The sequence below is a fragment of the Plectrocnemia conspersa genome, unplaced genomic scaffold, assembly GCF_051122295.1.
Source record: "Plectrocnemia conspersa isolate PC_06_02 unplaced genomic scaffold, ASM5112229v1 ptg000012l, whole genome shotgun sequence".
Lineage (NCBI taxonomy): Eukaryota > Metazoa > Arthropoda > Insecta > Trichoptera > Polycentropodidae > Plectrocnemia > Plectrocnemia conspersa.
The window spans coordinates 20,974,635-21,046,723 of record NW_028277176.1 but is presented as its reverse complement, the minus strand read 5'-3'; the positions used below and the strand labels follow the sequence as shown (position 1 = coordinate 21,046,723).

The following is a 72,089-nucleotide window of genomic DNA, read 5'->3' as shown; positions in this document are numbered from 1 at the left end:
AAATAATCAAAGCTTGATTTTGCACTTTTTCATACGTTTTTCAAGTTTGTAATCATGCGACATACTCACGTGCATAATTATGGTATATTACTGCAAATTAACCACAGTACGTTTGCCCTGAGAAGAATACAAAATGAGTTACTAAATATGTACAAGAAGTGAGATCAAAAAGCAAATTCAGACTTTTATTAAACAATGGTTCAAATTGCACATAAATTAATTTTATTGAATACATTTAATGGATGTCTAATCTAGCTTTTATACACTGTATTTAATAAGTGTTGTCTATTGTAAAAGTCATAACAAATCTCTTTGAGTAATAACACTTCTCTCAGCCCACGTTAGACCTCAATTTCTCAAAAGCATAATCAGGTGTTTGGAAATTGATTGATACATTCAATTCGTATATGGAGAATTAAAAATATTATATTTAATATAAATAATTATAATATTGTCACACTTGATTTATTTCTAATACATAAAATATCTACGATCTATCGCTATAAAAAATACAATATTTCTGAGCGAATCTAAAATGGTAGGTGTCATGAACATGATGGAGTATCCATTATTTTCGAAGGCCATTTTTTATTATTTACAATGAAAATATGTATTCTTAATTAATATAAAATAAATTATATCTATCTATTTTGCTATTGAAAATAAATATTATACTATAAATATATACCTAAGTGAACTAAATTGAGCACGCCTGTTGCAGATTAGACGTGTGCAATAGTTCCAAGTCACCTAAGGCACCGGTGAAAGTATGAATGAAACTCAAAAATGAATGAAGCCCCACGCAAGTCGTGGGTCATATCTTGGGCCACTTCAATGGACAGAATCTGCTACCAGTCTCCGCTTATCGACGATCCATCACTCACTCCGTGACTGTAGTGATACACCTGAGTGATGTCATCGATCAAACAACATATACCCATCACATCACTATAACACTAGAACTTATTCTTATATAAAGATATTTTATTCTTTTAAAAAACAATTTGAAATAATACTTTTTTGGTAACTTAAGCTTATTTATTATGCATAAATCCTTTCTGTGGCCAAAAAAATATGCCATGCTATTTTAACAACGATATATAGCCTTGGCCAAAATAGTTTGACACTCTCATACTAGTAAATGCTTTATATCTTTATAATTCAAGAAAAAATAAATAAAAGATTTGATATTTTTATGTTGAAACTGTTTTTGGTATATTATCAATGAATGGACATTAAAAAATCTCTACATCGATATTTTTCACAGGTGTATAACAAATTCTGTAATTATCAATATTTGAAACCATCTAGTGTAAATTTACCTTTAATTTCTTGTGAAGAAGCTTATGATTAAATAGTCACATTAACTGTTTTTAAAAATATTTTTACAAGGAATTCAATAGTGTGATCCTTAAAAATGAACATGAATTCTACTTCTGTTTATGTCATCAAACATTACACCACATGTAATTGTGAATTTGTGTTTTGTTATTTTGAGTGTGAAGAGCATCAATAAAATCATTATTAAATAAAAAATATTTGCAATTTGCAGAACAAGTTTATTTGTGTAGCCGACGCTTAAGACTATAAAAATTTTGTTGGAATAAATGCCAACAGTTACACTTTTAAAATATACTCAATGCAAGTACAAAGGGCAGAGAAAGTCGATAGAGTGTACTTTGACAAATATCCAAATAACAAGTGCAAAGTGCCATAAAAATAACTAAGACATTTGAAATACTTCTCAGAATATATTAGTCAAAATAAAAGTCTTAGCTAATTCACTTTTGACTCGGAACACACCAAGCAAAGCTACGCTAAGTAACGACCGAGACTTTTAATAACAAGGAAGCAGCCGTTTTTCACATCACATAAAAATAGGTCTTTCACTTCATGTCAAACAAGAAAAAATAAAGAAAACATGAAACAAACTATGCCACAGGAAAAACCAGCTATTGCATAAATCGTACTTGATTTCAAAACTAATAACAATATTTTTGTATTTTATAATAACCGCCACACACAAACAAAACAACATTTCTTGAAACTAAATTTTGAACGGATTTACAACGTTACTCGAAAGCACTTAAAAACTGATTTCTAAAAAAGATAAAAAAAATTAAAACCATTAGTGTTTTCGTGAACTTCACTCCCTTTCTTCGTGGCCTGAGGCTAAGGTTTCTATAAACACTAGGCTTGTTGAGCTTCCATTGAAGACCTCTTAGCAGACTTACTTTGCAACGAGCAGCCATTCACCAATCATCCGTCTTTGGCCGGACGTCCCCAGGTCACAATGACTTTTATCAGTCAAACGCTTTCTCATAACGAGGCATGCCTTAAAGACTCAGCTAAGAGTTTACGCCACATCGTCTTTATACGGACAATGACGACAGTTTCTATATGGTTCTCCTGAAAAATATGCCTTGATTTTTCTGTGTTTTATATATGTATACTGTAAATTTTAGTTTAAATAAATTTAAAACTGGGTTAAATTGCGTCAGATCCACTGACACTCATGATCCCAAAATATTGGTACTTCCAGACATCGTTTATTATTTTTTTAAAACCTCACTTTCTGCTAAAATGTGTGTAGAGAATGATTGCATATATTTAACTAGACAAATATGAAAACGTTTTTTAGTAGTATCTGAGAAACTCGCGATGCATCACCCTGTCTTTTCAAATTTTACTTTTTTTTAGTTCCTCTGAATTTTTTGTCGTATTTTTACAGCGTGACATTATAAATTTGTTTACCTATGTTGGTTTGTTTTGAAATTCAAGCGAATTCAATAAAATTATATTCGCCCTTTGATCTTCATACAATGTTTATTTAATATTGAAATTTAATTAATTAAATAACAATATATTAAAATCTAAAACATTAAACAATACTGAACCTTTATAAAATTACAGTTAAAATTAATTCGTTAAAACTATTTTAGGTAAATTATGCACTTGTAAAAAATAAAATTTTATAAGCTGTTCTATTACATTATAAAATCAAATAGCATATACTTTAAAATAAATTAATGGATATTAAATTTGTAATCTGTTTACCATTCAATCTGATATAACGACGTGAGTTAAACGCAAAATTCAATAGTCGCATAAATTAAACTGCTTTAAACGTTCATAGCGTTATTTAATCATGTCGGTTACTTATAACTGTTATTCAAAAACGACTCTCAATTCAAATAGCACTTAGTCCATATATCATGGTGTAGCATAAACGCTACTGGAAGCATTAAAAGTTGTCAGGGGTTAGTAGCGACAGCTAATTGCTCGATCCGAGCGATATAGCCATTACACATGTAGATGGCGAGTTATGATAATACATATAAGCTTGACCAGTCTTGATGAATCTACGTAATATACAACAATATAATAAAATGATATCGGATATGATTGTTATGTTGATATGTTTAGATATGTCAGAAAATCTTACCATTTAGCTCCTATAAATATGATTATAATAAAAAAATAGTATAGTTTATACCTTTTTTACAAAATTAATATAACTTTAAGAGCAGGGTATATTTCCTAGAAAGCAGGCGTGGCTTTCTGGGAAGTCGTTAATAAGGTCATAGGGTATTCCAAGAAAATGTGGGATTTTTCCTTTTTTCTTCTTAAGAGCAATCGAACCAGGGACCAGTACGGGGGTGGATAATGAAATTTCATACGATAATTATTTATCATGTTTATTTAACAATTACCTGAATTGCGAAACTCGAGTAATATTGTTAAAGCCCTCATCGAAAAATATTTTATCGTAAATATCGCGTTTCGTTCGGTCTGGTAATGAATAATAAATAAGCAACTGTATTAATTACAAATAAAATATTAAGATATTGTAAACATTTTAATAAATAACGTTTGGTTAATTGTACGAGAAAGACCTTCAAACATTAAATTATCACATCATATATAACAAAAATACATATGACCTACAAAAGTAATACTTTTCTAATATTTTTCTTTTGAAAGATCAAAGAAACATTGCAATAAAATACACTGAATATTTTAATTAAGTCATTTTTTACAAATATTTAATACTAAAAATATACCTACGAAGACATGGCTGCTTCTTCTAATTTATTATGTTTATATTATTAAATATAATATTAATGATTAACATATATTTTTTACACAAAGAATAATAAACGTCAAATTATATAAAACTAATACTGAACTCAAAAACCTGAAACATATTTTAGATATAATAGATTTTTGTATTGAAATTTTTATTAAAAATATTCTTTTTCACACTACCTAATTTAAATTTATTATATAGATTAATTAGAAAATTTCTCAGTTTTTTTAATAATATATATTATGATACGTTACGTTTGTTTTACAAATTATAATCATATTTTTTGCAGAAATTTTCAGTATTAAAATCATTACAAAATATTTGCTGGGTATATATTTTTCTATTTTTTTTTAGCATATGTATTTATGTTTATTTTTTTATTTATTTAAATTAAATTAAGAACGTCGTAGCCTAACAGGTTACTTCAATTCGTCCCAATGGTCAAAAACAATACATTGTATTATTTCAATACGCAAAAAAAATATATAATCAAAATAATACATAGAAAAAAGCAAATAAAATAAAATTATATGATACGAGCTGGACCAGCCCCCATAGTTGACATTAAACAGATCAATGTGCAATGCCAGCGTATTAAGGAGCCGAATGACGACAGCCATAGGCGAGCCTCATTGGACAACAAAAGAGGATGCGATCGTGACTCTCGAAGACGTTCTAGAACCCAAAACTGGAATTCCTCGAGAATAGCTGGATTGTCGACAGCACCTTTTTGTAGTTTAAGGAAATGCTTTCAAGAAATCAGTGAATCGTATCCCAACGTTTTTAAAAAAAAAGGCGCTGGGATATAAAATCATACTAGAGAATACTTTGCTACTAAAAAATAAATATAAGAAAAACTTATTAAATTTAACAACAAATATTTGAAATGTTTTTAGTATTATTTATTAGTTTTCTAATTTTATAATAAAATAATTTGTGACAATTTGTCGTTTGATTTCAACAACCTGCATAATTCGTTACAATTTAGATATCATTCTAACGACTATTTCAAACGAACGAGAAGAGAAACCAACACATTTTGAACGTAAGACAACAATGAAAAGAGAAATCTTGAGACTTAACAATTTCGTTAATAATTATAAATATTTCACATCCATCCCGAAACGTTAATTACTCGTATGCACCCTTAAAAACTACTCTTTGTGTGCAAATAAGGCGCGATAGACAATGCGTTCTACCCTGCACGTAATATGTTTATATTTTAAGGCGTAAATACATTTCGTGGGTGTGTCCAAGAAGCGATGCAAAGGCCGGCGAACACCCTCATCAGTGATTTCCTATTTATGTGATAATTTATATATGCTTATAAAATAAACTCTTACTAGTTCTTCCATCGTCTATTTTGGTTGCAGTCACACACCTTCGGGCTCAATACCCAAAATCGGTACGATTATTTTGATTAAGATTAGTTTTATTTTATTATAATTGGAAACATATTTCCTTTAAATTGCACTGAAACTACCCTTCTGTGTCACATGCAATTTATCAGGTAGGCGAAAAGGCAATTTTATCATGGAGAATGCATTCTCCGTTAGTTGCAAGAAAATTAAATTATGTATAATTTAAAAACAGTGTTTGTTGATTATTGTTATTATTTGCTGAATAAACAGTGGTTGTTTTCTGTTGTTTCAAAATAATATTTGAAAACTTTGTCAAAGCTCAATATTTATTTTTCTAAAAATGGAGTTACATATTTTTGAAAACATCCTTTGAACTTTAGTTGCAAAATAAAGTATTTAATAAATAAATATAAAAGATAATATTTTATATTAGGTTAATGTTAAATAAAGGTTGTAATACGCAAATTATTTTTAAAGCATATTTTAAAATTTTATAAGTACAAAAACTTAATTTAATAAAATACAATATAAATTATGCTTTCGATTATTTCAATTTTTAGTCGTACTTTGACCTTTTGATACTTTAGTACGTCACTTGTTATATCTGTATTAATGTACATATAGACTCCATATTCAGCTATTTAACCCTTTCTGTGCCTTAAGCGTGTTAACGCGCTTTATATATAAAATAATCTTAAGACCAACGAATCAACATAAAGTTTGTACCTGTATAATTTAAAAATTTACTTAATTAAGAAATTACTTATCATAAAAAAGATTGCCATAATGTATCCGCATTAGCAATCTTAAGTCGTACACTAAGCGCAAAAAACCTAAACGTTGAATTGAGAAGACAGGCCAGGTTTTTATCAACATTTAAATTAGTCCTTACCTTATTCTGGATCAATTCTCATTAGTATTTCCGCGCATGTCCTGGCCGTAACAATTTTTTGCGAGGACACGATCTAAAATGGCACCGCCGACGAATAATTGTTCTTGTTAATTGAATATAAACAAAAAAAATGTGTGCGATATATGCGATTTTTGAAACTCTTTAAGAATAACTACCTACTCGAAGACGTGACTGCCAAATTTTCCTAAAATGGTATTAAATGTCTGGGATGAATAAAATATAAGTTTAGTTTCAAATACGTATTTTAAAAATAATATACATATTAGCTATCGAGAGTAACATAGAATTTCATACGTTTAAATTGATATAAGAATCTGGTCGTATAAGTGATTCGAAACAAATTAATTGTCAGTCGGAAATTTACGATTCGTTTTATGCTATGCACCTATTAGCTAGGTAATGTGTATAGAACTATTTCGAAATCAGTTATAAAACGTTATTTATATGTTTTCACGTGTTTTATTTATCTGACAAAAAATATCGTTTGCTTTTAAGAGACGCTTTTTATGACAGATACTAATGATGTGCTCGAAATATAAGAATATAATATATCTAATTTAATAAAGAACATGTCTAATGTAAATAGCAAATATAAATATTGTACAGTTTTAATGATATATTAAACTTACTTAAAACTAATTTAGACTTATGATAATAACAAATCAATCAACAACTTGAGACACAAAATAAATGTAAAATATTTACACAATATATTTTTACTAAGATACGTTTTTTTTATATAATTGAATATAAACTTTTCTTTTATTTTAATTCATATTTTTTAACTAACTTTTAGTTATAACTACACATATATTAATTACAAAACATACTATAAACAATAACTGTTACATTTAACTTTATATTAAATTTATAAATAGAAAATTATTTTATTCATATCTTATAAATATATTTTATCAAAGAATTAGGAACGAAAAATAAGGCTTACAGCAAATTAACTTACACACTTACAAATAACATTGCTGAAGCTATTTTAGTATTTTTATAGTTATATTTTATTACACTTTGAGTTTTAAATTTACACTAAACATCTATTAAACTATAATAATTGCTCATTGTACAGTTTTAAAAATATTTAATATATTTTTCCTCAATGATAATATTTTTTTATCATACAAATAGTTATGTATATAGTTAATAATACAATAAATATAATATTTATTTGTACACTATATATGTATTTAATAGTGAAACTTTATTATTAGCATACATACGTATATAATTATTTAAATATCAATTTATGACAGATGTAACTAATTGCAGTCATAAAATATTCTACATAAAGCTGATATGTAGTATGTACTTCAGTCATTAAATACTACAATAATACATCATTTTTATTTTTAATATATACACAAATATTAACATCATCAATTAAAATAGTCATAACTGATGTTCGGCAATATTTTTAAAATAGTTAAATAGCCGTATTTATTTTTTACTTGTTACTGAAAGTGTTTCAATGTCTTCTTGATAAAATTAACGTAAATTTTGCTGAACATAATTGAATGAAAGTGTTAAAATCATTAAATGCAGCCTAACTTGTAAAATTGTCTAAGAGTCAAGTGAACTGCACATTAAAAAAAAACACAGCCGTAAGGTTACTCGCTTTTTTATAATTTTCTTACATACTACTCTAAATATAAAATAATTCGATTTTTTGACATTAATATAAATTAGATATTAATTTTGTCTGAACCTGCGGGTCAAGGGGCTATTTTTGTTAAAACATAGTTTGTGATGTTTAGTTTTTTGTGTCGTGTTTTCTATGTGAGCGTTTGTAGGCTGTTTGTAGATTTGTTCTGGATTCCAGACGTCGAACTGTACTAGTGGATTCGAAGAGAGAAGCGGCAGCTTCTGCGATTATCGATGGCTTAAAGTTGGGTTGGCCTTCTCTTGTGGATGTGGGTGTCCAAATGCGAATGGCATTAAAAATGTCTCTGAGAAAGTCTCAAAGGAGTTCTCGGACAAAATATCCAATAAGAAGATTTTGAAAAATTAAATTAACAATATCTGAAAAATAAGATTACATTGCGAGACTAATGCTGGTGCAAGAATCAACGTGCAAGTTTGCATGTGAATCGAGTCATTTTACCTTTATAGCAAAATTCTTAACTTATAATTAATCTTACACAAAATACACAATAAGAAAGTTGAATCTATCAATAATCTCATTGCGATAACGTTAATTGCCGTTAAGGTGGATGTTTTGAAAAGTGTTAATCTACACAGAAACAACTATTCAAGCGACACGAAAGCACATAAACTGTTTTCGCAACAACTGTTGCGGTATTTTTGAGTCACACTGTACACGCTAAAAGGAGCGTTCGGGGGCGAAGACAGTTATCTGGCGCTTCCGATAACCGAGACAAACGATTCGAACGTGCTAAATATCATGATGCAATATCATTATCGTGGGTGGTTGTTTGTTGGTGGTTGGATAATGACCTCGAGTGGGAGACCAAGCCGGGTCAAGATCTCAACGGCACCTGCCTATTGCGACCAATCGTTGGCCAAAAATGGGCGCACCTTATGGAAAACGACGATATTGTGCCAGTCATGAGATAACTGTATTGATGCAAGAGATATATGTAAATAGATGGAAAACTTTTCTTGAATTTTCTTAAAATATATTTTATTAGTCACTTTATTTTTCTTAAATATTTTCAATTATAATACATTTTTACTGTTCTAGCAATTATCTATGCGTTTTCTACGGTCATTTAATCCACAATGCTATGAACAACATTTTTTTATATCGCATAAGTCACAAGGAATCATATTAACTAGTGGTAAAGGTCAATGACTAATACCTGAAAGACCTCGGTTTGTATCTCATATTATATGAACCCTAGTGTTTTTCAATTTCTATAGTGTATGTGAAATTATTATAAGAATTAGTAAGGTTAAAATTCCAATTAATCCTCACTTATTAGATTTTACTAGTTTTTCATAATCTCACAAATTAATAATTAAAATCGGGTGCCGTTTAATTTAATTAAAAATTATTTATTTATTAATTATTAATTAAGCTCATAGAAAAAAATTTAAAAAAAATTTAACAAGTTCTGTTAATAAATTTTCATAATTTGTATATGTGATACATTATTCATTTATGATATTAAGTATCTAACCTAAATTATTACCTTAATCCACAACATTATCAGTTTCTTAAAATTATTATCTTAGTCCAAATTATTAAGCTAATTATTTATAAAGAAAAAGTTGATAAAAACCTCTTTGCGGAATAAACGACACAGAATTTGAAACTTTATATATGGTAATGAATTATAAATATTTGCCATATAATAGTAGTAATAAAGTTGCATATAGGTGTATTATATGTATAGAAATAAAAAATAGAAGACTGTAATTTATAAGAAGAATATATTTGTACTTTACAGAAAGAACAAAATCCAATGTTCTTTTAAGAAGCAAAATGTATATTAATCTATCTACGAATCTCTCTCTTTTACAAATAAGTGTAAGGAATTACAATTTTGATCAAATTATGATTATCTGCATCACATTTCTATTATATACTATCATATAAAAAAATCTATAAAAAAATATTATGGATTCTGTTTTTAATGTAATTTATTTGCCTATTAATTAAATTACTAATTATTATTACTTTGCCAGAGAAATGGTTATAGAGGATAAAAGTAAATTTATGGATTACTATAAAATTGATACTATTCAACATATTTGGACTTTACGTTTAAGCAATACAGCTTTTTTTGGTGTTTGTTTTAATTTACATTAAAAATATTAATACCTATACATATTTTAATTTTTATGTTTTTTTTTAATATTTCGTTTGCTAACAATAAAAATAAAAATACAAATATATAAAATAGCACTTTCTTAATATTGCATCGTATAATAAAATGTATAATACAGAAATTAACTATAATTATTATATCTTTTTTGCTTCATTATAAACATAATTACTTATATTAACTACAATTTTACATCATTTTTTTAATGAAAGCTTCAGAATAAATTAAGAAGTTTTTGGACTTATCGTAAGATCTCATAAATATAACAATTTATAAATGTAACAATTTTTATTATACTAACAATCATATTATACGAGAGTACGCTCGGGATAAGGATTCCGGTTTGTTATTGTGTACGTGAACTGTGTGGCTCAAAACAATTTCGCTCAGAATATTTATTTTTTTTATTTTAAAAGAAAATATATGTTTATTTAACATACATACATCTGAGCTAAGTTGGAAATTTCAACGGACAATTAAAAATATATTATATAATCGAAGAAACCAGACATTTATGTCATTAATTAAATATTTGCAAAATTCATAATCTTTCACTAGTCAAAATAATAATGAAGTCTTTAGCTATTCTTCAAAAGCAAAAAGATATAAAATAGGGAAGGAAATTATTCGCAGATTGTTTAATGGCTCGACGAGTCTATTAAATCATTAGAATCCATTGAATAAATTAAAAAATTATCATTGGCGCAACGATAAGAATAATAACTTTTTTAAGCCTTACAGAGAATAGTGTAAAAATACCAACAACTTACGGATTAATGGAAAAATAATTAAAATATTTTAATCCACGGGTAAGAGAACGAATTACTTACAGTGATCAATTAACCCAGATATGCCCAAGAAATTTTGTAAATTCATTTATAAATAAAAAAAACAGTGGCACGAGTTTAGTACCTACCTATGGGACACTGGGCATATCAGGGTTAAACTAATATCAACACAAAATTATTTAAAATAAATCACTAGAGAAGATCGAACTTCTGTGCCACACTGCACTTTAATGACGAATACCAGCGTTGACGAATCAGCGACTGTCCTTAAAAGAGAAAGCGAGACAACGAAGTACACGCTACATCGCTTCTCCCTCTCATATACATGTACACGCACACAATAACAAACCGGCATCTTTATCCCGAACGTACTTAGCAATGTATAGAGTTTCTTGCTATTTTTATTTGTTTTCGTCTATGTGTCACCATATGTTGCTATAAATAATATTTATAAGTGTGATTTTAAACAGTTAATTAAATAATAAAAAAAAAAACATTTAAAAGCCCTTTTAATATGTACATATATATTTTTATTATATAATTCCAGATGTAAATTTACATCTTATTATATTTATATTGCGACTCAAAACATTATAATGTTTAATTAAAATTCTACAATAATTATTCGATCTAATTTACTTCAAGAGTCGATACATTGCCAACCCACACACTCTTCTCATCATCGACTACATTGAAAAACATCACGTTGCAGAATCTCTAATCGTGGAATATCCACAAAACGCCATATATGCACCACTTACAAGTCTGAGATGACGAATTTTTTCGCGCATAGATTTGAGTCATCCACCTCGATCTTCTTTGTCGAAATGTGCATTGAATAACAACAAGAAGAGACTGATGATTTATTTATGCTCGTTCTATATAGTTCGGTGCCCACTCGTTGTTTTAATGAAAATGCATCTGCTGCCATATAAGCGGCGTTATGCATTCGCCATGACAATGAGATGACAATTTTCTAGGTGAAGTCAGGTCGTCGCACGTAGGCTTCCTGGCGATTTGATCTTATAAATTTAACAGAATATTGAAAAGTGGCATCGGCGTGGGAAGACATAATCCAAACTTGGTAGGGCTTAATTATCGCGTTATTGCCAGCCCTGCATTACGTTTGCTGAATCATGAGTGTTTAAGAAAATAAAAAAAGTTCGATGCGTGTAGGTGTTCGTCTTCTGTATTACATTGTGTAATGATCGGCGTTTATTGTAACAATGCAAAGATTAACATTTTCTTGGTATATATTACATGTATTTATTACATAATTAATATTTTAAAAAAATATAAATAATCGGAAGAATACCTGGAAATATTATATAATATCAAACTTCCAAGATTACTATACAAGTAGAAAATTAGTTTGAATAATAATGAAACTTATTTGAAGATAACAAATAACAACTTTATTAGAAAACTTTCAAGAAAAATATACTCAATATAATATTTATGAAACTCTTATCTATTTTTATAACTTATATTTATTGTAAAAGTTAAACATGTTATTTTTTTATCTTAATCCAAAAAATTGTTTAAAATAGTATAAATGTTTAACTATTTTTTATATTATATGTAAAGATTTTTATTATAGTAAATTAGAGCTTTATTTATTATTTTAAATGTCAAATTTCTCACTTCCTTAGATTTTCTATCACATCACATGCACCTTAGGCAAAACGGCCCTGAATTTACGTTAGTGTGTTTATATTTTATATAGCTCATATACAGCTACAAGCTACTGATCTGTCTCAAGTAAGTAATTTATAGTTGACAGTTGTACACATTGAAGCTTTTATTATAGTTGGATGTCGGAAAAACCGGATTTTTTACACCTCGGTCAATATCAACGCATAATCTTCAATCAAGACGTGCCGGGGATCAAGTCGGAAAATTTACTATCTTCGTTTCGGTTCGAAACGGTGTCGTTCATTAGGCATTCGATGCGGTTTAATGCGTTACAGTGTAAAAGTAAAGCACCAGATGTCCGCCGGTCCAATTAGAAGAAGCTGCGCCGATTTACATAAATATTCTCGATAAATTCTCCACAGGCTTCCATCTCGTGCCGCTTCGGATGGCTTTTCCTTCCAAAGGTACAGTCATCACTTCTTCTTCTTCGCCAAGGTTGGAGACAGCTAAGCAGCATGCAAATGAAACGTTCGATAATCCGAAATAAACTCCGAACGTTGTTGCATAACGAGCAATGAGATAATCAAAAACATTTTTATGCTTTCGATCGAGGACGTTGAGATTTCACTTTCGCAACCGACGGCCATTCTTGCGTTTGCCGCTGCATTTCTGCAACGGTGCATATAATAAAACTAGTATATAACTTATGGCATAGCGACTTTATCATATATATTTTATCTCGAAATCAGGTTCTTTATAGAAAATTTGATTTTCGCTGACATCGCTAAGCGCGCGAGGTTTCTCCTTGATCTGAAGTATGAAAATAAATATATAACTTCTATCAAATACGATAAAAGTCGCTCAGATAATGAGTATATATCCTGCTTGTTTAAATATATATTTATAAGACTAAAAACAAAGTTTCTAAATCTCACTTTATCACTTTAATAATATTATACATTATACACCTAAGTGATAAGGAATTTATCGATTACCGAACATCAGCTTACATCAAATGATATAAGTTTTTATTCAAGTCCCAAAGTTCTTGAAAGATACAAACGCTATAGATTTATCGGAACAGACTACATATTCAATATTTTTTTTCTTATGACTAATAAATAGTCTTCAATTCGAATAATCGAGTACTCGATACTCGAGTATACTTGTCTATTTTTCAAGTACTTGATAATCGAGTATTTTGAAAATTACTCGATTAATACTCGAAATTAAAAAATTTTGAAATATTTCAGAAACAAAAATAACTTTAACTTGGTCCGGTAAAGGTTAACGTCTTGCTTTTATTTGGCGTTTATGCCCGAAGTCCCGAGCTAGAGCGGTTACTATCAGGTATAATTTTTTCATAGTTTCATAGTTGCATAGTTCCGGTCGTCGGCTATGTTAGTGGGTACGACGGAGAAATTTATTTTGTGTTTTCTGTTCGACAGTCCCGACTTATCTAATTTATGGCAATGAACAATATGAAATATCAAAAAAAAAATTAGGTTTTATGACTGCAGTTGTAGCGTAAAGTGTTGTAAATTGTTTATACTGATCTCTCAGCTTAAAATAAAAATCAAAACAATTGTGTGTTTTAAAGGCATTTAAAGTAAAGTCAGTTCTTTGCGAACCGTTTAGCTTTAGAGTGAAAGGGATTCACCCAAATACATCATCGAAGGATATAGATTTAAATTCTTTGCATTAATCAGAAGGAGTAGAATATTGTATATTGTTAAGAAAAAAAATCTATTCAAGAAGAATTACAAAATACTATTTTGTCAATAGTCGAAGGAAATAAGAGAAAAGCAGAGAAGGGAATGAAAGAAGAGAACATAAAATGAGAGTTCAAAAAAGTTTATATCTATAAAAAGCGAACAGATATAAATTAGAAGCCTTATCCAACGCGTTAATGACAATAAGACCAACATCAACAGCAACGAAAAGGGTTTTTTCCATAACGGGAATAATAAAACCAAAGGTTAGCAGTAATATTAAATTCGAGACACTTTTTGCATTATTGTTTTTAAAAAGTATGTTCGTGAAGTTAAAATAATTGTAAAAATGAACATACTAAGTATTTTATTTATTTATTTATATGTGCACGAATTTGAATAATAGCTATTTTGGTACATTTGGTAAATACTCGAAAGTACTCGAGTACTCGAGTATTTTAAAATTTTAATATTCGATACTCGAGTAGTTGATGGTTCGAGTAATTGGAGATTCTACTAATAAATAAGAACTAAAACTTATGCAAAATAAGAATTTTGTTTATGTTAAATTATATATAATATATAATCATGAATAAAAACACTTTTGATTAATTTATACAATTGTACTTCTTTGTGCATCTCATTGATTTTTCAACGAGTAAGATATTTGTTTATTGATAACTAGTATCATATATAAATATATATGTACATATTATACATACATTTGTATTCAAACATTATTAAGAAGATGCATTTGCTATAAAAAAAAATATGTTCACGACTAAATATAATACATGTTGGTCATTCAAAAGTATAAAATACTCATTGTTGCATTATAGAAGAATGAAATTTGTTTACGCTGGGCATTAAACAGTTTACCGATTGATCTATCGCCGGCTTGAAACTCGTAAAACAACAAAACGACACTTTGCGGATAAGCAACAATATTGTGCGGTCGAAAAAGTGAGAATATAATATATAGGATAATATGCATAATATCTGCGACGGTATTTCGTAACGCGTTATTCAGTCTTCATCTCGCTCGGCTCGGATAAGCGCTACGAAAAGGACGGAGACATATTTACTGCTGACTGCAGCTTCTAAAAATAGTTATTTAGTCACGGGCCGGTTGGCTTTGCGGCTTAGGATTTTAGCGAGTTTCCAAAGCCGTTTTCAATTCACGCTTTTTATTGTTGACGCAGTATAATAGTATTGTGGCCCTATGTTCTAATATAATACATTCCACAACAATCCAGAAACACATTTCGGTCGATACTATACCAAATTATTTGTATGTACAATGTACATACATACAAGCCTGACGAGAGGGAACAAATTTCCGGGGCCGGTTCTGGAAAAAATCATAGCAAGGATAAATGTATAAAAAAAGTAAAACCGACCTCAAATAATGAATCTGAACTAAACTACAGTTGCTTGAGATATATATACTGATGTATTTCAGGTATAAGTTCCTTCAGCTCTTTTTATACATACAAGAAATAAAAGGAGCGGAACATTGCCTTCAATGGCATCCACTTTCTAGATAGTACTTTTACAATAAACATCAAGTTTTTGACGCGGCTTCGTTTGTGTTAAAATTTGTTTGTAAATTATTGTTGACTTTATTGCTTTTTCAACGCCTAAAAAATATTAGACATGAAATATTTAACGAATGTAAATTACTAGTAGTAAATTTAGATATTCGATCTGAATTTTTGGAGGAAGAAGCAAAGAAATAACGAATAATCAACAACAGCACTAACTGAATTATATAAATTTAATGTTTTTATATATTGTAATATCTATAATTTGACAATTGTATTTAATGCAGCAATATAAATAAATATTACATTCAGTTTTATGTGGTTTCATTTCTACGAAAAACAGTCTCGAATCTATCCCGAAAATATTTTTTAAAATATGTCATTTTAGTAAAATCTTATCGGAATACATTTTAACCAGTAGATATATATTTTTACCATATAAATTATCTGGCAGGTGCTAGTAAAATTATTTGATTTTAACATACTTATCATTATTTATTTACATTCGTTACAGTGAACGTGTATTTATTGGTAAAGTTATATTTTCACTAGCAAAACTCAGATACATTTTCACTAGTAGATATATATTTCTATTAGCGAAAATATAATTTAATAGGTGCTGATATGCTGCCCTAAAAAATTTATGAAACTCAATTTGATAGTTGCAAAACGTCCATTTGCTGTTCAAACCCAAGCCCAACCTAATAAAAGTTCTAAACCTAATTTTAGTTTTAGAATCAAAATACAATCTAAGCCAACTCATCTCTCAGGAGAAAATAAGCGGAAAAATTAGTACAGACAGAAATCGCATCTCACATATTGCTCCATGTCTGCATTTCGATATTACAATATGTTTTAAAAATATGATAGCTATCCTTACCAATATTACTATGGGCTTCTAATATAAGAGGGCTGATCAAAGTATATTCAAACCGAATTTTGTTCAATAGGAGAGCGCAAAAACAATTATCACTTCTCAGAAGGCAAAAATTCATGTCAAAAGCAATAAAATCGTATCGGTGCCGTCGCAGTGGAAACGCTCGGTAACGAGCGTTCCTACTGCGACAGCAACGGCACGATTTTATTGCTTTTGACGTAGATTTTTGACTTCTGAGAAGGGATAATTGTTTTTTGTGCTCTCCTATTGGGCAAAATTTGGTTTTGATCAGAAGATGTCGGCTCACATGTCGACTATTGTGTAATTGCGATAAATAACTAACATTTAAAAAGCTCTGTACGACAAATTTCGTCGCAATAATCGTCCTTGATTTTTAATTTTTAGTAATGAGATATTAATATTTTTTACAGATTAAAAAATATAATTTTATTTGCATCCAAGTAAAATCTTATTTTACTTGACGATATAGGATTTGTAGAATATTAACTATTTTGAGCAATTGAAAATAAATATCAACTCTAACAATGAAAGAGAGATCTCGGAACTAAACAATTGCTAATATTTCCCAGGCCACCTATATATATAACACATTCATGCCAAGACGTTTATTACTTGTAAGCACTCACAAATACCGGAAAAACTACTTTTTGTTTGAAAAGGATGCGCGATTGATAGTGCGTTTAACTTTGCGCAAAAATACTATTGTTATTTATACCTTTTTTTAAAGATCGCCATATATAAAAAACATATTTTTGTAAGCGTGTCTAAAGATCGATGCAATTGATCCATTAACATCTTTATCTGCAATTCGCCAGAGCTGTCTCGAACCAGCAATATAAATAATATGGCACTTGGTGACAAGTGAGGAGACGGACAGACAGTGGAAAACTTCAAAAGAGTCACAGCATGACACATCACAAATCACAGTGAATAATTCAACTCGACACTCCAGCTATTTTGACTTCACCACCTGATTTACATTAGCATTATATATGTAGTAATTTATTTATGAAATTTTTAACAGATTTTCTGGCGTCCATTATGGCTGCAAAGTCACACCCTTTCGGCCTTAAAACCCGAATGATTTATAACTACTACTGTGCGTACACAATATATTACTAATTTTAAAATTCTGTTGAATATTTTACTGCTATAAACATTTCATAAAAATAAATTATGAATCTATATTACTACAATTTAATGATCTCAGATAATGAAGACTTACCGAAAGATTTTTATTAATTTGCAATTTTTATTTTACTTTTATAAGGGATGCGAAAAATGCTTTGATATAAAGATAACAACGTTTCTTCTTATATCCATTCATATAAAATTTGATTATGTAATATATTTGCACAACCGCAGCCTGCAGTCTAAATTTGTCTCTGTCCGGGGAAACTGCATGCGCATCCCGGCCAACTTTAAAGTTCATGGGTGAAGGTTGCACGTTGCGCACGTATCGATTGCTCGGGCAGGCCTCTGCTGGCCTCGGCCATTGCCAATGTCTAGGGGTTGCCAAGGCACCCCCGGGGCTGAGGGGCCAGTGCACCTACACGTGGAAATCCGGGACCTTTCCCACGGCCGCTCAAAAGTACATCGGACACGCTCACGCTATCCTCAACATTTTTTTTGTTTAAATACTCCTGTAACATATTCATTCTAAGATTCTTTCAATATGCTTAACTAAAATTCAAAAGCCAAGTCAGTACATCTTAAAAATCCATGAATCTATAAATACTCATTCCTCTGTATAGATAATCGATTTACAAAAGTCAATAGAAATCTATTTTTTTGCAAATGTGATGATAATATATAATTGAAAAGAGAACACTTCTACATACACTGTAATACAATTCGTCTCACAATGATGTAACTATTATACATGGCGCAAGACCATTTTTAAGTACAACAATTCGAAGGATGTCTATGAAATTCTAAGAATTTTGTTCTGCTGCCTAATTGGCATTCACAGACGGATCAAAAATCGTGACACACATACTGTTGATTTTATATATATGTATATCATTAGTATAATTTCACACGTCACTCGATATATTTTAAATCATCAAATGTTCATCTTTATTTCATTAAATGTAAAGTGTACTTGTAAACCAACAGAAAAATTCTGTGTAATGAAAAAACTGTTACTTAATAATTGACGTTCAGGAGATCTCTAATAAAGTACATCAAAGTTCTGCTCGTAGGGGATCGCGAATGTATTATATATGTTACAATTTTTTAGAAACAATTGATCACGACTGATTAAAACTTAGGCCCTACCTTAATCCCAAGACAAAAGTCCAATAAAAGAATTGTTGCGATCAGAAAACCGTGTGATGCTTTCCATTGTGAGATAATTCTTATGGATTATTACACATAGGATGCAATAAATGCTTAATACTTGAATAACTACTTCGACAAACTTTGTTTAAAAGCAGCCAGAAAATCTGCGTATATTTGTAATAGAAATCAACACTACGTTCTCCTCATGCACCTAGTGACAACCACATATTTGGAAAAATAAACAAACATTAACATGCAAGAATTTATAGTCTTATTACAAATAAAAAGAGCGATAAATGTGGATATGCAGTGCTGTTAAAATATATTCAAATATGGTCTGATAAAGCTTGATTATAACTAGTAAAAATGCATAGGTTATAATACTGTACAGATAGCTGTAAACAGAAGCTTTCAAACAAGTTTTTTTACTTAATATAGCTAGAAGATTAATTGCTCTAGATTATTGATATTAAAAACAATACACGCATAAAGTCAAAAAAACATTAATTTATAATGAATTTTATAAGTATATATTTATTAAACATTTTTAAAAAATCATTCGAGAATAATACTCGTTTTTTTTATTGTTATCAATTATATTTTGTCTGACAGTTTTACGAGATAGACATAAAACTTTTTCGACTAGGGAATAGTGATTCATTCAAGCGTGCTTTACCACTAGTTATGTCATTCAGAAGTCAGAGCGTATACAAATTAAAATAAATAAGCCCGTAAAAAATAATATTTTGTAATTATATTACTATTTAAATACAAATTAGATTTGTTATAACATATACACACTATACAAAATATCTGATATCAACTTTCCTGATTAAAAATGACTATGTATCACCGGACAGTATCCGTTGGCGGAAGCACCATATATACATATGTTTTATCATCGGCCATTATATTGTTTATAAGGATTGCATTCAAAAGTCTAAAAGTGTATAAATAAATGTGAAAGTTACGGACAAATTCCCAGAATATGAATGTATAAAATTAGATGTAATATATAAACATTTGAGGCACTGAAATATAAGTGACATAAAGATCATTAGTAACTGTTTTACAAAGTCTCATAATCATAGTATCAAAGTAAAACATTTGCTCAATATTTTATAAAAGAAAAATGATTTTTACCATTTTTAAATAAAAAGGAACGTTTTAAGTGAAATGTGAAATACAGTATATATAATAAAATCTGTTTTACAGTAACTATTACCGTTTTCTTCAAAATAAATAATAGTTAACTAGTTTTTAATTGGCCGCAAAATTATATTAAAAAAATAATAGTAAATTACTAATTAAAATTACTCTACTACAAAAAATGAAGAAAATATATGACTAAAATATTTTTACGCTGAGCTACTAGTTAAATCTTGAAATTTTTTATACTATAATAAATTGCAATTTAAAGTAAAATACTGGTAAAAATTTCATTTCTCACGAATCTGAAATATTGAAAAAATTTCTGCATGTGTAGTAATATATATCCACATAACTATTTTTTTGTGGATTTTATAAATTTAAATTCCACCACCGCTTTCACTAGACAACATTCAGAAATGTGTTTACACTGAAAGCTACTTTAAAAATGGTTTCTCGATAATGCTACTGAATAAATCTTCCGATTAATACAAACGCTTTACAATAAAGCAAATTAAATCATGGTGTATAAAACCACATCGAAGAATACTTTTATGATCAACAGCATGATTTTTAAGTATCGGATCAGAAACAAGGAAACTGTTCTATTTTATTTTTTGTGATGAAATCTCGATTTAATAAATCAAATAGATGACATTTATACTGATTTTGAAAAGGCTTTTGATAAAGTTTGTCATGTCTTAATATTAAAAATAGTTTGAGTTTCTATAGAATGGTTCAATTTTTTTAATCATACTTTTCAAATCGTCGTCAATATCACAAGTCATCTAAATACATTGCTACATATTTCAGTTATATATTCTGTTTAATAATAATAATAATAAAATATTATTTTCTCCCGATGACTTTAAGATATATTCCATTTATTGTTTTACTACCATTTCAATTTTATATTTAAAATATACGTGCATGATCATTTAACTTGAAAATTTTAATTCATGACCTATTCTAGAACTAAAACACTACTTAAATTTTTGTGTCATATTTCAAAAGGACTACAGAGTCCATCACCATTAAAAAAAATATACAATACTTCTCTAATATTTTTCATCTGTCATAAATATTTTTTTAATTATTATCATTACTTTAATTATTGAGAATTATTTAAAGGATATGTTCATCAACTTTTATTTTTTCCTTATCACACGAAAAACTTTGAGAGTCTGTCCGCGAGCGTTTTCGACGCAAGCGCCTAATAAACAGGCCATGCTCAAAATGGGCCAATCGATGCAGCTGGCACATTGCCTACCGGAACCTCACCAGGCCTCCGGAAGAGCCATGATCATGGTCAATGCCAGGTCATGACTACGAGCTCGATAAAGGTTCATTGCCAATGCTACAACGGCCGTGTCAGCCGTGCTCAGCCGTAGCGTAGCCCTGAAAATTTACAACCACTGTCAATGCTACAACGAGCTTTCGTGCAGCACACGCCACCCCTAAATTGACTTATGACACGACAAGCTCACAGCTGATAAACTTTATTTACAAAAATTTGACACAAAATGGATCGTTATCTGCAATTTTAATGATACATCATCCTGTTGCATGTTTCTGTATATTATCACTGATTATGGAGGATTCTTTATTTATATAAAAAGGTTAAAAATATTTAACTAGCTTTGGTGAAATCATGAGATATTTTTAAGTGTACTTATTAGTATAACAACTCCTATTTATTTATTCATAATTAATTGACATGATAAATAAATCACTAAAGATTAACTATTGTACTCATTAAAAACACTGAATAAAAACATCGTTTTTAAAAAGTTTGACGATCGATGAATATGATATTATTTTTTTAAATTAACGCGTGGTTTTTTTTCGAATTTATTCAACACGATACTTAGCTTTTTCTTTCTTGCGTCTAATTTGCCGGCGTTTCGATCACCGATGTTGGGGTCATCATCTTGGACGTAATTTTGACTTTATCTCAGTCGCCGCAGACTCTTTAGCTGCCTGGTCTTTGATTCGATGTTGTGTTTTATGATCCGTTTGTTTGTTACTAAGGGAACAAACAAGTGCATTCATTTTCGAATTAATTTGCTTAAAAAATATATATTTGTTTTTTTTAATTTAATTTAGCTTGCTTTAAAACCGGTAACCAAAAATCCAAGATTGCTTTCGCGTCGTCTCTTATGATAAACACACATAGTAAATCTTCATTCTAAAAACTATAGAAACGTCATCAAAGCATAGTTCGATATTTAAATACAAATAATACAAAATCTCTCTATACTTCATACATGAAAGAACTTTTTAAAAAATATATTTGTATAAATGAAATTATTCATCACATTCATAAAAAGATCGCGTCGGGAAATTATGTAGTAGCATATTATTTCCCCTGAGAAAATCTGAAATAAGATCCTTCCAGAATGTAGCATCTTTATAGGGCAAAGTGCCACAGGGTATGTTTACGAGCCACACGAGAAAAACGCGTCATACGACACCGTATCATAAGGCTCAATTTCGAGTACGCGTTTGTTCAAGAAGTATTGATCCGGCCTGTTGCCATGGCACCTGTTGCGTTACGTCACCTGTAATCAATTACTGAGGGGCGGTGATAAGGATGTAACTTGTATCTTATCCGTTTAATACCTAATTACGCGACAATTAAACGGTAACAATGAAAATTATGATCATTAGCTTAACATTTTATTTAAAATAAAATTATTAATTAAAATATATGAAAACACCGATCTACTAAAATAGCATCAAAAATATCTAATTTATGTGTTACTTTTCAATAAGTCATAAAATAATATCTTGCTGACGTTTCGACCTCTGAGGTTTGGATCATCATCTTACCAAAAAGTCCCAATTTTGATTTAAAATATTTTATATTGCTTTGAAACGTCACATACAACAATAACGCTAATTGTTCAATCATCAAAATTTAATAAAAAAAGTTTTCATAAGCATTCACATATTTTTTTATATATTTTATATGATACTGTTTTAGAAACCTATGAAGTCTTACCAAGTAATTCCCTATCCACCTGATTATTGAAATAAAAATGTCACTTTACTAAGTCAATAAAAGATTAATCATCAGAGTAATTACTTTTTTTGAGGAAATTTAATTGTGTATTTATAATCTGTACCATTTAAAATATTTAGAATTGTACAGATTTTAAATATTTAATTGAATAGCTGTATTATACAATTACCGAGCATTAAAATAATATATAATGCAATAAGCTTGTGATTAGTTTGAAAGAGTCACTACTATAATATTTACATACATACATAGATCAAAAGTTCAATGTTAAATAAAACCACAGACATAAAAAGAGTGAGATATTTCAACAAAATGTGAGTAACGCAATGTTGGTGAAACGAGTAACAATGTTCTACGCAGGGTCTTAAAGCATAACTATGCAAAATTTGTTTTAAATTATACACATATGTAAAGTAAGTAAACTAAAAAAAAACACTTTTTATTATAAACAAATCAAACCCACAGTTAAAACACCGTAGTAATCCAATACATACGTAGTTTTAAATATATTATATTAATACAAAAAAGGCTAAGCTGTAAAATAAATATTTACAACAATTTGTAAAAAATATTATTTTAACTTATTTACGACACTAATTCAGTATTTTATGAATATAGCATTATAGCTATTTAATTTTACTGAGTTTATATAATTTTATATATGTATTTAAATCAAATAAAAATCATCGTGTCATAACAGGTTATCCCAATGCATCACGATGGTCAAAAAACAACACATAGTATTATTACAATACACAAAAAATATATAGAATAATACATATAAAGAAAGAAAAAAATTAAAATTAAATGATACAAATTGGACCAGCTCCTCGTAGCTGACATTAAACAGATCAATATGCAACGCTAGCGTATTAAGGAGTCAGATGGCGACAGCCATACAAACATCGGTTACTGTAAGAGGATGCGACCGTGATTCTCGGATACGTTACGAAACTTAAACTGGAATTCCTCAAGATTAATTTTGATTTTTGTAAGCACTCTGCAGTAGTTGGAAAAATGCTTAGTGACAAACAACTTTCTACAACGCTTTTAAAAGAAAGGCGCTGTGATACAAGAACAGATAATAACCCAATACCCTCTTATAAAGGTATTTCAAGAGCCTTTTCTGAACTTTTTTGATTAAGCGGTAGTATTTGGTTATTCAGGAATTTTAACTTATAGATCCTGATTCAAGAATGCTGCAAACTAAAGTGAAGCGAAGAACTGCCAGATCGTCAAAGTGAAATGCGTTCCTCATAACATTATCGCAGACGTCGTTCACATGCAGGAAAAAGCTCCACTTGCTCTTAAAAGTGTTTCTGAGATCTCTAGTGGATGTTACTTTTGCCAGAAACAAACGGGATCGAGAAAATGACACAGGATTACACTTTCCAACAATAAAAGGCAGACGGTACACAGAAGCTCATCTCCATAGAGAATTTATGTCCCTCTGTAGAGAGAAGCAGTTCACAACAGATTGAATGCATTTAAACAATTTTTAATCATCTGCATCCAGAAGAAAACTTAAGTTTGTAACTGCCGTATTTATTTCATTAATAAATAACGAAAATAGCAAAGAGCCCAGGTTGGACCTTTGATGAATCCTTAAATGGTTGAAATACTTTTTCGGACAGATTACAAACTGTTCATTCAAAAATAACCGAGTTAAATCATCCGAGACAATTTCTCGAATAATATCCCGCAACAAACCTTGCCGAAGATCTTCTCAAAAACCAAATCCATGAGATTTTGTGAAAGAAGGTTAGTAACAGTGAAATGGGTGTATATTAATTGCGGTAATAATAATTAATTTATTAAATCGTTATTAATAATAATAAATAAATCGTACCTGTCTTTAAATTATTTACATTAAGTAGTGTCTCTCACAAATTTAATATAACTGAACGTACCCATTGATTAAATGTTAAATAATACTTGAGCTTTAAATTGATTTTAAATTTCTCGTTTTATGCGTGAAGCTCTTCTTCCAATTGACTTAATAAAATTTAATACACAAACGAGTACTATGCCTTCAAAGGGCGTGTGGGTGTCTGTCAGCCGGTGTGTAAGAAAGTGAACGTGGCTTTTCACCACTCACCATCAATGAAACCCACACAGTGTTTACATAACGTATAGTAATTCATAAAGGGCGTTTACTACACCCCAAAAACTCTACACCCCTTAAATTCGCAACAACGCAATAAAATATAATTCATATTGAAAAACATGTTCACGTTTCTTGCAACGTGATTCAGCGAATAAATAAAAGTAAAATGCTTTCAAATATTTTGTAAATATTATGCTTTAAACGTGTTCAATGAAATGAAAGGAAATTACGTCGTATCTCCAATCGGTGTTGTTCGATTGTAGATTGTCACTTTGCGCGGTGCTTAAAAGCTCAACGGAGCTTTTGCATGAATGGAGAGTTTCCCGGCTCGCCCCGTCTCGCTCGCTCTTCATTCATCAGTTTCCCAGTAACGTTATGACGTCAGAGGCAGAAATATGGCGGCCGAGTGACGTCAGTACCAATACTCGCAACGGCTGCCCGGGGCTGCTTTACATAGGGGTAGGCAACCATCGATTTTGCGCGTTCAGCAATGAAACCGCTCAAGGTCGCGTGCGAGAGTCGCTTTAAGGCTTGAATTGCGAGCAACAAGTACAAATTGTCGAGAATAAATCTTAGATTTTACATTCAAAACTGCAACTTTATTCAAAACATTTAAGATGGATTTTTCATGGTTCTTTAAAAACTTTTCTTATTGCCTGCTTTTTTTCTTAACGATATTTATTTTAGAAATTTAAAATTGTGTTATCATAACGATAATTTCAAGTGTAAGCTACTTTTTTTCGTCACTTATTTTTATTTATGTTATTACATCAGTATTATTTAAGGGCAATAAATCAGCAATTTATTAGGATATTATCTTTTCTTAATACATATCATGGAAGGTTAAAATAATGTGTGCTATAACGACGTAAACTCTCTGTGAAGACTAGTATCTATGGAAGCGCTTACGAGGGGTCCTCTGCAAAATTGTAGCCTTATTGAAGGAGTTTGATTGACTAAGAGCATAGCCCCGGCGGTGAGCCCTCTCTGATTTTGTATTTTTTTAGGCGCTCCGAAGACGCCGGATGTCTAATCAATGCAGGCATTTAACACATTGCATACCGGTCATTATTTGCGAAAATTATAATCTAAACTTATTTTTTTAAGCCAGCATAACTATTTAATTAGTTAATGTTTTAACGTCAAATTCAGTTTGAAAATGAAAATAAATTTATGTTAACAATCACCAAACATATACATGTTTTAAAAATGAAAACGATACAGATTATGATAAAATACTTTTACTTATTTTTAACACAACAAATACTAAGTTCTGTAACCTCCACAATAATTTCTATATTTTTAACACTTTACGGTCGATTTACGCTGCGATATTCGCACGACTAAGAAAAAATGCAAGTTTCTCACGCATCATATTAATAATAATAACCTATTTCAGTGACTCCCAACCGGTAATATGCATAGATCCAAGTATTAGCAGCAAACCTCATATTATGGAGTAATGAATACGTTAGATTAATAAAATAAAAACAGGGACGTCATTTTCGGGGGGGGCAGGTTACAATATTTGTCCCTCCCCCTTGAATTTGCCTAGAAAAATGCAATTCTTTTAATTAAATACTATAAGTCCTAGTGAAATAGAAATATTAAAAAAAACTGACATTATGTTCCTGATTTTTAGTAAAAAAATTTGGGATTATCCCTCAAAGAAAATCTAAATAAAACATTCTCGAATCTATAATGAAAATATTTTTTTCAAATATCATTTCAGTGATATGCTATCAAATTCATTTTTACTGGTAGATATATATTTTTAGTAGTGAAAATATAATTTATTTTGTGGGTGCTAGAAAAATGATATGCTTTCAACTTTATTTTTTTTTGTTTTAATAATTTATTATTTATTTACAAGTGATGTATAAATGCTACAGTGAATTAGTTTTTTTCAATGAATTTATATTTGCAATAGTAAAGTCCAAATATATTTTTACTAGTAGATTTATTTTTTATTTATTTATTTATTTAAATTAAATTAAGACCATCGTAATCTAACAGGTTACTAGCGAAAATATAATTTAACTGATAAGTGCTAATGTGCTACTCTAAAATGTCTATGAAGCTCAATTTGACAGTTGCGAAACGTCCATTTTTTGTTCAAACCCAAACCTAACATAAAAAAATTAATTAAACCAAACTTTATTGTATGTAAATTGAATATCTATAGTTAGGTAATTCGTTTGCTTTATTTTATTTTAAATATAAGAGTATTTTGTTGAATGATGTGACTTCACGATTGTGTGATGCTCTGATCATATTGAAATATGTATACTGGATCATCCTTTTGTAAACAAATACAGTTTTACTGATACACGGCAGTAAAATTGTAAATCAATTTTATATTTACTAATTATAGTTTTTAGTATTAGTTGAGTTATATTTTCTTTAGTTATAATATATATCTATCGGTGAAAATGTACTCAGATATGATTATACTGAAACATTTACACAGTAAAAATATAACATATATATTTACTGTTCCATATACACAAAACATAAATAAAACTAATTTAGGAATTAATGTTTACTAGACACATAAATTAGTAAATTTATGTCTTTATAAAAAAAAAATTAACCAGTAAAAAAAAATTTCAATACATGGCTAAGATCGTAAAATATAAAAAAATGATAACTTGATATTCATTGAGAGCAAAACCATAATAACTTAGTTTTATTCGTGGACCTATTAAAGAAAAGTGTATAAACTTAAAATTTCGTTATATTTTTACTAAATCATAGAAATTGATATAATTAATTTCATAATAGTAAAAATCTAGTTTATATATTTATCACCCATTAAATGTATAACAAATAGACATATTCATAAAATAATATATATTTATTACCCATTTAAATTATAATTTAATGATTTTTTACAATGTAACTGTGCAAATATTATATAGTTTATAAAATACAGTCTGTTTAAAATTCGCCCAATAAAATATGACTCTTGAGATAATATTGTTGTATTTTATAAAATCAAAGAGTATATTTTTATGTGAGTATATACTATATTATTTTATTTATACATACATATATGTAAATACAATAAAAAAATATGGTATTTATTATTTAACTTTTTATTAACTGTAATACATTAAAAACGCATTGAATTTGTGTATCTTAAATGATTAGGTATTTCTTATCCCATTTTAAATATAGAAGGGAAAAGTTTCTAATCGTATATTTTTAATTACCTTATTATTACCTGATAATAGGTAGAGATATTGAAATTAAGAGCATAAGTCAAAATCATATTTTAAAGATGTTATATATTAATAAAAAATAGTGGTCCTTTAAATTTAAATATAACAATAAAGTCATATATAAACTAAGGGTTCAAGTTTAATATATTCAGATCACAAGGAATATAAAATAAATAACATAAATATTGAAAAATTGATTTAAAAATAATATTGTAGACGCTATAACATAGCAGGCGTGACACTAAGAGATTTACAGCGTGTGTAACAACACACAACGTCTGATAATATGATACATCTCTCTTTAATAATATTGAAATCTATTTATATAAAATCATATAATTATAAGCGTACTTTTTTATATGGCCACATATACATGCAAGTATTTATTATTAATTTTAAACGTATTTTATGTGTACGATCAGATATATGTATGTATTTTTTTTTAATACGTGGTTCTTTTAGCTGTGAACCATATTTTTTATTTTTATTTTTTAATAAGACATAAGCTACCTGCACAGTATAAACTATATAAAGATGTTCTTATTGGTTTCTTCGTTATTTGCACAACTTAGATAAAACCTATTTGTTCAATGAACTAAGCTTCACACTCGAATTAAGAATCGAATTATGGTCATATATATTACGCCGAAGCCAAATTTAAGAAACGCTGGATTAGCTATATTGCTCATATTGGGCAGCTCGCTAACCAATTTCATACCTATCAGCATAAAATGCATCCGGTCAAGAAGAACTAATAAATATACTAATTAAACTGATATTGATTTTAAGCATATTTTTATTGTCTGGCATTTCCTCGTAGACGTTATTTATTTCATGATGCTATTTATTAGTAATAATAAATAACATCATGATAATCTAATACCTTATCATTCACTGTAAGTGGAACTACGACTTTATAAAAAATAAAACAGTTTATTTACTTAATAACACGATTAAAGTGATGTTCTTTGTGTAGCGATTATAATTTGCAATCGACTACCTAAATATCCCTGACGCAACAGGATATCCTCCGGATGACCCATAAAAGAGATATTTACGGAAAATACCGGACGCCTAGCAACCCTAATTATCGTTATATTACTCTCATACCCGATCAGAAGACTTACGTAGTAAAACGCTTATGAAAATCCGACTTACATAAACATTTACGCAGTAACTCTGAAAGCAACGTCAGCGACTATTGAAAAAAATATTGTAAGCGTTATATTGTATTGTAATCATATAATAGCTTTTTTCAAGATTTCTTTCTATCTAGTGATTCCATTTACTAATATATTTAAAATATTTGTATTATTTAATTAAATTTACCATCACTAAATAGCTTGATCTATATTTAAGATTATTACAGATTATGCACATAAAAAGAATATTGATATTGTACAATATATTGTTCTCAGCCATTTTCGAGTATTTTGAACATTTGACTAACGACGCTTTTAAATCACAACGTATATAGTATAATATATATATATTATATAATATTTTTATTTATTTTTAATACATATTTATATTGTTTCAAGAATCTAGGTCAACTAAAATGTTTAATAGACTTAGAAATACGTTATTAATAATATAGACAACAAGGAAACAAGACAATAGCGTAAAGAATAGACCACACAAAAGCCCTTGTTACGTCCAGAAAAAATAACACGAGTTTTCTTCTTATTTAAGAATATTTCTTTGTTGCGAAACGATCACGGATATAATAAATCACCGGATCTATAAGATTCCCGTTGCAATGCAATACGACCTTGGACAATGCTCATCAAGGGAATGTCGCTTAATGAGCATTGATGAGAAACAGAAAAGCTCTCGTTACGACTCTTGTTACAACTAGAAAAAATGTTCCCCTATAAACAAAACGCAAGGATTCTCCGGTGCGTTTAATAAATATGTCTTTGTTATGAAATTGTCAAAGGAAACAATATATCACTGGAAGACAAATAGCACCGTAAGGCCACAACAATTCTGTTGCGAAATTTGACCTCGGAGATATCCATCAAGCAAATGTCACTTTCTAAACGTGTATACTTATTTCGTTGTAACGATTGGCTGGATGATCGCTTGCGTGATTATGATTGGTCAGCAAGCTTTGCAGACTTAAATACTTAAACCTGGACTCCATTGAGGAGAGAGGAGTCACTTGGCAAACTCTGGCAAAGACCTCGGCAGACGCGAAGATACGACCTGAGACTTTCGAACACGATCATTGTAGCAAGAGAAACTGCCTCCAGACACTTTCACTGCCACCTACAAAACCCTGATGATCTTTCACGGACATCATCCCGGCGTCAGCTTCTCTTTCACTGCTCGGAGGAAACGACACTCACCCATCATACTACCCAATATGTCATATAATCTAATAAAATTCTCACTAGATTCTACCTGCGTCTTACTGGCTGTGAAGTCACACCCCTTAGAATTACCAAACCCGTTACCGAAACCCGCGTGCAAAATAGTAGATGTTAAAAAAGTATAAATTACGTCAATAAAGCAACTTTTCAACAAGAAAAATAAATATTGTCCAAATAAAACGGCCATTAGAACGTCCCTAGATACCGTATCATGAGAAGTCCTCTTCCCTTCGAATACTGCGCCTTTCAGTGACATCTGTATGTTATTTTCTTGTGTTCATATGTACATATCATATAACCCAGCCTAGCCTCATAATTTGACAACCTACACATAATCAGAAAAATGACGATATTTTTTTATAAATATCGATATTTATATTTTAATAATATAAATGCATGAAAAATAAAAATAAAAAACACAATAATGTGTCGACAATAATACTAATTTTGTGGAGAAATGTTAATATATTAAACATCCGATTATTGAGAGGAGATGAGGAAGTTAAATCCCTGGTCTCTGTAATGAAAGCTCAAATATATAATATGTACTCTGTAATTGCAAAGGCGTTATGCACTTAATCGATTCTCATATGTTTACAAATTAAGTAAATATAAAAACGACCACAAGTTTGCCACCTCTGAGCCGGGTACACAATAATGTGTCGACAATAATACTAATACACAATAATACACAATAATGTGTCGACAATAATACTAATTTTTCGGAGAAATGTTAATATATTAAACATCCGACTATTGAGACAAGATAAGGAAATTAAATCCCTGATCTCTGTAATGAAAGCTCAAATATATAATATGTACTCTGTAATTGCAAAGGCGTTATACACTTAATCCATTCTCATATGTTTACAAATTAAGTAAATATAAAAACGACCACAAGTTTGCCACCTCTGAGCCGGGTAGCTCAGCTTATTGGGTTTCTCCGAACGCGTGGGCGGTCTTCTGCGAAAGCATTTTCCGCTGCACGGAAAACGCATCTTAGAGCTTTGAGAATATTTTTATACTACAACCCTTAATCATTTAAAGTAATCCAATCCCAAATCCCAACAGGGATTGCTTGAGTGAAACCTAACGCTTTTCCAACGAGACAAATTGCTATAGACAGAGAGGTTGTGAATAGATAGAGAAAGAGAGAGGGAGAGTTTCGTTCGTCCTTCACCAGAGGGTAGCACTGATCCTCGCTCCATTCATACACAACGCGGCACGTTTTCCCAGAATGGGCTGGCGTTTCTGGGAAATTCCCGCGGATCGATCCGACCCTGATGCAGATGTGCAAACGCACGCGCACTGGCGCCTTCACGTATGCTACTCAGAGAGTTGACCTCCGACCTCAACCTAGGCTTTCCGCGGCCCATTCATTACCTTCATCGATTACGGTAGAAATAATTCCTGGAAAGTATTGTAACTCTTGGGGACGGTCCGTAATTTCCCGACCTTACAAATTGTACAGCAGTTATGCACTTTGCTGCCACAAATATATAATAAATATATCATTGATTCCTTATAAAATAATGAAATCCTTTATTTTATTTTTTATCATAAAAACTGATTATTAAAAAATTAATAAAAATAAACTTTAAAACACAATATATATTGGATTAATTTAGAAAGTATTAAAAATATAGGTTAAAAATAAGAAAATTGAAAGCGATTATTTTTTTTAATAATAGAATTTATTGTTATAAGATTGTATTATAGTTTTTTTGGTAATAAATTTTCACTAGTGTTTTAGTCAGAGATTCATAGAATTGTGACGTTCGAGAAAAAACTACAACATTTAAAATAAAATTAACCAAACCTAGCCTAAACGAATTAATCTGATGAAAGTTCAAAAACTATTGTTAGTTTTAGAAGTTTCATTAGGTCAAGTTGAGTTTCCTTAATTCATTTGTTTTCAAACAGAAAATGACCTTTATTCAACTGTCAAATTAAGTTTCATAGATATTTTAGAGCAGCATATAATTTCACTAGCGCATTAATCAGTTAACTTATATTTTAGCTAGTAGAAATATATATCTACCGATGAAAATGTATTTAAAAATAAATTCGTTAAAATTCTATTGAAAATATTACTTCACAAGTAAGACATTTTCATTGTAAAATATACATATATAGATATACATATGTATGTATAAAATCGATTTTATTTTTAAAACCATTTTACTTTAATAAAAAATAAAAAACATAATACGTGCTACAAAAACTTTTCTATATAATTTAGCAAAATATAATTTTTGGTATTGTGATAGTGTATTTAATTTATTTTTAAAAAATATTTAGTGTCATCGATTTTATTTGGCTAAAATTAAAATATAAAAGTCATTATGTAATTTTTATAAATATTACTGTAAAACTACAAAATAATACACAGACAAAATAATATTTGAAAATCGATATTTTTTATTTATGTTAAAATTATGGTTTAAAATTTAAAAAAATACAAAAAAAAATATTGCAAAAACATTTTTTATCTTTTATAAAATATTTTTTTATGATCATGATGCTATATAAAGTATTATGCTGTTATTAACCATTTTTTTATAGAATTCATGATTTTAAAGTTATGAAATAGTTTTTTGTTTTATATTGCCTTATTTTTATATTATCATCGATATTTTTTTTTAATTTATAATAATATTCATGAATTTATTTAAAAAAAACTCATTTCAGATTAAATTTGACTTTGAATTAATTTAAAAATGAGTTGTAAGGTAAAATTATAATTTTTTTATCATATTGGTATTTAAAATATTACGCTGGTTATATCTAATATTAATAAAATATATAATTTCAAAGTTCATAAATTTTATTTCAATATTTTTTCGTTAAGATCTTATTTTTTAATATATTATCAATTTCATTTAAAAAAATCATCATAAAAATTAAAATTTAAGATTCATTTTCAATATCATTTATTTTTAAATTAAACTAGACACAGACTAAGCCGCTGCAGCTATTTCAAATAATACGAATAATCGGCGGACGAGGCCCCGCTGGCCGTCGCAATCCCGTCAGTGGTCTACCGAAATCAATGTTGTCCTCGCCACGTCAGTGTTACCAAAATGCCGCCCAGTTTTGCGGCCAAATATATCACTCTTTCCCTCCCCTTCTCCCTACAAACACAACTATAATTTTTTAAGCTGAGGTTTATATTCATATTTTTTAATAAGCGTTTGGTTTTAAGGTTGTAAAATTGATTTGCTTTAATTAATTTATTTAGATAAGGATTGAACTTATTTTTAATATGTTTTAAATTTTTTACTCTTGAACCATTTTGAAGTAATTTAAATATTATATAAATTCATATACTAACCAAAAACTAGATACAGTAGTATACTGTACAATAAAAAATATTATTTTGTAACTCAAAATGAAATAGTTTTGCAGATTTTTTAAAATAATATTGATAAACAAAACTAATAACATTTTTTTTATTAACATACCATCTTACATAAATCACTGTTAATATTGTATATAATATTAAATAAATAATACCATTATCTTTAAAAAATTGACACAGAATCAATAGCAATTCTGTCGTACTTTTTAATTTTATTTCATAAAAATGAATAAAATATGAACTTATGAACCATAGTATATGCTATGGGATGGGTTACATATTTATTAAGCAACGTAACATTTTTATTATTCTGATTTCTGGGAATAAATTTTGATATAACTCTACGAATCGGGGAACAAAATTATACTACCATTCAGATTCACCGCAATTCTATCTTTGTGTAAGGATCAATAAAGTAGCATACTTATGTATTGTCTTTAAATATCATCAACAGTTTATAATAAAAATAAAATATTCTTAAGTACATATTAATTTAAAATAACATTGAAATAAATAGTTCATTTAATAATAACATTGAAAAAAATAGTATGACAAATTGTAAAATTATTATGCGTAATGATGTTTATAACTAATATTATTAGGAATTATTTAAATAAAATTTAATAAAAAATACATCATAGCTTATTCATATATTTTTCCAATACTACCTGTGGGAAATGCTCCTGGGATTGGAAAATCGATACCGAGCTGCCACGTGGTGTACTGAAACGACTATCCCTTTCAGATTGGTCCGCTTCCATCGAGAGCTTTTAACAACAGGGCGTACAAATTCCAATAAAACTTATTCATCTTCACAGGGCTCATCAGCATAGTTATATAGAAATTATTCAGTATATTCTGTCGGTTGTTTGCGTTGATTACGCGCCGTTGAATATTCATTCATTGCCAGCAAGGAAAACACTAAATGGAAATTTGAAATAATAATGGATAAACTTGCGATCCCTTAAAAGAGGACTCTTATATTTGTCTTGCGCATGAAATTGCGTATAAAGTATATTTAATGTTATATTAAATAAACTATGTATTTAATTTAGTTTAATTTGACGTATGTGTATAATGTATTATCGTATTATGTAACCGTGGAACATTAGGTACATTTTGGCATTTCCGAGATATCCGGTCTCCACCCGTCCGGAGAGAGATTCCCCTTCATTCTCCCTACATATGGGAAAATCAATATTTACAAGGTCGTTAGCTTTTCATTCATAAAGAGCTCTGGAAAACCTCTCCCTCGATTCTCCCGAATTTTACGAACGAGTTCTTTCGCGACATCCTACGGTATCGTCAGGAACTTTTTCTTTAAAATATTATAATATATCGTAAATAAATTGTTCATAGTTCACCAATAATTACATTTCATTAATATGTTTTTTAACTAATAAATAAATATTACATTTCAAGTTAAATTAAAATATTTTGTATCACAAGTGCCTTAAAATAACAATTGATTGAATCTTGTTTTGAAATTTTACCTCAAAAGCATTGTACGATAGTATTACGTTCATGCAACAAGGATAAGATAACATTCCATTTTAGACATTTTTCGACAAATGTCGTAATTTGTCAAAGCATTTAATTATGATAAAAAACATAAAGTATTAAACTTATTTTCCAATATAAGTAGAATTGTTTTGCTATCGATAATTTAATCAATAAAAATGTGTAAATTTTATGCATCACACATTGCCGTAAAAAATAATCAATTATAACAAAAATATATTCACCATAAAGATCAGCACAAAGTAAACCTAATTACTCTTTATGGTAACATGATCTTTATGAAAATATTTATCTATTTATTAATATTAAATTAAGACAATCGTGAGCTAGTAGGTTACCCCAATGCGTCACAATGGTTAAAAACAATACATAGTATTATTACAATTTTTAAAGATATTGTACGTTTTTCTATTATTATAGTATTTTGTCTTAGCTAGTTTTTGTAGTTGAAGAAAATTTAAAGTGTAAAACCACATTAGGCTTAAAATGAGCATTTCTATACACGTTTAATATATTTTAACGAAAATTATGTTTCTAACTTGGCCCTCGACAAATCTGAGTGTTTTAAAAATCGCACATAAAAATAACAAAATAAATAAAGACTTTCTGCCAGAATAAATAAATTCTTCACATCTGGATTCGCTTCGGTTGACTAGGCGCAGCTCTACTTGGTGCGAGTTCCAAGTTGGAAGCGAAGTGGTAGTTATAGATGAAGTGGCGAAAGTAAGTTTCTGATTTGTGTCTGAAGAAAGTGTTTTCTTTCTGGTCCTCTGTCGACTCGGGGCAGAACCAGACTTCTTGTTTTTATCTATTACAAGTCTTATTAAAATATATCTAGTTCAAAATCAGTAGAATTATCAACGTCGCCAATTCATAGAATAGTGCTGCGTTTGATACCTGTTCGGCAAAATTATGTACCGATTCTCGCTTTTGTTTACGATTTTTATGCAATCCGGTAATGGATCCGTCCACTCGGATACAAAATATTGTTTGTTTACGCCAACGAGACACAAAGCAATTAATTTCATAAGACCTTTTAAGCAAGTCTTCTCTGACAGTATTTTTAATGTGAAACCTAAGTTAGTTGTTCAAATAATATTATGAAAAAATTATGCAATTTATTTTTGCTCATATTTTGCTATTAATAAAATTAACTATTTTATGTGTAACGTGTAACTCAGAAATATTACGAGAATTTTAATAGCTATCAAACTAATAAACAACTTTTTCAAAATCCTTCTTTAGATCTTTGTCTGCTTCCTTGGAATGCATTATAATATATTCATATAACAAGGAATAATGCAGACGTTTGGATCAATAAACAACGTTACCGACACGCCAAACTTTAAGAATGGTTTATCGCCCATTGATAAGAAAGATGTAATTTTAATATTTTATCATCTGAAATGTAAAAATAAGTCAAATATTTTGTACTATAATACGTATGTATTCAATAATATCTACTGTCAAAATAAGATATGAGAAAATAATTGTTATTTTATTAAAATACATTTGCTTTTTTAAATGTTTTATAAATAAAAAATATTTTATTTAAAATGCTATAAAATGTACAATAATATAAATGTTACACTTTTGTTAACATAAAAAATTGAACAGTATTAACACAACCATTTATTACTTAATTTAAATAGTAAAATCAAAAAATATGTTTTAATAACACAATAACACGATTCAATGGATTATTACATTTTTTTATGTATAACATGTAAATAAAATTAACACAAATAACACTATCATTAAGTTTGGAAAAAATATTTACATTTTATCATTCTATTGTAAGTTTGGATAAATATAGGAATGTAAAACTAAATACATTTGACACAAGCAATATTCAATGGACTACATAAAAATAAACAATTAAAGTAACAACGGCATAGTTTTTAAAAGTTTAGCATCTTAAATTAAATATCTATATTAAAGCGTTTCGGTAATTTTCTAATCATGTAAACATTGAAAAAGCACCGCGATAAAGAATTTCGGAAACAAAATATCACACGTTTTTAATACAATTTTTTCAACAAATTTATTTACATCACACACGTATATATAAAATAAATTAACCTATTTACATATACGACTATCGTAGAAAAAATAGTTTTGGTGTCATTTTTAATGTTTTAGCAGTCTTCTAGCTCCTCTTCGCCGGCGTTTACCAAATTTGGCTCCGATTCCGATCTTCTCTTTATCGAGGACTCTTGTGGTATAGATTCTGTGATATCGGGTGTATTGGACAGATTATTACTTAAAGCTTCCCTCTTCAATTCCCTCCAGGTTTTATCAATATCGGGAACGCTCCGACTTACATCTGAAACATCTTGAATTTCTTCAGCAATGAATTGATCGGACGGTTCTCTTTTGATTTGTTTAACATCAGGTAATAATTGTTCGTTTAAACAAACACCGTTTAAATCGACAGCGCTATTAGAGAATATGGCAGCAGCTCCAGTAAATGGTTCTTGGATAGGAACCTAATAAACAATAAATTTAAATTAAATAATAAATAATTTATAATAAAATTACTGCTTATTACGTTTGGCATATGTGGTTTTGATATTTGTTTAGATGCTGATGATTCCGTTGATAGTTTAGTTGACCAATCATTCTGGCGTGTAAAACTAGAACTAGCCATGTCTTTCATGGCTATGTTTTCTCTAAAACATAATTACCATATTAATAAATATTATATATATATATATACATAAATATACTCTGGTTAATCTCAGAATGTATTGATTAGAATTAAATTATTCTGTTATATGCATAAATTTACCACGCACGAGTTACTGTTACATATAACCCTGCCCCGCTAGTAATACATTCTTAAAGTAACTAAAGCATAATTGTACTTTTATAATAAAATCTTACTTCTTCGGCGTCACGTTTGGAGTTGCATTATTAGCATTCTTATCGCTTTGATGCTGAGTGATAAGATCGCAAGCTTTGCCCAGTATTACAATAGATACTAATATTCGTAAAGCCATAAGGCACAAATAAGCAACAATTATTAAAATTATAGGCGCCAAGCTATAAAAAAATTTGTTTTAATTAAAATATGTATATGATTATAGTATCTATATTTGTTTAAAGAATACTCTGCAGCAAGAACCATTGAGCTAACATTTTGCTCAAATATGAGCCATTGATAACAATAGCTACCAAAATTATTCAAAGTTATCACTACTTTTCGTTGCCTGCTGTAGAACAACAGGCAGTTTTCCAAGTATTTACGTTAATACGTAAGTTAAAAAATATAAATTATGAATTTAAAGAAATAAAAAATTTATCGAAATTTATGAATTGTATTAACCCTTTGAGTAGTGAGTTAATTTACACACATTTGTTAATTTGTTAGTATACACTTGGAAGTGAATTAATTTTACATATTTTTTCATAATTATTTGTGTTGTTATTTATTTATTATTATTTTATATTGCATTTACTGGCACTTTAATTTCAATGGAATTTACTTTTTAAGTACATTAAAAAAATATTTTGATATTAAATATTTCGTAACAATTTTTGTATTCCAAATATTATGAGTGAACGAATAATACGAAAATGCAAAAAATATACATATAGCATAAAAAAGATGACAAACTCTCGTTCTGACATTCGGCGACTACAACCAATTAGGAACGGAGTATGACAGTTACTCACTCGACAATATATTTAATTTATACTTAGAGATTGAAAAAACCTCACCAGAAATTTCATTCAAGCACAAAGCAAAGCAATAAAACATGTTTTAAACTGGCATTATTCTCACCTCTACTGCTTTTAAACCATAGATGGACGAAATTTATTATTTAAATTAATTTTTCATGCAAGAAGCAAGCCACTGATAAAATCATTTTATTGATGTAACTCTGTGTTGTGCGAAAATCAAGCGGTAAATAATGACCCATTGATTAAGTGTTAAAATTTCAAATTTCAGTCTAATATTGTCAAGTGACATAAAGATGAGTGAATAATGTAAACTGAATACAATATAATATTTTTTCATTAAAATAAATAAAACATTATCAAGAACTGAAAACGATAAGAGAACATCAATGCATCAAATAAGTGAAGTGAATAAAGAACGCAAATCAAATCAAATAAGTGAATTAAATGAACCAAATGACTCAAAAATAAGCGAATTGAATTAAATTAGTGACTCAAATGTTATTAATAAAGAATCTGCATCAATTTCATTACTACAAAAATTCTGAAAATTAATCTTCTAAACAAAATTTTCAAACCCCATCTTTCTGGTCGATTGTTCGGACGGCAGATATGTGTGAAATAAAAGAAAAAATATCCATGAATAATTGGAAAAATTAGTTGTATATCATGTGGCAAATTAAAAACTCTCAATATTAAAAGTACAAGGTTGTAATATTTCAAAGGAATAGAATTTAATTTTAGTGTCTTCAAATGGAAATTCGAGGACATCACAATTAAAATCATTGAGAACAAAAATTATCGATCATATGAAATCAAATGTACATTTGATTGCAGAAAAAAATCTAAAAACAGCCTAACAATCCATTAAAAAATAATATACTTTGACTGATGCGGAAATCAAATCAACTAATAAAATATTCAGAACTGCATATTATATTGCTAAAAATAATAAGCCTTACTCAAACCACTTTGATTTGCTACAATTACAATAATTAAATGGTCAAAAGTAACTCATGGTTTACGTTCGCGTTGTAGTGTAACAATATAATCAATCATATTGGAGAAGAAATGAAATTTCGAATATGCCAAAAAATTATCAAAACAAGTAGAAAAATTGGCCCTATTTCGGGAGTAAGAAGGGTAGCAAATTCATTTAGAACTGTTTGACAAAATTATTCGTCGGTGTGTCGACATTTTGAGGTAGCCAGTGTAGATAATACTAAGTGCAAAGTTGACCAAGCAAAGTATTATGGTCTTTTAAGCCAAATTTCATCAAAAAAAGTTTGATGGATCTCGCTTTAATGCATGACGTTTTATTTGAATTGACAATTCCTTCGAATTCCCTTCAAAAAATGGATATGACTCGTACACGCTGATAAATTGATTCATCGTATCATGCGTCTTTCTTACAGATAATAAAATAATTATCCCCCATAATTTAGGTCAATTTCTTACCAGCATTGTGAACGATATGAGAAATCGTTTGCTGGTAACAAAAGAAGAATCTATCGACAACATATCAGAATTCATGAATTACCAATATTAGGACATATATTTTTTAAATAACGAAAAAAGTGTGGTGGGTGTAAAAATAAAATATCACCCTGGTTCATCTTTATTTATCACTATACCACTAATTAATACACCTGTTAAAATTCAATAGTATCTAAATTCAGTTGTCAGTGAGTTATAACAGCTAATATGGGTCAAATTGAATTTATTATATAATTTATGTCTTTACAAGCCGAAAATGTTTTTATGGTATCATTGTAATATATAAACATAACAATGATAGATAAGCTATAATATAACGATAGCTATCAGAAATCGAGGCGCGGCTAATATTATTTTGCAAATGTCAGTCGGCATATACTTGCTTCAGTGTTTTCAAATAATAAAAAATATTTATACCTATCAATTCTCAACGCTTGTGCCATCACCCTACATATAACAACACCAAGTGGGAGTGGAATAAATCCCATGCGTCTGGCAACCAAATCAGAATGATCTGAAAACGCATGTTTCTGTCTAGTTTGAGCCATATCGTAAGCCAAACTAACGGTATATTCTCTATATACTCCGAATGGAATTTCGTTGAATCTAAAAAAAATGTATATAATTATATATTTTATTGCACAATCGATATATGTATGTATATAATGTTATCGGTAATGATTAAACATTGCTAAATAAAGCACACCTATGTTTAAAACTATTAGGTCACTATGTACATAATTTATTTATTTATTTAAATACAAACCTTGTGATAAACGCGTGCTTTATCCAATCAATGATAACTTCGAAACCCAATACTAAAATACAATCGGGCACCAAAACCCAAAACCTCTCTTCTTTCCACGAATATTCCTTCATTGTTTGCAATACGACAATAAACAGCAATACGAATAAATGAAGTCTTTCCCTCACATCGCTGCAAGATACTTGGAATAAGTTGTTTTTATCGAATTTCTTAAAAACGCTGCCTTTCAATTCAACAAACTAAAAATAAAAAATGTATACATAAAAAAAATTATAGCTTAATACAGTAATAATAATAAATAGGAAATGCTTACATTATTTGACATGACGATTATAAGCAAAGATTTATTATTAGAATTAAAAGCAACGTTCAACGTTGTCGCTTGAAATAGTACTAAAAGGCTATGGAAAACTGTATTATGTATAGTTAAGGAAAGTAACATTTATTAATGAATATATTATTAAGCATTTCGATTTAAAAGGATACAGACATATACAAGAGCGAACACCAAATGCGGAATAACACCTAAATGCTCTCTTCGTCTGTCTCTCGGTTCGGTGGCGGTCCAAAATAGAGCATCTATTGTGTCCTGGCCGAATGCAGAGAACAAACGATCGCCGACTTCCAACATATTATAAAATATGTACAGTTTCATAACGCTCTGACTCTTGACTAAATGATACATCATATTTGTGTCGATGTACGACATTAAAAAACTGCATACTATTAAAGTAAAACCCTTCAAAAGGTCGCAGACTTGGGCCGGTTTTAAACTTAAGCTTCTAGAATCTCCGGATAGTCTAAAATAGAAACATATTCTTAGATACGTAAAATAATTGTAATAAAAACATTTAATATACTCACCCGAAACAACTAACTACTGGTCTACTGAGTACACACCAAAAGGCCATTAGGAATCTAATAGGTAAAAACGTATATACGAATAAAAAAGAGTCGGCGCATTGAAAAAATCCATACACCATAAATTTTTCTAATTCTTGAGGTATTTTCATAAAGGAGTAGACTTTTTCCCTCCGAGCCGAAAATCTCTCTTCGTCATGTTCTAGCAGATACCCGCGAGTCAGTTCTACTTGTAGAAAGGCCAATAGGGACGCTTTTTTGTCTAAAATTGATAAAATGTTGTGTAATTATAGGCGTGACGATAGTGCGCAAATTTTGTTTGTGTTTTATATGGATAATGGTGTATAATTACAATTACTCACTTCTTTCCACTGGTTCTTCAGTTCCACGAAAGCGAAGGCGCTTTTGGCCTCCCGTGTCACCCGCCATGGCCTACCACCTTTACTTGACAGATGACAACTGTCTCACCGGTATCGGTTGTCAAATAGTAGCGATATACGCATCGGTTACTATTCATTTAATGTTATTTATTTTAATAAAATATGTATTTATATAAATTAAGTATTTTATTATTAAAATGTCACATGATACTCAGCAACATTCTTATAATAATTTACAGAAATATCATTGTACAATTGTTACCGTATATGCTTCCTCCCTCTCTAACACACAAATTAAAATTAAGTCTTGAATTATCAAATATAAATATATAGCTCACTATACCTTCAAACAACCACACTTGTAGTTTGTAAAAGCAGTACATTTCGTGAGCACCTATTGCAAAACTATTGGCGTTTCCCAATATTTTTTATATGAAGCTACTACTACAACTACTACCGAAAATTTTGAATTAAAATTCCATATGAACCCTAGAGTTTCTTTTTGTAAATTGTATTTATAAGATCGTAATTAATATGTATTGTACACAAATTTAAACATATTTTCAGTTTTTTTCTATTAATCAGACATTTAATGTATTTTATTAATTATGAAAAATAATATTAATTAAATGGCTGCCTGGACCTTTTGAAGCAGCCGATCTTTTCAATGTAATTTTCAATTACTTTTTAGTACATTTCTGCCGGTATCTTGGCTATAAATTGGTGAATATTGCTTTTTATGTGCTCTAACTTTTAAAGTTTTTGCATTAAAAAATATTTCTCCAGGCATCATTCTACGTCGCCTAATTTTTTATTTAATTTCTATTCCCCAATCTGTGTATTTTGTTTTTGATATTTCAACAGAATTTTCACATACATATATTATCTCGGAATTTAAACAATTCCAGAGATTCAAGATCAGTTACTGCTTTTGTAAAATCAATGGTAGAATCTTGCAATCTTGAAATCGAAATTCAAAATACTTTGTAGCAATTACGTTGTATCTCTTCTAGTTTCAAACGGCATATCTGGATCTTCTGAAAATATTTTTAAAAGTTTGACTAACATGTCCAATCCTCGATAAATAGCTGTAATAGCTTCTGTTCTTGTGCTATATTGTGTTTCCAAATCGCGTTTGAATGTCAATTGTAGAATATTTTTTCTATTCTTACTAGCAAATAGTAGAACGATAAAAAATGCATATATGCTCTCAGTTCCTAAACCATTGGATGAGTGCGTTTCAGCCAAATTTGATTACCATTGCTTGGGTGAGTGTGCTTCAGCCAAATTTAAACTAAGGATAACATGGTGTTTTACAAGTTTAACGGGGTGCGAGCCTGCAACCCCCCCCCCGCGAACGTGCCGAAGGTTGCCAGTTGAGATAATCCGTCACGCTAGTGTTACCAGAGTGCTACCAAGTTTTGGCCATAATAAACATGAATAAATACAAATAAATAGGTCCCCTACAAACTTATAAAATAATATCCATTTTAAACAGAAAGCGGCTTGCATAAACTATGTTACATGTTTTACGTAAATTTTTTACTTCCTTTCCCATCCCATTATGTCACGAGTTTTCAATGAGTCACTATTTCGCAGACCTAAACAAAATTAATTTAAAAAATTAAGCAAAACAGAACTTAACATCCCTATAATTTAAAGAAACTGGCAAAATTCCAAATTTAGCTTAATCCATATTTTTAATTTTATTATAAATATCACATTATTTTAAAATAACTTTTCTTAGTGTGTTTATTTGTAAACGATTAAGTAATTTTATTGATAATTTTTTTTTATAGATTTCGGCTCATGGTCGAAAAATGTCGCGTTATAGCAACGAGGTATACATGAAGTTGCTAATGTCAAAATTGGATTGATTATCGACTGTGACCTTATTTTGAATGATAACTATCGCCGCCAGCCCCGCTCTGGCTCCATCTACCTTCTCCGAAAGCTGATACAGCCGCTGCTATGATTTAAATGAGGGTCCGACCTTTCCGATGTCTTAGTCGATGATGAACATTCGAAGAGAGATTTCGGGCTCGAGAGAACGATGAGCCAGCGGCGGCGCATCGTGGTGGTGGGCGCCGGCGTAGCGGGGCTGGCGGCCGCCGATCACCTCGCCGCTAACGGCTGCCGAGATTTCCTGGTGCTGGAGGCCCGCGGCAGAATAGGGGGCAGAGTCATATCCATCCCCCTGGGCAGCCAGCGGGTCGAACTGGGCGCCAACTGGATACACGGCGTACTCGGCAATCCCATGTTCGAGCTGGCCATCGCTCACGGTCTGGTGGACGTGGTCGGAACGCCCAAACCGCACAGAGTAATAGCTTCGACCGAAAGCGGCAGTCAAGTGCCCTTCGCCGTCCTTCAAGAGATATACGAAGCGTACGTATGCTTCTTGAGAAGATGCGAAGAGTACTACATATGCCAATACCTCCCGCCGCCCGATATAAACAGCGTCGGAGAACACATCAATTTAGAAGCGACCCTATACTTAGATAAAATGCCCGAATCACAAGAGAAACGTATGCGTCGACTCATATTCGACTGTTTATTGAAACGAGAAACATGCATATCGGGATGTCATTCCATGGATGAGATTGATTTATTAGAACTCGGTAGTTATACCGAACTGCAAGGCGGTAATATAGTATTGCCGTCCGGATACAGCGCTATATTAGAACCGTTGATGAGGCACATTCCGCCCGAAAACATTAAAACTAACTGCGCCGTCAAGAGTATCAAATGGGGAGGCGTCAACACGTCCGGCAATCTCGTCGATTCGCCGGGCGTAGATTCCGGAATCGACGACCCCGGAAACGAATCGGACGACTCCGATAAGACAGTTATCGATTATAGTCCGAACGCGACTCCGATCGAAGGTTGCTCCAGCTCGAAACGAGACATGGAATATAAAACTCCCCCAGCCAAAGTAGAAATTGAATGTGAAAATGGCGAAACATATCAAGCCGATCATCTCATCTGCGCTATTCCGCTCGGCGTCTTAAAAGAAAAAGCTTCTACATTATTCGTACCTAATTTGCCCAAGTACAAAACGGAATCTTTCGACAGGTTGCTGTACGGAACTGTGGACAAAATATTCCTGTATTACGATAGGCCGTTTCTTAATCCGACCATATCGGAAGTGTTACTTCTATGGGAGCCGTATTCCGATGATGACGTATCACAAAACTGGTATAAAAAAATATATTCATTTTCTAAAGTGTCGGATACCATTATTCTCGGATGGATTTCTGGCAAAGAAGCCGAATATATGGAAACGCTTCCTAATGAAGTTGTGGCAACAAAATGTACTGATATTTTGAGGAAATTCTTAAACGATCCATATGTTCCTAAGCCTCAGAAATGCGTGTGGTAATTATTTATAATCCTATTTAATTAAATAATCTTAATCGTTTAAATTTAATCATTCTGTTTTCAGTACAAGTTGGCACAAACAGCCATATAGCCGAGGCTCTTATACGGCGATAGCAGTCGGTGCATCACAGATAGACATCGAACAGATTTCTCAACCATTATATACACAATCTCATCAAAGAAAGGTAATAATATTTATGCTTAGTTTAGCTAAATTAAGATTTAACTATACATATTTATATTACATTGGCCATTAGTGATGTGGAAAAGTACTCACTAAGTAAAATTATCCAGTATTTAGTATAGATTCCATGGAATATACAAATTTATCTTACGTGACAATACGTTTCAAGTTCTAAAGTACCCCATACAATCTTTTAATTTACAACGAGGCAAACAGAATTAACCACCTACGAGTATTAAGATACCAGACTAAAATTATATACATTATCAATGAGAAGTTTTCCGTCGTAAATATTCAATTTACGCAAAATCTTTGTCGACTTCTGCAAAATGCCTTAAGGCATAAAATCAGACTTCAAAATACATACGCCACATGTGTGACTAACCTAGAATTTATCAGCATCGATTCTAAATGAGAATTTGTTAAGGTGTGACATTTATAAAATATAAACGTATTTAGAATAATACATAAGGATATTCGAAAAGTTTTTTTTTAATAAAATCTCAAAACATTAATTATTTATTAATTGTTTAATAATGAAATTTGACAGAAAAATATACTATCTAAAATATAATTAATCCATTTTGGTGTCCTAAAATATTCAATGATGTTAGTAAGAGTCTGTTAAAAATCGAGTTTCATAAAAGCGTGTTAACACATTTCAGTCTGTACGATCGGTTCCCCGAAAAGCATGTTAATTTAAATCCAGCACTTCAAGTGTTAATAAAAAACTATTATTACAGCGTACAATCAATACAAGGCATGACCTAGCTTGATTTTATTTTAATTGTTTATTCATGTGATTAGTAAAATCAAGAAAACCTAATAAACCCACAAATGATTATCGTCAGAATTATTATTATATAATGGTAACAAATTAAATGATCAGAATTTAAACCAATTGGCTCAGAATAAGAATCAAATTTCAGTCAGAATTTTATTAAATATCTTATAAAATATCTCACTCGCACCTAAACTCTTGGATATGTTAGGTATGAACGAGCATTGGTCAGAACTTGAACACCCCATGAATAACCCGGAACGAATCTATTTAATTGTATGTAGGGCACGAAGGTATTTTGAGCGATGAACAAAGCGGGAATAACAACAGAGCAGTGGCGGAGGACACGCTTGGCTTATTATGCTGGCATCTGACAATGTTGGGAGCACAACTAAACAAGTTGGCCCTAAAACACCTTGATAATGATAATGAACTGCCGACATGCGAATGACAAATCAACCAGTTGTAAAAATCTTCAGCGTTACTTGAATAAAAAGACTATTGCCAACAGAAAATGATGATTCTAACCATCTGTCAAAATAGTTCTTGCCATTTAATATAAATACTGACCAATAAATTCTGAAATAAATACCATTTAATACCTATCATGCTGGTATAATAATATTTGTAAGAACTTATATCACAAAATATTTAGTGAGTAGTGATTTGCAAGTACAAAATGCTCACTTTCCAATTGGACACTGCATTAATATGGTTCTACAAATCATTATTAGCTAGCAAGAATTTATCAGACGGGCATTTACCTCAATTTCCTCCCCACTGCCACTCCTCATAATCTTAGTAAACTAGAGTGCAGGGGCGGTTTCCTCAACGTCCCCCCCGTAGTTAACTATGGAGATCTTCAATAGCATCCCTTTTTAATAATTCCCATCAATTAAACTGCCATCAAGCAGGGCTGGCCCGAGAATATAGTGTTCTGTACTCTAAAAAAGGTCAATTGAAATTTTTTTGTTACTGAGATAGCTAAAAGAAAAAGATCGTCATGTAAATTTTTGTTTAAACACCATCTCGGATTTTTTTATTGAGGATGATAAATTGCTGCGGGAGGTAAAAAAAGGTCATTTCTCAAATTTTGTTCAGAGAGCATCTTCGAAAAATATTTGAGGAGAAGAAATTTCTACGGGGACTCAAAAAAAAGTTTTTTTTTTTAATTTTCATCTGGTCGCCTTAGCTTATATAAACTTCCGACACCGTGTTAAATAAAACCAAATGGCGCTCCGGGCGACTGCCCGTACAGCCTGGCGCTCAAGCTGGTCCTGCTATCAAGCTACTAAATACAGTTCGAAAAAGATCAAAATATTACAGGATGACTACAAATTGCTCTTATATCACGATTTCAACTCTATTCGCTTAGATCGGCTCGAAATAAATCTAATGGCACTTCGCCATGACTATCTATACTTTGTGTTTAGTTATATTTATTACATGACTATTCAAATACAATTGTTTTAAATATTTTCAGCCTACTCTTCTGTTTGCCGGCGAGCATACTCACAGCAACTTTTACTCAACAGTTCACGGTGCATATCTTTCAGGAAGAACGGCAGCTCAACAGTTGCTTCTACCAGATGAAGGCGAAGAAGTTGTCCTAGAATGCAACGAAACGAGTGATCTTAGTTCTTGGATACAAAGCATGTCGTTGAACTGAACGAGTTTTTTTAAAAAAATAGAAGTAGTATGAACTTTTTTACTTGTGATTTCTATTGAAGTTAGTGGCTTGTTTATTTAAATAAATAAACGTAGGTCTTTACTTGATTTGGAAATATAGTATTAATGTTTATTAATTTTAATAGTATATTTTATACACACACTTATCAATTTTCATGTTATGTGAAAGTTTACCAAAAAAATTTGATTATGTTATAATCAAAGCATTTTTTTTAATCAAATATGACACTTTTTTTATTACTGTTATGGTCAACGCCTATTGTACATATATTTATAGATAGTACAAAATAATTATATTATTTTGTGTTTCTGTGATAAGAAAAATATTACATTACATTCAAGGTGGCGTAATTTCGAGTGAATTTCAAGTCTCATGTGTATATATTGATTGAAACACTTTTGTAAGTAGTTACAAAGCTTTAGTATGCCGCCAATTAGAAAAAATATCATTACTGTCTCATTTTATGATTTTTTTAATGTATTTCGCATGATTGTTATTATTTATTCAAATCAATAAAATACGGTTTACCGTAAATGTTAATTTTTACAGATTAACTATTGATATCTCACATATGTATAGTGTATAAAAGTGATAATGCACGAAGTGTTAAATACTCGTTTTTTATAGTGCGATGTTCCATAGTAAAACAGTGCCATATCAATCTCGTTACATTTGATACTTATTTTAATGAAATATGTGGATATGGTTAAAAACACAATTGATATGATCTAAAATTATATAGACTGAAATTAATTTTACATTTCAACAGTATTTTTTTTCTGTTTTGTAATGACGCATTTTAAAATTTGATTATTTCAAAATTTATGTCTTCCTTAGATGTTTTTTTATTAAAAAAAATTGATATTGTATCGGCAAAATGAGCCTTTATACTTAATAATTTATATATGCGTATTATTATTTTAAAATGCTTTAAATGTTTTTATATTATAATTCAGAGGCAATCGGTCGATTTTCTACATCGACTTTAATTCATATCACATGCAATTACTACCAAATATTAAAGAAATTCACCTCAACATATTTTTTTAAGAATAATATAAACAAAAAACGTGCCTGAGCAGCTTGTGTCATAGGATATGTTTGATGTTTTAATTTTGTATAGCAAAGAGTAGCTGAATTTGATCGATTTTATATTTCTTACATCCATATACGAAATCTTAATGTGTTATTTATTTTTCTTAGACAATCGTAATAGAATTAATTATATTTGAATTATTATGGACTTTTTATTTTTGTTGTGATTTTAAACGAGGATGAGTCAAATGAAAACCTTGAGTATTTTATCTTGCATCAAACAAAAAAGTTGTGAAGTGATATAATGACTACACACGAACCTCTTTCCTCCTATCGCTGTGAGCATCCCAAAGGCAGTATCTGGCTGAGCATTATCAATGCAACAAAACACCTCTATTAAGACATTGTACGCAGATCGATAATTCTTCAAATCTGCATATTCTCTCTGGGCAAGTAATTCACTGAAATTATCACTTGTTCATCCCAAAAGAGCCGACATAATCCTGCTGCTCAGAAGAGTTTCGTCTTTAATAAGCTATCACCTTCTGTTTTAGTTCTTGGCAGGCATATTAAGTCTTGCTGGTTGCATACAAGAGAAATAATCAATGACTTATCTCCAGAAGTGAAGCTATTTCGTTCACTGTCACTTGGCAATTTTCTTTCACAATGCAATTGAGCCTATCACTACTCGTGTTCCTGACCCGGTCAAGAAGAGTCAATGATGAATTTCAATGTGTTTTACCATTTCACTACAAGGCCATGTTGCAAGTGCAGCGACTATTTTAAGCTTCTGCTGTTGCAGTATATACCTGATTCCTACAAACAAGTTAAAGAACGTTTCTTTTTTGTTTTAGATGCTGTTTTGATTTTTTATAACACGTCCAAAATATATTGAGTTACTAAACACTTTCGATTGCATTCGATATTAATCGTTCAACTTTTAAAATGTGCATGTGTTCTAAAACTCCTCTTCGGAACTTCCTATCTGGTTTCGTTCCTTCACTGCCAAAAAAACATAGAAACACTACTTTTTAGTGCATGTCTTTATATTGCTACTGTGAAGTCATGTGGTTCATCACTATAATGAAAGTTTTCATTTGAACCAGCCTCGTATTTTTCGTTAATATATGTACGTGTTGGAAAGGCTTGTTATCTAGTCAAACATAGATGTTTCCAAAGGGAATAATTGCTAAATAAACATTTTTGCATCAAATGACATTGTGTATTATTTACTATATTTAATCTCGATTAGTTTAAGTGCAATTAAATGACGCGATAACACGAATGCAAATATTAAATTTATGCAAACTTGACATTGGATCATAAACATAAGGATAAGATAGGAAAATGAAAACATTGCAAGAGCACGTGATAAAATATATGTATATATATTTAGATAATACAGTTACAATTTTTAATTCGACATTATTTTTCAGTATACCTTCCCAATAACTGTAAAAACTAGACATTCTATTACACAGCCCATAATCATCGCAGATTGGTAATGACAATTGTACAAAGAGAGAAAAACGAATAGAAAAGATTGGTGATACAATGGTTACAATATTGTTTTTACGCTGCACAACAATGAGGTAGGTTGTATTTTAATACTTTAATAAACAAAGAGCGGCATCACTTTAATCATATAAATTGTTAATATGAAACAATTGGCATTACACAACAAGAACATGTTAAATAAGTTCATTTGGTTTGGAAATCAATTTTGAAATATGAAAAATCAGTAAAACCATTAAAATTTCAGAACACAAAAAAGCAAGACCAATAATACAAAGCGTTTGATGATGGAATTTTTCTGGCCCAATTTATTTTTGTTATTGATTATAAAAAAGTCAACATGTTCTTATAGTGTCATGTTAAAAATTTTATAAAAGTATTTCAAAATGTATTGCCTGATTTACCTTACTGATGATCATTACACTATATAAAATTTTAATTCAATTAATAAAAACAGAAAACAACTTTTGCAATGTGGAAATCAGAAACATTTATCAACCAGCAATAAATAAATCTTACTGCAAAAGTTATGAGTAATTATCAACAAACAAAAACATGTTTATGTATTTATCCCTTAACCGCGTAAAAGTTTTTCAATCTATCAAATTTGGTCTGCTCGCAAACTAAAAAAGTTGTACTTATCGTAATCCTTAAACAGTAATTAAATCCTAACGATAGATACCCATAAATATATATTTCATAGAAAATACACTTTACAGACATCTCATATTCTTACTTGTCTAGTGTTCTGATTAAAAATGAATAATCTAAAATTTGTTTTTAGAAACAGAGTATCAATATTGATAATTTAACAAACATACATAGATAACCATTGGAAATCATACATATTGGGTATTTATACATTATATCAATCTACTACAATAAAAAAAATCAGAGCATAAGAATGTAATTTTGAGATTATACAAGAAAATACATATGAACCTCCACATAATAAATTAACTGTTCATATTTTTTATTGCTCCCTTTATTTTATTGTATTGATAAGTGAGCGTAGCAAATTATAAAATATTATGCATGGCATTATTAGTAGCGAAAACCTGACAAACCTTATTATGATAAAGTACAGGAATAGGGCGTTACATTATAATAAAATACAAATGAAACTAAACCATTATGTATTTTTACCTTATGGAGTATTAATTTCATGAAAAAATATAAACAATTAAAATTTAGCATTAAAGCTTACAGCATAAGTTTATCACAAAAATACATCCACATTTATAAATATTTATTACATATATACTTTTCCTTCATAGAGTTTTATCAACATCTTTAAACGTTATAAAATTATGAATTCGATAAACATTAAATTTGTGGTTACATATTATATAATACGTAATAATGTGTGCATATATATATATATCTGTTGAACTTTTTTTTGTATTAAAATTTATCACAATATGATTACCAACTTAACAAATTTACACCATCATTATTATTATAATTTACGTTCTAAGCGCATATGACTGTAACAGTAAAAATAAAATAAATTAAAACCGTAACTTAACATAACAAAAAAAAAAACGTAAAAAAAGACCCTAAAACAACATTACACATATGACATAGACACGATCGGCAATGCCGTCTTTCAAGCATAATAATAATGTATCATTACAACTTATAGGTTAAACGTAAATAAAGGTACATCAACATCACATTTAAGTTAAAGCTTATACAATAATTGATATCTTATTTTTGCCTTTTGAGATTTTTCACCGCCTGCTGCGTTACATCGAGCTTTGTGATTTGTGTTTTAACATTCGGCATAAGACAAATCACATTGTAAATGTATATGTATTAAAATGGCAATATCATCTTATTGGCACTCGACCCGAATACGGACAAGTAATAAAGGAACAAAGAGTATCAAATTATCTCATAAGCCTGCAATTCTAAATCTTTGTACTTTCGTTTCCAAAAACATTTTTTTTGTTTTATTGCTCAAAATTAATTATTTTTTAAGAGCGAATAGGTTCAGTATCAAAACGTCGAAAGTCAACATATTAGCAGTTGATAATGACCTTTAATTATTTTGTTTATATACACGTATATATTATATCGTACTATTTTTCATGACAGGAGTTCCGAACCTGAAGTGATTTTTTCGCTTGTATGAATGATTCGACAAAAAGTAGTAAAGAAATGTTGATTTTCAGCACTGAATATTCCCAAAACTGTACTTATTCCATTTCTGTGTATCTGAATCCAAATGCTTAAATCAGATCGCAATCATTATGAAAGTTCCACGTTTTGACAAAAATAATTGAATTTTATATTCACAATTGGTGTTGATTTTATAATCTAATTTCTACTGATTATTTAATTTGTACACCACGTGTTTCAAAAAATAAGAAAGTGCGAACTCAGGTGTGGGCATGGAAAAGGTTGGGAACCCCTGAATTATAGGCACATACGCCGTTTCAACTATTTTCATAACCGAAAATAATACAATTTAATTTATATAAACAATGAACAAATTCATTATCTCTATCTCTCTGAAAGATCATTGCAGAAAATAGTTCATATTTTAGTTATAGAAGAGCAAATATATTCGTTTATCTTTTGAATGATAGAGCGATACATTTAACAGATGAAATTTATCATATCAAGGCTATGATTATAACATTATTAAAATAAAGCATAATCGATTATGAAAATTATTGAGACAATTTGACCACTTTTCATAAAGAACCCCTTAAGATAAGTCGTTGTCTGACAACGCACAATTTACGAGTACAATATAAAAAATACATTGATAATGAACAATCTCTCTTTTGTGTTCCCGTTACAATCACAACCGTTCCGGTGTTTACAATTCCGCGATATAGATCTTCAAAAAGGCATTATTTTACATTATAACTCCCAAACATTTACATAAAGTACATAAATACACATTTATAATGCAATTACAATAAACTCTAACGTACACAATAATATACACATTTTTCAATAAGTGTTATAATATTTGTATGTATTACAAAATATACTTCATAGGCAAAGTCTAAAAAAAACTACAGATAAATTTTCAATAAGTTTAACAAAACTTAAAATATTAAAACAGATAAAATAAAGATCTTCACCAAAATATTCATAATAATAGTACACATATGATTTTTTTTTGGTCATTTGTCAAACAAAACAACAAGTTTCAAATATACATATACGTCAAGTAGTATTGTGTCATCTCAAATCTATCCTACGCATATTCTTAAAAAAATACATCAAAAAAACAATATTAATAATCTATGGTTTTCTCAAACAATGGCATATTACAAATCACGCGCTTAACTATGCAAGTAGATACATAGATCTACAGACATACACCATTATCATGTGTGTATAATCACGGTAATCAAGTACAAATATAAAAAATATATATGTGTGGAATATAATATAGTCGAATAAACTCTAAACTAAACTCTTTATAAAAGCAAAAATAACTCAACGACCGCCAGCGGATTCTATGTGAATATGTAATACAGTAAAACCTCGTTAATTCTATATTTTTTTTAATTCTGACCCAAAATAACAACTAACATATAAATCCCACCTATCTCGTATTCCTGATAGATGTCTCCTCTTACAAATTTAACCCAACTATTTAGAAATATAAGACGACAACGTTCGCTAAGTGTGCACCTTCGAGATCTCCCAAGACACTTTAAAATATAATTATAATAAAACCCCAATATGTCTATTATCAGAGAGTAACCGTCAAAATCGGTTGCTTAATTCTAAGGCCTTTTTTTATTAAAATATATATTATTTTTATATCAACCTTCTTTGTTTTAAAACCGTTGATTCAATAAACTTTTAAATTCAATAAAAACACCAATATGAACAATTTTAAATCAAGATGTCAGATGACTAATTTTCATTATATTCTATAAGTGTGTGCGAATTAAATTGAATAATATATATTGAAATTCAATTGCATAAAGTTAAGCTTTTAATGCTGTAGAATAATATTAATATTTCCAATAAAAAAAGTCATATCAAATGACAAATGTTTTTTTATGATTTTCAAGTATATACGTATAAAAAATGATTTACTTTATTTTTATTTTAACACTAACTAATATTATCGGAATTTTATGTATTATAAAATTTCTTTAAAAATCTGGGTTTTGAATTAACGAGGTTTTTTATAAATCTTTAAATTTTGCAACATGTGAAACCTTTTACGTTTTGATATAAATATTTTATATAAAAATCGACACTCGTACGTGTCGCAAGCGATGCTACTTTAGGTACGTTAGTAAAACCGTTATTCAAGTTTTGTGCTTCTTATGATTACATGTGTTCCTTACGATTACAGGCAAAACGAGCTTCAGGTTTTGTATTCCAATATACGATCCAATTGAATTTATCATAATACGCCATGAAATATTCAGATAATGAAAACGAAATCAACCTTAAAAAAATTTTTATTAAACATCGTTCAAATTATGCCACTGTAGGGATGAAAGTATGAAAGTTTTACCTTCAATGTCTTTTTTTATCCGTTTGCACTCACATGTCGTTCAGACCTCCGTCGGGTACGCCTGCTTTTATTTTATCCAATATTCGATTTACAAACTCTGAAGAATGACCAGCTATCTTCACCTCTGTAAAAATAAAATCGATTGGTGATTCATAAAAAATAGATTATATAAAATAACACAAAGATGATCCATATAAGGGTAAACATCAATTATGTAAATTACCATGATTTTCCAATTTAGTTAGTAGCAGAATGCAGCACATTTATCAAACATAAACAAAATTGTTCGATAAGTTCTGTCCACTTATATTACGAATATCTGATGCCATTAATAGCAAATGAACTCAGGAAATTACAACGCATAAAACGGTTAGCAATGACATTCAAGAATTTAAAAACTTTCTTAGAAGTGCTGCTTTCAGAAGTCCGAGAATAGAGCAAGGTTAAATTTCAAACGATTTAATTAATACAATGGAATTGTCAAAAGCATTATTATTTACTCAAATGTATTATTAAATATGATATTACTTTATAATTATTATAGATAACACAAAACATATAATAATAGTGCGTGTTGTAACTGATAACTAACCCAATTGTAATTATATAACCATAATAGTATTGAACTGATTGAAAGAACTTTTGCAAAATTAAATTTTTTGTATTTATGTATTACCCCTCCAAAAACATGTTTTATTTCCTTAAAATATATAGGAATTTTTATACATATAATAAATAATACATGTAAATTAAACACAACCTTAAGAATAATTAAAAGTAAATAGATATACAAGTGATATTTGAAAAGAATATTGTTTTTAAAGTTGGCAATAATGTTGTTTCCACTATGGTTTTACTACGGAGGCAAAGTTTACAAATCCTTTGTCGCAGCGACAATGAGTGGCAAAAAAATCTGGAAGGTTTGGAAACATTGGAAATTTTCTAATTTTTATGTATGGCTAATGTTGCACGAAAAATAGATTCTGAATGATAACAATCAACGTCAAATGCAATATTTATCAAAGAAGCAGGTAGCAAAAACAATATAATTTGAATTGCTCAAATGTTTAGATATTTGCAGCATTATTTGGATAGATTTTTTGTATAACTGTTAGTGAAATAAAAATGGTACTAATAGAGTATTTTTTTTAAATAAAAATAAACTTTTTTCCATGTTCAAAAATAAGAAAAAAGAGTTCTAAATAAATCCCAAAAAAAAATATTTTCTGCATTTTGTATCCGAATATTCCTTGAATATAAAAATGATTTACTTTTTATGATTTCAAGGGGGCAATAATCTGACAATAAATAACAATAAATCATTGTTTCTTCAAAACATTATGACTAACCCAATACTATAAAAGTGACAAAACTAAATATTGAGAATATTATTTTACAAATATATTCTCTTTAACTTTGTTTGCTGTGTAGTATTTCAATTGAAGGTAGCCCAAATAGGACATTAAGTTGAACATGATATCAGCTATGAGTGACTCAAATTTTCCAGAAAAAAAATATGTTTTATTCCATAAAAAACTATGAAATGTAATTTATAACAAATATAATTTTCAAAAAGTATGTGTTTTAGATCCTTCCAACTATATATTTCTCTCAAAAAATAAACAGAAATAATGACATTCACAGAAAAAAATTTAACGACCGAGAATTGTTTGTTACCTTGCAAGCTGCGAGTTCGACACCGGCGTGTAGATACACCGAGTATCTTCCTGTCTTCGATATCCTCACTCAATGAAGCTGTTTAAAATATTTTATTATAAATAATGAGAAAATAAAAATCAACCACAACAAAAACATTTGCAATCAAAATAAATATAAGACGACTAGAATTAGGAATGATTCATATATTTTCGTCTAAGAGATGATGAATGTGAATGTATTCCTTTGCTCAAATTCTTTGAGACAAACCCAAAATTTGTCTACATTGAAAAGTGGACAGAACTCATCTAAATTCTTCCATATAATTTTAATATTATAGTATATGATAATAATATATAATAATAAAAAAGCTCTCACTTGTAGCGCCTTTAACGATTTTATCAACTTGCATATTCAAATCAATCTGTCCATTATTTTCCATGCACTTTTTCACAATGAGATGTTTCATCTGAGATATACCGTACATCAGTTGCCCTGCAAGTTGATCAAACAATCAATATCCAGTCTCACACATTACACGCATTTTATCATATCATTATAATACGGACTATGCTCTTGCTGCAATCCGTACAGCTTCAACTTGTTGGCCTCGTGCTGCGCCTTCTTCTTCAGCCTGCACGCCCTCGAGGCTAACTTGTTCTTCTCTTTCCTCGTTTTGGGCCTGACGTTAAAAGGCAACTCGCTCACCGGCGTCATGTCGTTGATGATCTTTCCCAAATTGTCCAATTCCTTGCCGATATTGTACAACTTTTTCGGATTCGGCGTCAAGTCGTTCCCGTCGCCTTTCCTCGCTTTTCCGCTGAAAATAAATAAAAGAGTATCACAAATTTGCTAATAAGTAGATTAATTAAAGTTAGAACAGTATATTCATTTCTATTTTTATATTTAGGTTAATCCATTGATTTCAGTTCATTAAATACACGTGCATTAAGTAACCAGATAACACCAGTTTAACTATAATTGTATCGATATTTATATCGTCGGTTGTTGCTAGATAACAAAGAACACGTGTTAAGATGATATTTTCATATTTCAATAATTTTAAAAAGATTTCGATTATTAACTAATTTTGGAAATATAGAAATTATTATTTTTAATCTATTTAGCACAATTTTTTCTAAATACAATAAAATAATTGGTGCATTAAAATAAATATTTTGTTCCATAAAACGAATTTTTTGTGCATTTATGTAAGGTAAATCTTCAGATTTTTTCTTCAAGAAAGGATACGTTGTAGAGTTATTCATAAGGTGTTCACTGTCCTGACCAATGCTCTCTCACAAATAATCTGTCAAACCGTAATGCACAAACAATTCGTTTTATGGAACATTTTATATATTGCTCATTATATTGTCCTCTAAAATAATTACAACATATGCAATACAGATTTACTTGTTTTCATGATTGTTGGGTTAGTGCTTGATCTCAATAGCTTGTGTCAAATAACAGTGGGGAGAAACAGAAGCAATTGTATGTCAGTGAAAGTTCAATAATAGGTAGCAATTTATATGCTATACTAAAATATTTAAGTATTATGTTATGTTATACAAAATATATGAGGGTTTGCTAATTCATATGATACTTTTACTCCACTCTACTCTACAGCTCTATTTATTATTGCATGTTACTTTTACCTGTGCTTTATGCCGCGGAGACTACAGCTCGGACTAAAAACGGGATCGGTGACCTCATTCAAAACGTGAGGATCTTCCAGTTTAGTCTTTAACACGAGCCTTTGACCTTTCGGTCCTTTGGCTTGAATGTTGTATTGCCAAAAGTAGCGTTCGCCTTTGGGATTCGGTTTCTTGCGCTGAGCCTTGGATTCATCTTCATTATCGGAATCGGCGTCCGAAGAAAAGTCTTCGTATCTATCGCTATCCTCGTCCGAGTCTTCATCTTGAGACAGGTCCTCGTGGGCACCCGGACTCAAAACGCCGCCAGTCGACAGCGAGGACGTGGATCCAGCCTCGGCCAACGAACCGGTTGACAGCAAATGTTTGCGCGGTTCGCGCCTCTGCCATATCTAAAATAGTATTATTCAATGAAAAAACGTATAGAGCAAAATTCTTAAAATATCGAATTCTCGGGAATATTGAGCCGTCAAACTTGAATCATTGCCAAGAAATAATTCTTTAAACAATAAACAGGACAATGTACTATTATTTTTAAACTATTAGAGGAATGTCCTAGATCTAGTTTGTTTGTCAATAACATGATCTCTAATAATAAATATTAATGAGAAACAAGACATATCAAATAAGAGGTGTGTCCAATAGCAAGGTGAGCCAAATAAAAACCTTAAAATTGCCACAAAAATTTACAACAACGCTCTAATCTCTTTTATGTTACACATACTTTGAACAGTGACCAAAGTTGACAGTAAGAATCATAAAACAAACGCACCAAAGTAAATCAGCACTGTCATTGATTCTTTAGAATAGTGTTGTGATGAAGTACAGTATGGTGACGCATGTCTGTTAGTCCAGCAAATGTATGAGTGGATTAGAAAATTCCGAAACTAATATTAAAATAATTTACTCCACTATAGATTATTTTAACGCATTCATAGAAACGTACACGTTAAAAACAAATTTGAGTAATCTTAATGTTTCTATAATGTGAATATCGTTAACTATTATCAAATTAAATATGTATGAGCCTTTAATTATGATTAACAATGAGTAATGTGTCATATATAAAACTATTTTAATTTACAAATCATCGACTTTCATAGATTGGCAAAGTTCATCAATACATACAAGTCATCGTTGCAGTCGCAACAATGGCTCTAAAAACAATGTTGATAAAAATGTGCAAGTATAGCCATAAAAAAGTGATAACTTGAAAATGTCAATAATCTCTAAAGATAAAATATAATTTAATTTAAGCAATAACCATATAAAGACGTGATGTTGAAAAGGTTTAGGTGTTTGTGTAAATATAAAATAAATCGAAGAGATATTTTACAACTTGCATAACTACAAGGTCTAAAAAAACATTAAAATTTCTATTCAATATTGTTGAAAAGTGCAACTACGACTGAGATAGGTCAATTACTGATTACGTTTGAAGATAAGCAATGATCTTTTAATAACATATTATCTACACGTGTTTGGGGAAAATAGAAGAATATAATTGCAATCTTGAGTAAGTTCCCTTAAGACATAGTAATTGTGTTGCCTATTATGTATATTTCGAATAAATAGATTTCAAAAGAAATACCACAGAGGGATTTCAGAGGGTCTTATGTCGCAACTATCAATGCAGTTTTATTGACCTCAAAACTAATTTCAGTCATACAATACTAAAATCTTTATGCACCTCAAATATGTTTAATGCAAAGATTTGTATTTAAATATACAAAATAACAGTAATAATTTAATTAATTTAATGTGTACACCTTTGCGGCTTTGACACTTGATTTTCCTGGGTATACTTTTCTACCGATTTTAAATCATTTCGGCGGGTATTTTACACCATTCGTCTTTAAAGACTTTTGATAGTTTTATTTTTATTTTAGGCATTAATATTTACTGAAAATACAAATTTCCGATGGAATTTCAAGATGATGAAATATTTATTTATATCTAGTTGCAGTAGATTTATCCTCTATGTTGAACAAATCAGTCATTCCATTGGCAGATTACCACCTTTAAAAAAAGCATTCCTTCTCCAATGCCTTATAGTTGCATGTATACTATGTTTATTCAAAAGTGCTTCCTTTTTATTTGTTTGGGTATATTTTGGGTCTTCAAGCTTCTGATCCTTAGAATTGATATATTTTACACAAAACTTCGCAAAATAACACACATCCTTTCAAGTGCAATTTCAAAAATTGTCTAGTATCATTAAAAAATAAACAGCTTGAAACAAGAAAGTCAAAGAAAGTTCTTTCCTGCCTTTTTATTTCATCCTCTTTTATTTTAGTTTTATACAGAGGTTTGATATTATTTTTCTATTTTATTATAAATTACTGCTGGTTTTGTCATTTTTATCCTTAATGCTAATCTTTTGTCTAGGGTTTTCCTGGTGATAAATAATAATTTAGCTTAAAAATATTGATACTCTTCGCATTTAAATTCAAGAAAGAACACATAAAGTGTGAATACCGGAAATTGCGATCTTTTAAAGTTAAAAGACACGTCGGTAGATATTTTCGCCTTTTCAATTAAATTCTGTAGCAACGTTTTGACATACAACTAGTTTCATTGAATGGATTGGAGTTCCAACTTTTAAAACTAGATTTTCATATGACCTAATGATTCTAAAATATTTGTATCTGAAGGAATATGTATACATTTCTACACGGTACTGAGGGACTTTGTTCTTCCATGATTATCAAAACCCAGCTTTTTGCCTCGGAACACGCTCATGCATTGACTTGCACAGCAGCACAACAAGCTATCTTTGTCATTCCAAAATCAAAATCTGCAACGATGTTCAAAATATTGTTATCCAATTAAAAATTTTCCAATATGTTTATTTTCTATGCATATTAATTTATGTGCATTCGAAATTATACAAATCACAATCTGAGAATTTTTGTTCCTTTTTCTTTATTTAGTTCAGACTTATTGAACTTCTTACTATTGTACTGTTTACACGCATTGGTTTTGGGGGCGTTAAAAATAAAATCTTTTGCTACAATGGGACAGAAAAATAATTGCAATTGTCACTCTTCACCAGTGCAAGAGCTCGGCGATATATTGCATAAAAATTAAATATTTCTAAGATAACAGTGCAGGAAGCTAGTAAAATATATAAAGATTCAGGACTAAATTGTAAATAAACCTCGATCTGGAAGTCATAAAATTACATCAAAACAACGGGATCAGCATATAGTAATTTCAAGTAAAAGGAATAGAAGACTTACGGTAACAGAAATAATAATATAAGTGAAAAAGAATGGTGTTGAAAAAAACATCAGTGTCAACCGTTCAAAATTGATTAAGGGTAGCGAAACTTGTAGAACACATTGTTGTCAAAAAACCTTTGTTACGACGATAAAACAAAAAGAAGAAAAACAACTGGGCCTAAAAGGCATTGATATTACCAACTTGAAGATTGGTGCTAAGTTTTATGGTCTGACGAATCAAAATTTGAAATGTTTGGGAGTATTTGTTAGATGAAAAAATAGCTTTCAAATTTTAATGAATTTTAATTTAAATTCAACAAATTTAACTGCCAGTTCAGAATCAACTAATTTTAATCACGTAATAAGAAACTGCCTGATTAAGAGGTCAAACATTACAGGTTGTTTCATAAAAGTGCGGGTTATATGAGTTAAAAATTAAAACGTGTAATACTTTTACTAAATTATATATTCTTCATCTTTTTGTACAATTATTATCCACATGTTAATCAATTTTTTATGTGTGATTCGAAAAATAATGTATTTTTGGAAGCAATAAATTCTTTAATGTCGTTTTTTATATCCGTTTTTGTAACACTGTCTGTCGTAATTGTCTGCCTATAATCCAATAACTCATAATGAATTATGCCTTTCATGTCCCACCAAACGCTTAACATTCTCTTATTAGGGAGTAATGGAATTGTGAGTTGATTGGGTCCAACCACTGCCTTTTATGTCGCATGTAAAGGATCCACTTTTCATTTTCAGTAACAATTGAGCTCAAAAATAAATCTTTCTGTTCTACAAGTATCAATTATATTGAGATTCGCTGCGCGAGGTTTTTCTTAGACAGTTTATGAGATTAGAACAATTATATATAAGATACCCATATTCTGCAAATTAGCACCTTTCTTAAATTTTTGTATGTCTGAACTGACATAGATGACACGTTGAGCTTTTGTGCTAACTTCTGCATCGTTAATCTCGGACCTGCTTTGATGGCAGTTCTAATAACCTCACTAAAAATCCCTAAGGACTACCCGCCTTTGCGTAGATATTCAATGTCAAAATTCGCAGAACGAAATTTTTAGAACTACATTTGACACTTGCTAAATTTAATGGTATCTCTGTCCATTGCATTATAAATGCTTTTAACTGCTATTGTCGTATTATGACCGAGTTGAAACTCAAAGCATAATATAGCTTAACTGAGATTATTTTATCTTTACTGCCATTGTTGATTTAGGATTGAAAACATCAAAACACAAAATATCCTGTTACTAAGTAGCATTATTGATACAACTACTGTCAACAAACACAGAAAGAATAGATAAATTATCGTTAATTTATAAAATGTTATTGCAAATGTAATGCCTGCATTACACTCTCTGGAAGTTGGCCAAGGACGAAGAATATAGTGGGTTACTTCGGGGTTACTCCGGTCGAGTTCGGTTCTGCCTGCTCTAAAATCTCTCGGAAGTTGTCCGAGGTTACTGAGAACGGGAGGTAAAGTGAGGGTAATTCAGCGACTTGGCCAGCTTCGAGCACTTCCGAACATTGTCGGCATTTTTCCGAGTCAAAAAAGCTCTTTCGAGTGCGAGCGGTGAGATACTTCCCCTTTCGCTCTCTCCCGTGTTGTGACGAGTGAGAGAGATAATGACATGGTGTTTCGCAAACTGAGATAATACGAGTAACTTGGTTCAATTTCAATATGCGCGTAGGCGCCCTATGGTTAACACGCATGTCGAGCGCTGCTATCCTACCGTGGGACGCATGTTAACATGCTTTTATGAAACTCGATCTTCAACAGACTCTTACTGACATCTTTGAATATTTTAGGGCACCAAAAGGGATTAATTATATTTTTGGTAGTATATTTTATCAGATATCGTTATTATAATTTTTTTTCATATAAAATTAAATAATTAAAAAATAATTAGTGGTACTTGATTTTGTTAAAAAAAATCTTTTCCAATATCCTTATGTATTTTCCTAGATCGGTTTATATATATGTCACACCATAACGAATTCTTATTTGGAATCGATGGCAACAAATTCTAGGATAGTCGCACATGTGGTGTTCGTATTCTGATATCATTTTTATGCCTTATGGCATTTTGCAAAAGCCGACAAAGATTATGCGTAAATTGAATATTTACGACCGAAAAGTTTTCATTGATATTGTAATGGTGAGTGCCCACACAAACTTTTATAATTATCAGTAGCGTAATTTTAATACAAACAATTTAAAAATTGCGATTATTTGGCACTTTTTTCGATTGTGCGCAAATATGCCGGCTGTACGTGATAGAAGCTGCCGTTCAGACGTCATTCGCGCCGCGAAGCGCGCGGGCATATGAAATTTGCGACAGTGTGGGCACTTACTCGAAGTCGTAGATCTCAGCCAACTTCAGTTGTAACTTCGGTTCGGACAACTTCCAGAGAGTGTAGAGCAGGCATAATGAAAAAAAGTGATCCATCTTCAGTTTCTGAACTTTTTAAAATTTAAGGACATATTCGCATTTTTTTTTTATTAATCGAATATTTGATGTATTTAATTTTCAAAAATAATCTTTCCAATTCTTTCCATGTGATTTTCGATGACTATTTCGAGCGATATCCTGGCTATAACTTGGCGGATATTGGTTTTTAGGTGCTCCAATATTTCGAGTTTGTCGGTATAGAGATGACTCTTAGCGTAACCCCACAAAAAAAATCCAAAGTCGCATGATCTTGGCGGTCAGTTGACGTCACCAAAACGTGAAATAATAAGACCTGGGAAGTTTTCAAGAAAAACATCCAACGTTGAACCCGATGTGTGGCAAGATGCGCCGTCTCGTTGGGACCACATGTCTTTCACACCAAAAATAATTGGTTATCATGCACCTATCGAGCTCATCGTTGACTGTTACAGTCAAACCTTCATCGTTTCAAAACAAAAATGTAATGACTCCGCCTGACCACAATGCACATCAAAGTCACTTTTTGGGCATGTAATGCTCTTACAAATAACATGATTTTCCTCGTCCCATATGCGGCAATTTTGCTTATTAACACATCCAGAGAGGTGGAAATGTGCCTCACCAGAGAAGATCAACTTCCTGCTGCTCTAACACCCAATCTGCGTAAATTCTTCGCTATCCGTGGTCTCTGTGCTTCAGTTCTTGTGTTATCTGAATTTTATACAGGTATAGGTAAAAGTTCAGATGCAAAATGCGTCAAAGGAAGCCAAAAGAAAAGCCCAAAAGCTGCGAACGCCGACGAATCGACAGTTCCGGGTCTTTGGACACACTTTCACTATGTTGTGGATTGTTTACTTAGTAGGACGATAAAATTGACCACAATCTTCGGTAAATTTTGATACACAATTAATACAGAATTGTTATTTCTGTAGAACAATTGTACAATTTTAACGCATTGAGCAGTGGTTAAATAATCTATTACATAAATGTGTTATTGCAAACTTACATTTGAAACTTTGAACGTGTGATTATTGACAGCTGTCTGATTTACAGTGCTGCCAACATCGGAAACTCGAATTGGATCATCCTGTACAAAGAAAAAAAAACTTATTCGTGACCATGAAAAGGCAGTCGACTATGCAAGCTGTGTTACAGAAGTATACCACAAATGTTCATTGTAAGCACTGTATCAAGCAGTAATAATATGAATAAGTATGTTTAACAATACCCCAAAAAAACAGTAAACCATGGATATCATGTCATTGAATTACAACTTTCTATAGTATAAACCACTGAAATTCATTTTCTTCATTGGGACAGAGTCTAATAAGATTTGTATTAAACAAAAACACAGATTCTAGTTCCGCCTCCAGATCATCTGGATTTGTCAAAGGATCGAGAACTAGAAGGCATAGCGGACTCCAGATTTTCGCTTTGCTTCCGACTTATATAAAACCGAATTGACTCAGAGGACAACTTAACTCTTTACCGTGTTTGATGTCTCCAGAAAGGAAGTAATTTGAGGGGAGCAGGTGAGGGCATTTGCCCCTCTTTGAATTTAGCCAGAAAATTGCATGTCATTTAATGAATCTCAATTAAATAAAAATATTAAAAAAACGACAACTAACTAGCCAACTTTTGTTCCTACCCCAGAAAAAATTGATTAACAAATTAAGAATAATCGATCAAAGGTCGAAACTAGAATCTTTAATCTGAATATTCGAATATCGAATATATATGTCCGTTTTTTTAATAATTAAATTATTTTAATTTTTTTAATTTCAAAATTAATATTTCACTAACTAGAAAAACACATGTATTTTAACAATACATGTGTAACATGTTTTTGCAAAAATTATCTTCTTGTCCTTACATTATTTAGAACAGCTGATAACCAACCAAAAGACAGTCGAATACAAAGCAATAATAACACCGTGTAATTGCCGAAATTCCATAAATTACGCATATTTACAAATTTGTACTATGCAGCTGTGGACTTTCTCAATGGCAGGTATTTATTTTTTTATCTCTTGTAAATCAATAGGAATAATGTATCTATTTTTTTAGTGTTGACCGAGCAGAGACGTCATTTATTTAAATACTATGAATCTTAATGAAATGCAAATATTAAAAAAAGCTGAAATGACTTCCCTCATTTTAAACCAAAAATTCTCAAGGAAAATAAAAGCAAAATTTGAATCTATCCCGAAAGTATTTTTTTACATATGCCATTTCATAGCGGAGTAAGTTTTCACCAGTAGATATATATTTATACTAGTGAAATTATATATTTTATCTGGCAGGTGCCAGTAAAATTATTATTATATTTCAAGTTTTCCATATGTAGTAATATATACATACATTTATATACTGATCATTATTTATTTATATGCAATGTATAAATGTTACAGTGAATAGTAAGGTTTTATATTTTCACTAGTGAAGTCCAAATACATTTAACCCAGTAAATATATATTTTTACTAGTGAAAATATAATTTAACTGATAGGTGCTAGCGAAATTATATGCTGCTCTAATATGTCTATGAAATTTAATTTGACAGTTATGAAACGTCCACTTGCTGTTCAAACCCAAGCCTAACCTAATAAAAGTTCAAAAAGTAATTATAGTTTTAGAACTTTTATTAGATAAGTCTGAAATACAAATTAAGCCAACTCATCTCTCAGGGGAAAATAAGCGGAAGAATAAATATAGACAGATATCACATCTCGCATATTGCTATAGCTATAGATATAAGAGTGTTTAACAAAGTATTGTGGGGGATATTATTCTTAAAAGTTGCGTTAATGACTGTGACCAAAAATGATCATTCATCAAGTGCTACAGCGATGGCACGATTTTATTGCCTTTGAAGTGGATTTTTGACTTCTGAGAAGGGATAACGGTTTTTTACGCTCTCCTATTGGTCAAAATTCGGTTTAGATATATTTCATTGGATTCTCACTTATTATAAGTCGTAATATTGTTATAAAAAGTCTCAATACGAAAGCTACATAACTGAGCGTTTCCACTACAACTTGTACGGCACGATTTCTAAATAGATATTATATGTACGTTTTTAGCAATTGAAAAAAAACTTTAGATATAAATTGACATCTTCATTATATTTTATGAAGTAACAGAATAAGTTTATTTATAAAAAAACTCAATTCCTAATTCCTTAAAACTCGGATGTTGTAGTCCAGAAAAACGTGCAAAAAGGTTTGTTTTATATTATATTTTAAAGAATTGAAACTGCATTATTACTAGAATGTATTCCGCATGATAGGCGAATCGATTTTCTATTTAATTACGTTTAGAATCTGTCAAAGCTGTGCATGTTTATATGTAAATTTAAGTTTAATTACGTTTCTACTCATACAATGTATCGATTATATAGCAGTGAATCATGTGCATAGTTACATAGGATTATGCAATAGTATTTGTTTTTGCATCGGGGCGTACCTGTTCCAAGCTGAGGTGAGTCGGAGCCGAAGAAGAGAGTCGAGCGGCCGCGACGTGTCTCTGCAGCGGAGAGGCGGTCGGTATCGAAGGCGGCGGTCTGTTGACGGTCGCCAGCAGTTCTTGCAGGCCGGGCCTGGGAGAGCTGCGCTGACTGTCGTGGAGGCTGCTGGCTTGGCTGCTGTGAGCGCTGCCCGGGGAAAAGGCGCCGCCTAAGTTTCTACCGAAGGCGTCCACCGGGCTGGACGATCCTCCGAAGTGGACGGGGGACGGATGAGCCATCGCCGGGGGATGAATCTCGAGAGACGGAGCTGCGGAGCGGAGGGCGGCCATGGAGTCTCCTATCTGTAGGTAGTAGTCGTTGTCTTCGGGGAGGACGAGGTCGTCGAAGTTGAGGTCTTCGAGAAGGGTATCGTCGTTGGCGTTGAGCTCGGCCAGAGTGGGACCCTGGATCAGGTCCGCCTTGTCCACCTGAAAGATGTCGTCGTCGTCCATCCTGAAGTGATCGCCGATGCGGCCGTAGAGCGAGGTCTGGTCCAGCGACTGGTACATATTGGACTCCTGGGCGCACAGCTCCAGCTCGAAGGAGAAGTCGGGGGTGCGACGGGCGGGGATGGGCACGGAGGCCGACTCGAACGCGGGCTCGCGCTTCACCGTCGACTCCGACATCGGCTCGCGCTTCACCGCGGACTCCGACATTCTGCTTTGTTTACCTCCAGACGGCGGACGGCCAACGGCCTTGAACGGCGACGAGGCCGAGGGCGAAGATTCGAGAGGGGCCCCTTGTCGAGGGGCGGGGGCGCGGACGCAGGCGCGGGCTCGGGGCGCTGGGGCTCTCTCGGCCCCCGCGCGACTAGTAAACAATGGACCGCACGTGCACGGACCGGACGCAAACACGCAAACACGCGAACGGGCTGTATCGGCGCCTTTCATATAGAAGGTCTTGCGACTCGTTTTTTCTACACATTTTGACAACAGCGCCCGCACGATGCAGCCGCGTTCTCGCTCGCACCGATCGCGCGTCGTTTCACCCTTCTCTCTCTCTCGGCGAAGCCCGAATAGCTGTTGTGAGATCGCATCCAATGCGCGCGCAGCCGCCGCAACTGTGGCGCGCGATTATTTTTAGACTGCGCCAGCGAGTGGATCTTCAACGTTTTACTTAATTTATCACATACAATTTTATCAGGTGTTTTTCAAATATAAAAAGATTTTGAAAATATCAAAAAAAGACACTAAAAATAAAAACACCGTTTCAGCATTCTTAAAAAATATTTTTTTGGTCAATTCTTCAAATCTACTTTTTCAATTCTTATAGTAATCCAATACGAAATCATAAAAGTTAAATCACTTTCTATAAAAAAAGCGTTTGTTATTTTGCTAAATGCATCACATTTCCAATAAGCTACATATTTACACTTATTTCTATCCTCTAAATACAGACAATATTAAAAGATAATGAGACGCTTACGCTCGCACGTGCATACGTATGAAACTCTAAACCGGGACAGTAAAAAAAAGGAATTTCACAAATTTTACATTTTGGGATGTTAGGTTGCAATGCAGAATGCTGGTGAGTACTAAAAAAAGGTTGTCATCTAAATTTTTCTTCATTTTGGGATGTTGAGGTGTGTAAGTTAGATGACGAGATACTGATGAGAGCTAAAAAAATGTCGTCACGGAAATTTTATAAAACCGGGATAGATGGTGTGAATTAATTTAAAATTAAAGAAACAAAATTAGCAATTATTTTTCTAGTAACTTATTTCTACTTTTATATTATATAATTCATTGAAACATCTTGCATAATTCAAAACGACGTTTTTAGAATCCGCGTGGAATCCATCTCCTTTGTATTTAAATACTATTTATTTTCATGTAAGTAAAGCTATAAAGTTTTCCTTTGAATTTATCTACTCCACACTTCAACTTATTTTCAGATAAAATCGATTTTACGATAGTTCGTAAAATGATTATTGGTCCATGTATGTAAATATGTGTTAAGAATATATTGTAGCGATTACTTCTAACACATAAGTTTCTTCGGTGCTTAATATACTAGTATTGTATTATGTTGGTTTACACGATAAAATTGCATTGAATTAAAACCATTTAAAAAAGGTGAAAGTTATCGAGTAAAACAATACACGTTTCGATCAAGATAAACTTCCAACATTCCAACTTCCAATAGCCGAATAAAACGCTTTTTCTTGTCCATAAAATATCATTTTATATATTTTTGGGACAATGGGAAATATTTACTTGGTGTTTACAGTAATGACTTGATGATTATTTTGCGGAATTCAGATTATAATTATAATCTATTAACAGATATTTATATTATCCTAAGAATGTTTTTATACACTTTAAATTCATTTTTAATATATGAATGCTTGAAATTAATTTAAATTAAATTGTATTTTTATTTAAATTATAAAGCTGTTATATACACACATACTGTATATTTTGCTTAATACAAATTAAGTTATGTGTTGATTTTTCTTTCTGATTTATGTATCAAAACACATAATAAAAATACGCAAATTGATTATGTACACATTACAGTCGATATCGGCCACTTCATAATTATAAATAAGATTCAATATTTCAGAAAACAGTTTGAGAAGCATCAAGGAACTTGATAAAAATATGGCCGAAATGACTCTCACAATAATGTGTCAAAACATTGGCGGCGGCAGAGTGGGGGTATTTGTTTGTAGCTAGCGAGAGGCCCGGGGGGGTAAACAGCGGACGGGAGGCGGCTCCCAGACGATGCGACGCAGATTTGCGAGCGCACTCGAACGCGTTTTCGAACGCGCTGAGTTGCCGCTCTTAAAAATCTATTATTTTAAATATTTATACAGAAACTGGTTTTATAAGCAAATTAACAATTAAAATAAAATATTAGATTTAAAATAAATATTTACGTATTATATTGACGAATAAGCGAATTAAAGTTGTGATAAACATTATCGCTGTTAAATTCGTGGCACATGATCATTATAGGGTAAAATAAATGTCAATATTTACACTTTATTAATCAGTTGTATTAAAAAGCAACACTTTTTAAATGTAGATGCCGCATTGTGCAATATAAAATTTTATGAAAATTAAATAACTATTGACGATTTGCTAAAAACAATAAGTACACCGACCCTTCAAAAATGATTTAAAGCACTCTTGTTTAGTTTTAAACTCATCCCAATAGCTTTTCTAAACGATATTCTCGACAAACGTTAAGGGGAAATCTTTCTTACAATGTTTCCAAACCAATATAAAGTCATGTCCCCAGTTTTGACGATTAATTTGTTAGCTAGGATTACATAGTTATAATATATTTACGGAGCTGATCGGCAAGGTACCGATCGGCGCTTCAGTGTTATTATCGTGGATTCGTGGCTTTTAAGTTGTAAACTGTATTATACCCTCCCCCACACCTAATTTTATTTTGATAATTGAATTATAATTAATTAATAATGGTTACATCTTTTTCATCTTTTTTAAATTTTTTAGTAAATGTATTTATCTTCACATTTGTATTTTTTGCTTTTTTTGGTAAGATTTTTATTTCGGATATGT

The 72,089-nt window shown here is 30.6% G+C and overlaps 3 protein-coding genes and 1 long non-coding RNA gene across 7 annotated transcripts; 2 read left to right on the top strand and 2 right to left on the bottom strand.

The window, feature by feature from the left end:
• Positions 1 to 37,302: 37,302 nt before the first annotated feature.
• On the bottom strand, positions 37,303 to 43,055 carry LOC148228586 (protein TAPT1 homolog). Its single transcript, XM_088200317.1, has 9 exons — positions 42,957 to 43,055; positions 42,598 to 42,856; positions 42,220 to 42,533; positions 42,047 to 42,144; positions 41,734 to 41,972; positions 41,385 to 41,573; positions 38,673 to 38,831; positions 38,338 to 38,458; positions 37,303 to 38,275 (listed from the first exon to the last, which is right to left on the bottom strand). Exons 1-9 carry the CDS (start codon positions 43,021 to 43,023, stop codon positions 37,925 to 37,927), a joined length of 1,797 nt encoding a protein of 598 aa, XP_088056443.1. The 5' UTR covers positions 43,024 to 43,055; the 3' UTR covers positions 37,303 to 37,924.
• Positions 43,056 to 44,817: 1,762 nt separating this feature from the next.
• LOC148228585 (spermine oxidase) lies at positions 44,818 to 51,255 on the top strand. The gene is made up of 3 exons (XM_088200667.1): positions 44,818 to 46,349; positions 46,417 to 46,537; positions 48,801 to 51,255. Exons 1-3 carry the CDS (start codon positions 45,028 to 45,030, stop codon positions 48,984 to 48,986), a joined length of 1,629 nt encoding a protein of 542 aa, XP_088056793.1. The 5' UTR covers positions 44,818 to 45,027; the 3' UTR covers positions 48,987 to 51,255.
• Positions 51,256 to 51,406: 151 nt separating this feature from the next.
• REPTOR (repressed by TOR) lies at positions 51,407 to 69,420 on the bottom strand. Of its 4 annotated transcripts, XM_088200662.1 has the most exons (8): positions 68,517 to 69,420; positions 66,059 to 66,139; positions 59,373 to 59,761; positions 58,287 to 58,537; positions 58,096 to 58,212; positions 57,739 to 57,816; positions 56,062 to 56,185; positions 51,407 to 55,992 (listed from the first exon to the last, which is right to left on the bottom strand). In XM_088200662.1, exons 1-7 carry the CDS (start codon positions 69,210 to 69,212, stop codon positions 56,091 to 56,093), a joined length of 1,707 nt encoding a protein of 568 aa, XP_088056788.1. In that variant the 5' UTR covers positions 69,213 to 69,420; the 3' UTR covers positions 51,407 to 55,992; positions 56,062 to 56,090. The 4 variants fall into 4 exon arrangements, with proteins under 4 accessions (XP_088056788.1, XP_088056789.1, XP_088056790.1 ...); XM_088200663.1 differs by lacking the exon at positions 57,739 to 57,816; XM_088200664.1 differs by lacking the exon at positions 66,059 to 66,139.
• Positions 65,196 to 69,420, top strand: LOC148228584 (uncharacterized). The gene is made up of 2 exons (XR_015811728.1): positions 65,196 to 68,122; positions 68,189 to 69,420. It is a non-coding gene; the product is annotated as an uncharacterized LOC148228584 (long non-coding RNA).
• Positions 69,421 to 72,089: the final 2,669 nt, after the last annotated feature.

What these genes read in the sequence shown, in the direction of transcription:
- LOC148228586 (XM_088200317.1), bottom strand. Translation starts at nt 43,023, where the DNA reads ATGGCGGGTGACACGGGAGGCCAAAAGCGCCTTCGCTTTCGTGGAACT. An exon ending in TAATCGTCATGTCAAATAAT is followed by an intron (nt 41,973 to 42,046) that starts GTAAGCATTTCC and finishes TTTTATTTTTAG; the next exon opens with TTTGTTGAATTGAAAGGCAG. An exon ending in AAGCACGCGTTTATCACAAG is followed by an intron (nt 41,574 to 41,733) that starts GTTTGTATTTAA and finishes CATTTTTTTTAG; the next exon opens with ATTCAACGAAATTCCATTCG.
- LOC148228585 (XM_088200667.1), top strand. Translation starts at nt 45,028, where the DNA reads ATGAGCCAGCGGCGGCGCATCGTGGTGGTGGGCGCCGGCGTAGCGGGG. An exon ending in AAGCCTCAGAAATGCGTGTG is followed by an intron (nt 46,350 to 46,416) that starts GTAATTATTTAT and finishes TTCTGTTTTCAG; the next exon opens with TACAAGTTGGCACAAACAGC. An exon ending in CACAATCTCATCAAAGAAAG is followed by an intron (nt 46,538 to 48,800) that starts GTAATAATATTT and finishes AAATATTTTCAG; the next exon opens with CCTACTCTTCTGTTTGCCGG.
- REPTOR (XM_088200662.1), bottom strand. Translation starts at nt 69,212, where the DNA reads ATGTCGGAGTCCGCGGTGAAGCGCGAGCCGATGTCGGAGTCGACGGTG. An exon ending in CTCACCTCAGCTTGGAACAG is followed by an intron (nt 66,140 to 68,516) that starts GTACGCCCCGAT and finishes TTCTTTGTACAG; the next exon opens with GATGATCCAATTCGAGTTTC. An exon ending in CTCCGCGGCATAAAGCACAG is followed by an intron (nt 58,538 to 59,372) that starts GTAAAAGTAACA and finishes ATTTATTTTCAG; the next exon opens with CGGAAAAGCGAGGAAAGGCG.